Here is a 72,089-nt window from a genome sequence, read left to right as displayed (position 1 = left end):
GTTTCCAGGGCGGACTTGGCTAGATCTTGTAGCAGACAAAAGCTAGCTTTTTGGGACCTTTTGGTACAGTGGAGATAGGATTTCCGTTTTTTTTTCTTTTTTTCTTTCCCAGGGTCCTATGATTATGCCTTCTTCTGCTCCAAGGACCTTAGTTATGTGTTCCCTTCGGTTAATATTGTGGTCCAACAGATTGTAATATACCTTGATGGAGTCTACCAGGTTGCCCTTTATGTGTTGGTTACCTCTTCCGCCAATAAGCCATCTGTGTCCCGGTGTGAGCTATAACCTAGTTTTCTGGGCTCGCTTATGTAGACACGCAGTGGTGGTCAGTGTTTCCTACACAAGGGTAAAGGCAAATGATGACAAAAAAAAAAAAAAAAAGGGAATAAAAAAAAACAAAAACAAAAAAAAAACAATGGCAGACTTGTTCAGGACACCAATAGTGGAGCTGACTCAATGAGCATGTCAAACTAAATGATACTAAAACTGATGAGGGAATGCTTCACTTAATCTCTGCCACTGGTGCTTACTAGGACCGCATGACAACCAATCATTATTTTGCACACCATTTCTCCTCAGTTTGGACACAGCTATGTGCAAATCAGTCTTGACCCTGCTAGAATCGGTACAGTCCAGCCCGAACTGCCAAGCCAGGTTCTCCCTGAACTGGAACACAAGCCCACCAGAACTGATATCACTCTGCATGTGGTTAGACTTATTACAAGCAGTCTGCTATCGCCATTTGTGTATTTCATGTACCCCCTAAGTGGCATGAGTATGCCCAGACATAGGTCCCATGCTCACTGTGTAACAGGCCCCAAGTTATACTCGGCTGAGTTGCTCATAAGAAGGGCAAAACTGGTCCTGGATTGCTTCTGTTGCAGTTTAGGGAGGACCTGGCTTGGCTGTTTGGCTGGAATTCTTCCATGAGGAACAGTGCCAAGACTTTTTTGCATATGACTTGGTCCAAACTGAGGTGCAATGGTGAGCAAAAGAACAATGGATTGGAGTGCTACCCTGAGCTAATGACAATGGTTAGACTTGCAAGCAGCCTCCCATCACCTTTTGTGTGTTTCATATACCGCCCTGAGTGGCATGGGTATGCCCACACATTGATCCCATGCTCAACTTGTTACTGGAGCCAAACCGGTTGATGGGCCCATTACTAGGGCAAAACCAGTGCTGGGTTGCTTGTGTTCTGGTTCAAGGAGGACCTCACTAGGCAGTTCAGGATGGACTATTCCCATGAAGAACAGGGTCAAGACTGATTTGCATATAGCTGGCTCCAAACTGAGGTGGCATGTTGAGTAAAAGAATGGTGTGTTGGAGTGTTACCCCGAGCCATTGCCAGTGGTTAAGCAAGCAGCCTCTAATCACCTTTCTTATGTTCCACTGAGCAGTTCAGCACAGTCACTCCATGCTTTGGTAGCAGTTGTACCCTGGCTAGCTGCAGACGGGTGATCAGATATAGCAGTTCCCTCCTCACAGGCCAGTGTTGGGGGGATTTATGTCTCTGTGGCAGTTACTTCCTGCAGTCTTATCCTGGTTTCTTGCTTTGGTGGTGATGCAACTTTCATTTCCTCTACCAGCAGCAGCAGTAACAATATCTGAATACTGTGAGGACTGCCAGACAATGAAGGAATATTCACTGTAGTACAATTGTAGCACAATTCCCTCAATACTATGAAATATATCTGGAGGATATTCACTGTAGTATAATTGTAGCACAATTCCCTCAAAACTATGAAATATATCTGGAGGATCCCTTGGCAGCATGGGTAACTCCTGGGCTGCACTCTTGTTGATCAGCTTCATCTTGGTGCTAAACTTATTAGGAACATGCTCGGCCTCTCATACTGACAGTCTCTCCTCCTGCAGGATCAGATGTAACCTTTCCATCTGTTAGATGACAGTCAGGCTTCTAAGTTTTTAGGCTGATCATCAGTATGCCCATGCAAAACTGAAATACGCCAGATTAATTTAAATAATTTAGGGGATGTTTTGTGTTACATTTGTTATGCGAAATTCTCAAAATTATACCATTGTGCTACGTTGCATTCTTACACTGTTGTTCAACGGCAAAATGATAGTGCAGGAGTGCTGGAACAACACAATCAACCAGAAATTAATGGCTGTTGTTTATAGCAATATTTCTTTCTCACAATGCGTACTTTAAATGTTTAAATTTGCATTTCATTAAATTATGCATATTTTTCTGACATTTTGCATAATTATGTGGAATCAAAGTACCACATTACATATACCCCTAGTCCTCAGCTCTTCCAGCTGAAAGTGCAGACTACTGGTACTGGCACTTCACCTCAGCCAGACATCAGAACTTGTTACACAGCATCTCTTCGAGTTTTCTGCAGAGCCCTTCTTTCCTAGTTGACAGCAAACTTGGGACTGCAGCAAAGTGGGTGGTTTAGATCTCATTTTCTGTTTAATAAAGGTACAGACATGGGATTCTGAACCAACTGTCAACAGTTTTGGAACCAGTTTGGGTTGGTTCTTCTTCAAATGTCATTTCCAGGCTGTTCTTCAGACATGAACTTTTTGTGAAGTCATGGTTCTCATGGCAGGATGCAAATGGGATGGTTCCAAGTAGGAGCACACAAAACCTGGGCACAATGAAGCATGAGATCACTGAACCTGAAAGTTATCCGAATTCCTGAAGCAGCAGTCAGACATTGATAAAAGAGCAAGTGTTTCCTGGAAACATCCTCACCGTAAACAACAGAAATTACAGTCCCACTCACTCAAATCTAGCATTAAATGGCACTGCTCAGGAAGTACTAACCATTAGTCATTTGCGAAACAGGTATTCACTTCAGTACCATAGGGAATCCTGACTCCCTCCTCCTCACTTCAGTGTCAGGGTTTCCATTCTCCAGTCTCTGGAATGCAAGCAACATGCCTGCATTGATTGAAGAAGCTAGCCTCATCCTCTAACTTGTGCCTTACTAATCCAGGGGCATCCAAAATGGATTCCACTGGATCCAGTACTCAAATTCATAAACACACTTAGTTTTACTATCATACATGTGTTACACATGTACCTCCCCCACAAACACCCAACATGCATATGGGACTTCAGGTTCTGAGATTTATTAAAACAGTGGAACTTTTCAAGAGACATGTCAGAACCCTACACTCTCACTGACACAGGAAAAAGGTCTGGCCCTACTATATATTCATAAACATGGTATGCTAACATCACCACTTAGAGCCTGATTCCGATCTCACTCGGAATGGCTCAGAACGAGATCCGGCACTGTTATACATTCTGTCCCTACAATTTATAGAATTTCTCTGCAGTATGTTAAACATGATGCATGGTGATAAAAAAGTGTTCATAGTAATTTCACTCTAGTAAAACTTGTTCTATTTAATATTATGATACTCATCCAGCGTCCTGAGTCTATTTCTAAATCTTCTTGGATCCTCCTTGGAGTCATATTTATCAATACAACATTTTAATTCCGATTATTGTAAAATTGGTGCACTTCCCTCACTGTAGTCTAACAAGAATATTTTGCAGTAAGAAAGCGATGCCATGGTTTTAATAATAAGTATGTCTTTAATTGCATATTTTTTGAAAGTATCCTTAATTTGCATATAGAACCTTACAGGAGTTTGCTGGCAACATTCTATTGCCACAGTCAAGAATGTCCTCAGATTCCCTTGAGTAGCCACTGTCAAAGCCCAGCTCACCTGAGTTTCTGTTCAGTTCTGATGGAGGTTGAAGACAGTCCGACCCCACCCTGAAACTGCTTGTTCCAGCACACTAGTTTTAGACAGTGCACTAAGAACCAGAAGCTCAAGGGAAGGGGGGAAGTGGATAAAATAAAAAAAGAGAGACAACACCGTTCTTGCGTTTCCACTGTTGAAGTGCTGCTAAAATATGCGGCCCTCTCTGAATTCTGTAGAAACTGGTGCCTAATGAAACATAAAGAAAGAACAGGTAAGTGCAACCTATTCCTAAATGTGTTCCTGGCTATCCCTTTATCTATTAGAAATTCTCTTCTAAAAGTACCTCTTGGATCCTGGTCTCTAGCTTCCAGGTTTGGAATGTGTTACTGTCCTGGGATGCGCTTTCTATTACTGTAAAGCTTCTATAAAATTAAACGAATACCATTATCAGAATAACCAATATCAAACATTCACCTTAATATAACTAAAGCCTAAATTTCTTAATAGCAAACTCACTTTTCACACATTTCCAGAATTTTTATAAAATCAATACTGTAATTTTACATCAAAATACAGCAGGTAATTTGTGCAAGTCCTTGATTTACTGTTTGCCTTGCTGTCAATGGTTTCCACTGTTCGATTCTTAAAAGTTCCATGTAAAACAATGTTGATTTCACAAAGTTCCACAAAGTATTCTGGTAACAAAGTGTTTGAATCACAATGTTCGTGGAAGGTATCTTGTTCCAAATTGTCTATACACGAATCCAGAAATCGCTGTCAAAGTTCTTTCAGGTAATAAAAAGTTTTGCACTTACTTGTTTCTGGAAAGGGATACTGATCAGTCTAACCTTGTCCTCTTTCTCTTTTGCAGGTCGATTGTATTGGACAGGAGAGGGGTTGAGGCAAGGAGGAGCCGGAAACCGGAAGAAAGAAGAGCCAGCAGCCGCACCCGTTGAAGCCGATGAAGGTCTGTAGCGAGCAGGAGTGCCAGCGCCGAAGGATCTGTTCTCAGGTAAGCGGAAGGTAGACGAGCACAAGCACTGGGTGAGGCTCGGGGACTGCCTTTTATAGACAGGGCTGGGTGTGGTTTGAAAAGCTGGGTGTGGTTCGAAGAACTGGGTGTGGTTCTCACATGCTGCACATGTTCTTGAAAGGTGTGCAGAGCTTCAGTTATTATGCAAATGAGTTGAATCAACACATGGCCTAGGGAGAGGTGCTCTAAAGAAGCCTTGATAAAAGCAAGGTCCAATGTGTAAACAAGACAGCAATGTCCAAACTTGTGAGTACATTGAGCAACATATACAGAAGCCTAAGGGGGGGGCTGAGATAACAAGAAAGGTTTTCAATAGTATGTTTAAAAGAGAGCTATACAGAGACCACTAGTGCAATGAGAGGGGACATGCTCTTTGCTGTGCACAAACCCTAATAGCCACCAGGTGGTGCAGAGGCAGAATATTGACGTGGAAATATTGAATTACAATAATATTGAGTCAAGAATATCAATGGTGCAAAATATTGAGGTACTTTTTTTGTAGATAAAAATATCGATTTTTATGTAATGTAGACATATTGATTTTGTAAATCTCAATGGCAAATATATAGTTGATTATTAAAATATATTTTTTTAATATTCATTTTTGTATTAGTCAATATATATTGCTTTATTTATTTTTATGTTAAAATGTTTGTATTTATTGTTTTTCTAATTAAGTTTTAGGAGCGTGATATTGGGTTTATATGGCATAAGGGTGGGGAGCAATTTAAAAACTGAAGAAAGCCTAGGGACTTTTAACCCGCTTGGCTGAAACATGTTGGCCCTTTTTGGCAGTTATTTGTTCAAACTGCAGTTTGCACAGTTCTGTTTTTAGTTAGGGGTTGAGTCCGCATTTTCAATAAAAGGTTCTCTATGTTGGGGCACACCACCCTATTTTAACTGGCCACTTCACAATTTTTGCGTTTTGCACTGCTCTTATTTTTTCAGTGGTCAATTAGTTGAGTTGCTCACTGTACTTTTCAGAGTGAATGTGGGTGGGATCCAGCCCAGTACCTATTGGCATGGTGTTCTCTATGATCAAGAGATACACCACTCCTTGAGCTGGTTGACCAAATGACAAAACTGATAACCATGAATAGTTGATGGTTATCCAGATTTCGCGATATGCGGATCCCCACCACATATCACGTGTAGTGTCTTGTTCTTTGTTTTTGAGTTCCTTGGTTCTGTGGCTTTTCTGTGCGATATAGGCAACACTTTACCTGAGTGAGAGTGTGATTGGCCTGCCATAATTGTGGCATCTAGACCCCCGGTTTGTTGTGTTGTTTATAATTTTTATCCTTATTTTGTTTTATATTTTTGTTTAATAGTGCTTTTGTCTTTGTTTTCAAAGTTACGCTTGATTTGACTTTTTTAGGTGACGTTTTGTTGAAGTGTAATCTCTGAAATGTGAAATTAAAGGTTATAGTTTTAGTATATATGTTTATATATTTTTTTGTCTATTTAATTAAAGAAAAGAAAATACTTACTAATTGTAGTTGATGAAGTTTATTTAGTAGATGTTGTTTGATAAAGTTTGTAGAAGCTGTGAAGAGAAAAGTATTTTTTAGTCATATTTGTTTTTTTCTTTAAATTACCTTTCTTTAATAGATAACTGTATTTGTTGGTTAATGTATATACTTAATTAGTATTATATATTTTTTATGTAGATTTTGTAGTTCTTTTCCAATGTAATATATATATATATTTTTAGTGGAGTTATTGTGAAGTATAATCTGTCAAACATAAAAGAAAACATTATAGTTTTGGTTAATTGCTGATAATGGTGTACTAACTTCTGTGGACTGAAGGGAGGATACCGAGTTCATTTGAAGATTACAGATTAATAAGTTGAGCTTACTTTAGACTTTCAGTGATGCAGCATTTAACATCTTACGAGACGAAAAGAGATGTGTCTTATAGCATATAAAAATTGTGATTTCAGATGTTTGGAGACTCTCTATATGAGAGAGAGAGAGTAGGATTGTGATTAAAGATTATATGTTGGTGGATATTACTAAAACGGTACGGTTGACCTCTTTTTAACGATTCGGAGTGGGGTTTAGTGTCTTCTTAATTAAAAGATATAGAATAATTAGAATGAAGGAGAATGGCAGGAAATATCCTGTGATCCATATCAAGACTTTACTAAAATTAGTGTTTTTGATAATTTTAGGATGATCCCCCCCTTTTTAGATGAGATACCGGGTTGGATGGGTGTTTAAACTTATGTTGGGGCTTCTAAATGATCAATTACTGAAGGTAAAACGATACATTTGTGTTTATATGTATCTTTTTTAGGGATATTTGGTGTATAAAGAGTCTAGTCTGACCAGTGATAAATGGATGTTTTGAGCAGAATATATGTTGAGCAACAAGACATTACAAGAGGTTGGTCGTTTTCTGACATTGGTGCTTGCATAGGCTTTGGAAGTAACTACTGAATGGCACTTCGTTTGGGTGAAGCCTTGCTGGGAATTTGGTTCTGTTCTTCTTTTCTGGAGTCACTGGGTGTTGGCTTGTGGTAGACTACTTTCTATCTACTCAAGATGTAAACAAATTTCATAGAAATGTGGAATTGGACATATCTGTAATATACTTATGTGATACTATTTTGGGTTGCAGCCCTGAAGAAGTAAAGTTTGCTAGATTTATGCACGACGAAACACGTGTTGGCTGCTTTTTCTTTGGATTGAAATTTGGAACAATAAAACATTATTTGGAAGAATTACAGACTGAACTGTACCAATTGAGAAATCATTTTTTGTGAAGAAGGATCTTATATGGACTTATAACTATTAATATTTGAGTGCTCGGGGAAGCCCTGTGTTTCATTTGTTTTCTACATTTGTGGATTGTGGTGGGGTTGTATGGTAACCAACCTCTTATCCCCTAGGAGAACCACTGGAGACTTGGATTAATGTACTTTCCCTGATTTTGCGGAGCGCCCATTTAGGTGTCTGTTTACCATCTGTTAACTAAAGTGTCATAAGCATGTCCCTGCATGTTGTGGCCGTTTCCTCCTCCGTACTGACATGCACATCTCAATAAAGTCCATGTCACCCCACTGGTATCTAAGTGTGTGGTGTGTTGATTTGATTGTCCACTCGTGTGCCACAATGAGCATCGTCCCGACACAGGGAGAAACTGACTGACGCATGTGCAATGGTGATGTGTCCCTTTTGCAAGTTCATCCTCTGTGAGTCAGACATTGTCATAAGGAGGCACTGGCCGACATGTGCACTTACGTGACTACAACAAGTATGGTGTGCAATCCCTACCTCTTCTACCACCAATCATAATCAGTGGATTCCCTCAAAGCCATTGAATACCATTGAGTTTACCATTAAACCCTTTCCCAGGTAAATCTTCCAATAGTATCTTGCCTGGGTGTAGGGGGCTTTTAGGGTGAGTCTTCCCTAATTGCCAGGGCTCATCACCTGTAGACAAATGCGATCACCTGCAGACAAATGGGACTGACATTGTTGCTGCTTTGCAGCCCTCGGTAACAGTGGGGTGGAGGCCCACCTTGATTAGCTTAGTAAAGCACCACTCAAGCAAGGCTTGATCTGCTAAAGTGCACCGTAGAGTACTGCCTGTCAAGCAGCAGCCCAAATGAGAGAGGTGGAGTTAAGCATCAATGTCAGGAAGAGCAACGAAAATAACCAGTTTAGTTGGATAGGTCTAAGGTTGATTCATCATGTCTAGATAGACCCAACAGCTAATGAGTTGTGTAGAGGCATCTTTTCCAAAAGTATTATCCTTAGGGTCTAATTCCGAGTATGACAGTCTTAGGACCACCGTACTCGCAGTGGGGGTCTGACCACCACCACCACTGTTGGTCCGCCCACTGTATTTTGAGTGTGGCATTTGGACCACCACAGGACCACCTCTTTCACCAGGATCCCAAGGCGGTGGTGCAGTGGAAAAGGGTCAGGGATATGCTGCCAGTGCTGCTGCGGCACCGCCAACCATATTCCATGTTGCATTTCCATTTCATGGCGGTGAGCCCACCATAAAAAGTTGTGGCGGAGCGCCCTGCCCCTTCTGGGGCTGGGTTTGCATTAACCCTGGGCGAAGCACTACGCTACGCTCGCGGAGTTTGCGAAGTTTTCGCAACTTCGCACTACGTGAGTTGCACGTAGCAGAGTGCCAACATGCGTAGTGCGGCGTAGCGTAGTGCAGCGGTCATTTTTTGCTCGTTCGCGGTCCTGAACGTCATGTTCGCGACCACGAGCAAGCAAAATGACATCCCGGCGAGATTCTCAACGCGAGGAGGTCAGGGTTCTCATTTTGAGTGGTTGCGCATGCTGGCGACCGCTCTCAATGAGAAACTACCTGTTCGCGTTGAGAAAGCTGCCGCTCGAGTAATAATCTACTCGAGCAGCAGAAAACTACAGCTCGCACTGTGCAAGATGCCGTTTTCAATGCTTGCACAGTGCCGGATGCTTGTCCGCACTGTGCAATCATTGAAAACGCATCTTGCACAGTGCGAACATGCTACTACGCAGCTCGCGTAGTGCTACGTGAAGTTCGCGTAGTGCGAAGTGCACTTCGCGTAGCTTCGCGTAGCTCTACTACGCGAACTACGCCCAGGGTTAGTTTGCATGCAGGTGAGCACATGTTGTGCTCCCCTGGAATTGCACCCCCATTCCTGCACCGTGTGGCATACACAACATGGTGCCTGCCATAACATGCAGGAAAGTGCTGCAGGCACTGTCACAGCAGCAGTCTGGTGTTAAGGCTCTCCTATGCCTAACACAGCTGCTGCCATGAGACAGCTGCAGCACCACACACCTGCCCTAGATTCAAGTCGGAATCCAGCAGACAGGTGCAATATGGGCTTGGTGGTCCTCCAGTGGGAGCAGCAGTGGTGGTCCTACAGGAGGACTCCCAAACTCGTAATAATGACCTTTGTACTAAGCGGGAGAAAACCAGTTAGAAAAGGAAATGAAAGTGAGCACTAGTATCTTAAGTTAAAAAAATTCAATAATTGCCAGTGTACTGAAAGATGATGCTTCAACAATTTTCTCAGGACATCTCCTCTGTGCCATACTGGTGCCCAGTACCAAGCAGGATCAGCCAGCCCATATCTTTCCCCCAGTGGATATTAGTACTAGAAACTAATTATGCCTGTGTTTCTTGGTGTCTAGAGTTGCACGAGAACCCTTTATTTAGAATAAATTGCTGAGCTCTCATTGGATGGGAAAACCGAAAATGTGCTAATGATAGAAGTGACTTGGTAACTCAATGAATCAGGCATTTTAAGTTTCGAGTTTCTTTAGTTACTGGTGGCGCATTGAAGGTATTGTTTAAAGCAGATTGTCATAGTTCTCCCATTGGGACGACCGTACATCTGTCCTAGACGAGAAGTCAAAATATTTGGAGCTTGGCATGGAGGGAGTGCCAAGACGCAACATATATCCTCTAGGGGCTATGTTGTCATCTGTGAATTGATTGGTAGACGGAAAGTCACCCTAAGCATTAAAAATGCTTTTGTATGAATGTAACAAACGTCCACCTGTCAGAATTCATGGTAAAATTAGTGTTCTAATGTGTCTGTGAGAGGAGCTATATGTGCCACAAAATAAAATACTCCATAGGTATGTGAATCATAAAAAATAAATGAGGATATTTTTTATTTTTGTTAAATAATATTTCAGTTTTAGCTTTTTTATTTAGGTTTCAAAAGGCTGTTTTTTAATCTCGATACCTTCTCATCTCCCTTGCATGACAGTTTTCTCTTATAGGAAATGAAGCGATAGTTTAGAAAACATCAACTAATTGCACCGTCCTGACATGCATTTCCAGCATCATTTGATGGTGCCTGCTTGAATACTAAAGATCTCAACAGTTAAGTGCGCATTCTTTGTTTCTCCGTCAAACAACGTTCCCCGGGTTCACTGGCCTTTTCTCTAAGTAATGGAAAATGAAAAAGACTTGGCAAATAGTCTTTTCGCGAGGCATCCTTGCGGTGCCATCTGCGCTGCCAACTGCTATCATATCTCGTCTGTCTCGAGCAGCTCTAAACAGGTGTGGCACAAGTTTGGCTCGGTCCTGTTCTGCATGTGTAATGTAATTATGTTTGACAGACTCCGTTTGATTGAGATAAAATATATACATTGGAATAAATGTGTTTTGTTTAGTCTTTATTAGCTAAAGACGCCATTGCATAATTAATTGGTGCATAAGCGGTAATTTTGCAAATGAGGCTGTGAATCAAAGGAATGGGAAAGCAGCATTGCCTATTCTCACTTGTGGAGCCACATTTTGTGCTTGACGTGTTCAGGAAACCTACAAAATGTGAACGTTGGCAAATAAAGAAGCACCTAACAAAAGAGAATGGCAGCATCATAAGTAAGAGAATCGGGCGATTCGCCTAGTGTGTTATGTTGTGTTATGTTAAAAGGTATTTGTAAAGCGCAGGTGTCCTCCGGGGAGCATCATAGCGCTGTATCGGATTGTTTGTCGGGCAGGGTGATTGATGCTGGAAGAGGATGGTCTGGATAAGTGCTCTACAAAGTGCATCAGGGGCCATGAAAATCCAGGTGTGCTTATTCAGGTTTCTATAAATGCACATCTGTAAATAAAAATATATTTTCAGATTTTATTCTACATTTAACTAGCATATCTACATCATGTTTTTCTTATTGATTTGGTAATTACAATTAAGACTCCTTGTTTCTGTTCCTGGGCGGTTTTGGCTAACATAAATGTGGTGTTAGTGCGGAATATCAAGTATGAAATACCCTGAAAACTTAATATTGTGGGCACAATTTTGAGGACACAAAGATTAACAGAGAAGTATGTATAGATTTTATATAGCTAAATCCACATACATGCACCTTGAATATATATATATGTGTGCGTGTGTGCGCGCGCACACACTTCGTCTTATCAAACTAGAATGCGTGTAACGATTATACTCTTTGGCACTTATTGGCTGCAGTTGCTGTCCACAATGTAGAACTTGTTAAATGTTCCATATTCAGCGACATGCCCTTTAATGGCCTGGGAAATGTTTCTGGAAGTACAGCTCAATGCACTTGCTTACAACAGCATTCAATATCGAGAAACCAAACCACCCAAGTGACTTAAAGTGACCAATTACTAAAAAGAAAAAGACGAGAATACTATCACTGACAGTCAAAAAGAAAAGTTATCTAGAGGTCACTGCTACTACAATAGGAAAGTCATATAATCAATGAATTTATAAATGAGCATACAGTTCCTCATCTTGATTATATCAATTTGGGGTCTTGGTTTATTTGCCTTAAGGATTCGACCCTGTTGCCTTCTCTTGTGGATTTAATCACCTGATCAATACCCAGAACACTAATGATTAAGGACCCTTTGATGTCTCTCGCCATAGTGGCAAGCAATGGGATAGTGCACATGTGTTAGAAATTGGGGGACATATTTACAAGGAGCAAGCGCAGCCGCTGCATCACTTCTTTTGATGCAGCGGCGGCACAGAGTGTGGACCCATATGAAAAAGGCCAGGCAAAGTCACTTTACGTGTTTTTTTTTAATAGCCTTGTTGATCTGGAATAAAGCAAGGCAGCCCAAGTAGCTACATTGCCTTACACTGCGTCAAAGAGGCGTTCCATGGGTATTGCAGTCGGTGTTCCATGCAACACCCATGGATTTTAACGCATTCCTAGATTTACAAGGACTTGTAAACCTGGGAATGCATTAAAAGCCTACACCTCCCCAGGGGAGGCGTAACAAGGAGAAATGTCTTTATTTCTTCTCATCTTTTCCTCATTCTATGTGTGCTGCAATCTAAAGCACACATAGAAGGAGAAATATGCCTCCATTTGATTGGTTTTGTGCAGGAAGGTGTTGCTTCCTGCACAAAAACAATCACTCTGTAGTATCCTTGCACTATTCCCTTTTATTATAGAATGTTCTAGCTATGATACTCTGTGGAATGTTGGCAGTCTGTGAGCTTAGGCTGGCAGTTGGCTTGGGGCTGAGCATCTTGCAGGATGTTCCTACTGGGGTCTTTATGGTTTATACCATTTTATCTACCTAACTTCTAATAAACCATTTATCTACATCTACTGTCTGAGGACATCATTACTACAATATTTATGGCGACGATGTGACCTTCCCACGTACTGGGTGAAACTAGATTCAGCATAAAACAACCCAAAAGTAGTCTTCAAAAGAAATAAGTAAAGAAAATTCTTCAGCAGAGAGAAAATGACGTGCGCAAACAAGAAGATCAAGACAAAAGGACCAAGAGCCACAAAACGTAAAAGACAAGAGAGTCATCATCAAAAAAGAAAAAAATCAAGAAATATACCATCTTCAAAGTAAGGAACCACTAAAAGAACATCAGCACAGTATGAAAAAACGACCCCTTCAGTGTCCATCAGATCGGACGGCCTTTGCCAAAACGTGCTGTGAGTGGCTTTCCTTGTACATATGGTCATAAGATGCTCAGCCCCAAGCCAACTGCCAGCCTAAGCTCACAGACTGCCAACATTCCACAGAGTATCATAGCTAGAACATTCTATAATAAAAGGGAATATTGCAAGGATACTACACACTCCTGCAACGCAGACACCCTTGAACCATGGTGCAAGAGTGCCTGAGTTATCGGTAGGCAGCCAATTGTGTGCCAGCACAAAGGAAAGCACAGGGATGTGTCTTATTGTTGTAAATACGATATATCCTGCACTTTCCTTATTACGCAGCGAGGCTCAGCAAGCTGGCCTATGGTGCCATATTACATCAGTTTGGTGTAAATATACCCCAGAGTCTCTAGATCGAGGAGGATTGCACCCTCTATTATTCGGACTACACTCTTAGTCAGGGTAAGCTAGATACACATGTTAAATTAGCCTGTGCTCACCCTTCCATAACATGGCACAGAGTAGTAAGGCTTAACTTAAGAGGCAAAAAATGTGTGTATTTTGTAAAGTATTTCTACAACATACACACAGAAACAACATGAAAACACCATAAAAGGACTTCACACAGGTTAAGAAAAATAGACATGATTCGTCTGCGTAGAACAAGACCAAAACAATAAATATCCAATCAATGAAAGTCAAGCTATGAGGTCCTGCTCTAAAAAGTACCTTGGATGGAGCAAGCATCGACCATGAGAGCATGATGCATCGGTTCTGATTCTTGTAGTGGGTTCCAGCATCATTGATGAGATCCGTAGCTCCATGTTCAAGCTGCACAGAGCGTTCTCACGGGACAATGCAGGCTGTAAAGCCACTGTCATCGAACAGTGCTGGCATCAAAAGGTGACGCGTCGGCTCCGAACCACCAGTGGTGCTGATGTATTTGTTTTTGTAGAAAACAGCTGCAGAACTTACTTCTGAGTCCCCAAACTGAAACGGACACCTCAGGCAAGGATAGAACTCACAGATGGCAGAGTCCAGCAGCACCAGCAGGACGTCAGGAAGTCTTTTTTGTGTCCCTGAGACTTCAGAAAACAGAAGGCAAGCCAGCAAGCCCTTAATGTCACTCTGGGTTCAAGTGAGATGGATCCAGTCCTTGCCCTCATCAGGGAAGAATCAGCAGGTAGCAGGGAAGCTCAGCAAAGCAGAGAATCAGTACTCAGTCAAAGCAAAATGACAATCTTATAGCACACCAGCCTTTATTCCAGTAGAGGACTTCCCAGGTCCAGTAGTGTACTGATTTCAAAGGGTCATAGCCCCAGTACTTATACCAAAAAGTGCATTTGATGTAGGGTTGCCTCAATGAGCTCTCTGAAGTGCACAAGTATCCCTTTTTAACCCAGTGCTGTCTGCCAGGATATCGGTGGCTGGTAAATCAGTGCTCTTTGTATGGACAGGACATTACCTACTGAAGTGTGAGTGGAAGATGAAAGCAGATGCGTGCTCAGACTGCAGATGAACCTCACCTTTCTGTGTGTGTGGCTGTTTAGAGGGAATACACAAAGTGTAGAGCTGCCAACCAGACCAGACATGTATTGGAGACAGGCTGAAGGTACAAAGAGCAAAATTAAGAGCTGAGAAATGTCCACTTTTTAAAAGTGACATTTCTACAACAGTAATGCCTAATCCAACATTACCACTAAAGAGGATTTATCATCACCATTCCAAAGATATCATACATAATTTAACTACTCCTTACTAATCAGGAATTACATTTTAAAAGTGTTTTAAGTAATCCCAATACTAGCCTATGGGAGAAGTAAAAGTAAATGTCCTATCTTTTAGTTAACCAACATCCTGCCCATGTGGGCTACCTAGGGCCTACCGTAAGGGTGACTGATGTATAATAAAAGGGGAGGTTAAGGCTTGGCTAGTGGTTTTAAATGCAAAGCTGAAGGAGCAGCAAACTGCACACCCAGGGCTAGCAATGGCAGGCCTGAGACAGGCTTGATAGACAACTTGAGTGGGTGGCACAATCAGTGCTGCAGGCACATTAGGAGCATTTAGATTACAGACCCTCTGTATCTGGTATACCACTTTACAAGGGACTTATAAGTAATCTAAATATACCAATAATGTATGCACCAATGTCACCATATTTAGGGAAGAAGCACATACAGTTTAGCACTGGTTAGCAGTGGTAAAGTGCTCAGAGTCCTAAGGCCAACAAAAAGATACAGCATAAAGTCGAGGTAAGCAGACAGAAAGTTGGGGGAAGACCATGTTAAACGATGGGAGATCTAACATCGTAATTAGCTATCACCTGCATGTGTTCCAAGGCTTTCTTTTTGTAGTTGACATATACAGCAGCTAATATAATGCATATCATACAGGTACTTAGCATGTATATAACAAACACGCGTTTAAATGTAATGTATTTTTTCCCCACATGATGTTTGCCATTGATTTAATCAATCTGTCCAGAGAATCCCTGCTTCCCAGATTATACATATTGCATTTGAAATATCCAGTTTGTTGCCTCTGCCAGGGAGTTTGTGACGGATAAAGCAAACCAGAAAAGAGCTGTAGAAACAAATATGGGAAGACAATCATGCGTAATGAAGCCCAACAATGAAGATGAATGTTGCACTTTGAAGAACTGCTGACCCAGCCTGTGCTGCAGTCTCCACCATATATACAGCCAGCCAACAAGGACTTGCCAATTGACTACAGCAGACCAACCAAGGAAGAAATACAGCAAGCCATCAAACTTCTGAGAAATAGGAGAGCAGCAGTATCTGACAACATTCCTGCAGAGGCACTGAAGGCAGAAATTACATCATCAGTAGATATGCTCTACCCTAGGTTTAGTAGGATATGAAAAGAGGAAAAGGTGCTATTAGACTGGAAGGAAGAAGATCTCATCAAGATTCTCAAGAAATGTGACCTGAATAATTGATAACCCTTCTATTAACCCCAGGAAAAGTGTTCAACTGAGTCATACTGAAGAGAATGAAGAAAGAAGTTGATTCTCAGTTGTGAGATCCGCAAGCTGGCTTCTGCAAAGATAGATCATACACAGACCACATTGCATCACTGTGCATTAGCATTGAGCATCTGATGGAATGGAATGGAAATCCCACTTCTAAGTCAATTTCATCAACTATGAGAAGTCGTTCAACACTATAGACAGAGAGACCCTTTGCAAACGCCTCCACCACTACCGCTAGATAAACTCATATGAATCATTCAGAATTGTTATGATGGAATGACCTGCAAGATAGTCCATGGCGGCCAACTCATAGAAGCCTTCCAAGTGAGGGGACGGAGTCCACCAGGGATGATTGCTCTCACCTTTTCTATTCCTGCTGGCCATTGACTGGATCATGAAGACATTCACAGCAAGGAGAAGAAATGTAATACAATGGACACCTTAGGCATAGGCCAACAACCAGGACTTTGCAGACGACCTGGCCCTACTCTCTCATACCTATCTGCAGATGCAAAAGAAGACAGACAATGTAGCAGCCACATCAGCACAATTTGGACTGAACATCCATAGGGGAAAAGTCAAGATCCCGAAAGCTAACACATCCAGCACAACTGCAGTCACTCTTGCAGGTGATGCACTGAAAGAAGCTGAGGCCTTCTTCTACTTGGGCAGTGACATGGAGAAGTAGGGTGGCACAGGTGCTGACATCAAGTTAAGAATCTGCAAAGGAAGGGCTCCTTTCATGCAGCTCAAGAAGATCTGGAACACCAAGGACCTAATGCTACAAACCAAGATCAGACCTTTTAATACCAATGTTAAATGGGTCCGTCTGTATGGAGCAGCAATTTGGAGAACAACAGTGACCACCATCCACAAAGTCCAGACTTTCATCAACACCTGTCTGAGGAACATCCTCCAAATATTCTGGGCAAATACCATCAACAACAATGACCTAAGGCAGGAGCATTTCCAACTTCCTGTTCATGAAAAAGGATGAAAAATGCTGGCGTTGGATAGGTCACACAACTCACAAGACCACATCAAAGACCACCAGGCAAGCCCTGAAGTGGAACCTCCTTGAAAAGGGACAAGAGGAAGACCAAGAAACACCTGACGCCAAACCCTTGAGGCTGACTGCAAGGAGATATTTTACACCTGCAGCCAGATTGAAAGAAAAGCCCCAGGCAAAGATGGCTGTAAAGTCCTGGTTTATGGCCTATGCCCCGGGACGGCTAGTAGGACTAAGTAAGTGAGTAAGTCATTTTAGATATCTCCCAAATCAATTTTTCTTCAAGCCTATCCATGTTAATGAGTTTTCATCATTTTCATTTCTGAGATAAATACTCATGAGCATCATTGGCAGCGAGTGTACTTTCTTTAAGGTTATTTTAGGGATTGTACCAATCCGTTCTTTTAAGTCAGATCATCCCTAAGTAAGTGCCAGGGATTATTCATAATGTTGCTGATCGTATCAACCTCTTTATTGTATTAATTTATCAGTACAAAATTCTCCCTTCTATCTTCAGATCTGTTTTTGGGCTTCTTCAATAGTTGTTATCTTTTTAACATCTTTGTATGTTTTTCTGCTCTTTGTTTCACACTGATGGGGTAACCCCATGTTAGAAACTTGTTTATCACTTTGCCCAAATTGAAGTTAAACTCTTCTCTGTCAAGAATTGTTTCTTTCCCTCACCATCTCACCATATGGTAGACTCCATTTCAATTTGCTGTCATGATAACATGTAGTATTCATCACACTATTTGTGGCTGTGTACATTCTGTAAGTTATTGTTTCAAGTCTGTCATTCTCAACGTATACCAAGGTATCAAAAAAATTGATTTATTCTTTGCTGATGGCATATGTCAGATGGATGTTATAGGGACTGTTGTGTGGACTTCAAACTTTTTTTCTGAAAAAAGTACTTACTACCATGCCATATCACAAATTGCTCATCTATATTGTGTAGCCATAGACAAATGTTGCCAATAAATTTCCCATGTTGATCCAACCAGGCAGATTCTTTCTCCCTTCACCAGATGCTGAAGTTCACTCATCATTGTACCACAGGTTTGGTGGAAGATCTCCCCCAAAGAGGAAATAGTTGATTTTGGTATAACTTCAATCATTTGAACATGCATCTTGGCATGTTACCTTTTGCAGATGTGCTCCTTTTGTAGGAAGTACTTGCATTCCTTTATTCCCAACTCACGATTAATGCATATGTTGAGAGAGATTACATCCATGCTAACCATGTGATAGGTTTCTCGCCAAGTCATAGTTTGTAGACGGCAAAGGAAGTCTTTGGTATCTTTTAAGTAGGAACTAGGGGCCAGATGTAGGAGCCCTAATACCGGTCGGAAACGGCCGATTTTGGCCATTTCCGACCGGTATTAGGGTTTTCAGATGTAGGGCATGCATTTACAGAATCAGTATTTTACCGATTCTGTATTTACCGATTCGGTAAAATTACCGAATCGGTAAATACAGACTCGGTAAAATACTGATTCTGTAAATGCAGATGTAGCTGGCACATGTCAGAGTGCCACAGGGCTTTAAGAATCGGTATTTTACCACCCAATCCAATTGGGTGGTAAAATACCGAATCCAGGTGTGCATGCACATGCGTGCATGCACACCTGTGCCATGTGACACACAGACATGCCCTTAGGGCATGTCTGTGTGCCACATGGCGCACATGCCTATTTTTGGGGTGCCAGAGGGTGTCAAAGTGACACCCCCTGCACCCTTGCTGAAATCGGTATTTACCGAATCTGTAAATACCGATTCGGTAATGCCCATTGATTCCTATGGGCTTCAATGCCCATAGGAATTAATGGGCATTACCGATTCGGTATTTACAGAATCGGTAAATACCGAATCTTAACGATTCGGTATTTACCGAATCTGAAATACCTACATCTCCCCTCCTCTTTTTTACCAGTTCTTAAATACCGATTCGGTATGAATCGGTATTTAAGAAGTGGTAAAAAAGATTTACCTACATCGGGCCCTAGATTGTTTGACCTTGAATGCTAGAAAGGTGTCAATCAATAGATGTTTTTTTTAAATGAAAATACTATGCTGGAAACTGTCAGTCTCCCAGGGAAAATTCCTAGTATTTCTGTGCACTTTGGGAAGAAAGTAGATAGTAAGCATAATTGGGAACTGTACTTTAAATACTTGGCTCCTTCTTCACTCAATACACCAGCATCTTTCCAGTTTGCTACTTTCTCTGCATTCAACTCTGTTGTTTTTACGACTATGTCAGCATTTTCTCATAAAACTTAGGGAATATTTATTTGTCTATAAGTGTCTCATACATAGCTCATTCTGGACTGACGAACAATATCACCACTGTTATCTGCATTTTTTATGATGCTGAAATTATATTTTTTAAGTTGGGTAAGGGCTTTGTATTCAGATTTAGTTCTCTGGGTTCTAGTTTCTCAGCTTTTTCAGATCCTTCATTACACACTAAACACTTCTATTTTGTTCCTAGTTGGCAGAATGGGTTAAAACATGGATTTGCCCTGCAACCTGCCACTCAGTCCCACTTCTCTTTGTGAAATGTCTAATTCTTGGAGCATCATTTCTTTTTTTTAATAACATATTTTATTGATTTTTACATAACAGACAACTAAAAAATTCCTTGCTTGAGTTTAGGTCCATTCCTTACGACAAAACGGTACATATTCATTCGCAATAAGTTAAGTAGTTTGAAAATTTACATTACAAACATATCTAATATCACTGGATCGACCCCTTGAACCTCATCATTCTAGAAGTCCCAGACATTGCCCCCTCTCATGACGCGCGAGATTACCAGCTCAGTTTACTATACTCACCTGGGCCCATAACACACACACTGTGAACCGGTAATCCTGCTTGACCATCCTGCCTATCAGGATTTTATTTACTTTAGGACTTACACCTGTACAATTTGGATTACCAATCATTGTCACCTGTACTTAACGTCCTAAGGGATCAAGGGTGTTAGAATAATAAGTTGAGTATAACATTTATTAAAAAAAATAACCACAAACTCAGGAAAGTTTTAAGCACGTTATCTATGCAAAGTCTTATTAGCAAGAGTCCAGACGAGTGCAGTTATAACCTTTTCAAGTAGGAAAATAATGATCAAAGCAATAAATTGCTGAAATATTATGAGGTGTCTTTTAGACATTGATACCTGGGAAGGGAGAGATAGGGAAACAGTACAATGACATACCGCACAGATTATATTTACCTAGAATGGTGCGAAGACCAACCCTGGCCACGGGCGTGGCAAAGACAGGAATCCCGAATAATCTGGTGCCCAAAGGGACAGGACAGGTACCGAATCAGGACAAGACCAATGCAGGTCAGGACAGGACAGCTGCAAATCAGAACAGGACCTCAGCTAAGTACAATGCCAGAGTCACACCCCTCTCACTCTGCGGCTAACACTCGGACCCCGACTGGGTCATCGATTCTTCTCCCTCAGCAATTCCAGATTTTTCTGACAGAGTGCTCAACTAGGACCTTTGTTCTCGATCTCCTTCAGCATACGTTAGGTGAGTGACAGGTCAGTGAAAAGTTGGACAATCTAACTAGATAAGCCTACCTTAGTTATATCATTTTCCAGGGCAATGTACCACCCCTCAGTGTTGCGAATTCAAGTATTCCCTTGATTTGATTGGTCAGAAAGGCGAGGAGAGGTCATCACACCATACCAGTATGAGATCATTTCCATTCAATAACGTGGATCCATGTTCCCGCCCATAATTTACTTTCCTATGATTTTTATTCCACCCAGCAATATTATTTCAAATTAATATACAATGTATAAATGTTGTGCTTTTCTCTTCCTCTTGCTTCGGGTCATAAGGTAAAGTTCTCATGAACATCGCGAGTAAGTCAGGACTTGGCTGTCATTCAATGCCATGTCTTCAAGGATCTTTGTGCTGGACTGCGCATGACCAGGGATTTTCAAAATGGAGTTTACAGCACCCTTCAGGCCCAAATACGAGCTAATAATAAAGTCAAAGAGAAACAAATTAGAATGCGAAAATAAATGAATGCACTGTATACCACTTAGTTCTACTCTATTCCCATTACTTTATTTTAACGATAGCATTAATAGTTAAGCAGAACAAACAGAATTTAGTTCAAGCAGTAGCAGGTGCATAAATGGGTGAGACATGAAGCGGCCATCTTTAATACTAGTGCGCAGCTTCAAAGATTTCCCACCAAAAGCGAAAGACGTCACACCACTTAGATGTGGCAGGCGCATTGCGCAGAAGAGTTCCCACGTTTTCGGTGGCCATTTTTAGATACTCTAGTTACTGTTAGTAAAAGCACATAGGAAAGCTTCCCCTAGATACTAAAAATGTTGTGTGATGCACTTATTAGTAATAGAAAACATGTTGATTAATCAGTTAATCAGTTATACGTTATTTTGAGAGGACTGAATCCGAGCAAGTTTCTTTACTTATGAAACCTTGCTTCATCAATCCCCTCTTTGATGGTATACTATACTTTCACTAATTACAGAACGAGATGCCAACTTTAACATTTTTCCAATTCTATTTCTTCAATTACTATAGAATGTCTTCTTTCATTATTCTTTTAGAAACCTTTCATTTTCTTATATATATTACCTTTAATTTCTTCTAGATCGATTTCATCACAATTCCTATTCTTTACATTCCCGTTTACTGCATACATTTGCCTGTTTCTACCGCATTTGCACCAAATTATTATCCATCAAAATCAGTAGGACTTTTCCCGTTATTGGCAGTATTATTGTCAGAATTCTACCTACAATACTTTTCCTACGTTAGAAAACCAACTACCTACAGAGGAGAGACCATTAGTTAGTCTCGTCCATGCACTATCAACCTCCAGTAGTTTCAATTCTTCTTCCAAATATGTAATATTTTTAGCGTATTTTGCAATTTTGATACTTTTGTCAGGTATCTAGGTGCAACAATGTTGCGATTTCATCATTCTACAGGCCCCACCCTCTTTTGTCAATAATATATCAAGAGCAAGTCGGTTTTGTAAAACCATTATCTTACCACAAGTAATTCGATATTGATCATCAAAAATCCTCCAGCAGTGTCTGTCGAAAAGCGATCCACTACTGTTGATAATTTACAAATGCTTTGAGTATTCAGAACCACTCACACTGAATGTATCAATGCATGAAATATATCTCCTACAATTTCTGAAACTCTAGCTCTTTTATTTCTTGTTAGTCAATTATTTTCTTCATTGCTTCAAGTGATTCTTTTTACATGATATACCTTCGGGAATACTATTAAAAAATAGCAACTCCCATACCAATGATCAGGCAGGTTAAAATATGCCTTGTTCCCACAAATATAATAAATTACAGGAAACACTGGTTCAGTTCCATCTTTAAACCCCCAACCCCCAATAACCAAGAAATTGTGTTCACATTCACTGGAACCAATGAAAATATTATTATAATAATCTGTTTTCTTTCTATGGAGACAAAGTTTCCCTTTCACTTCAAAATCCAGTAAAATAGCAGCATGAGTCTTGCCAGTTGCAGTAAATTCATTACTTTCAGCCCATATAGGAATCTGGTGTTTTGGTCCAGTAACTTTCCTATGGAAATCCTGTCTCCTTTTCTCAACTAAATTTAAAAATACCTTCTCTTCTTCATGTAACTTGCATGTTAAATTATCTTTGTGTGCTTCAGCTATATCTATTTTTTTCATAGTTAGAAAGTATTCACCCATAAACTGTGTTGAATCTCTAGTAGTAAGAACAGGGTTCAAATTTCTACATAGGTGAACCTCAGAAAAGACCACATCTAAATTAGAATAATAATACTGTAACTTCCCTGTTTTATAAAATAGACTAGCTAAAATACTACATATGTCAGGGGTAAATCGTGATAGGTTACCCCTTCTGCTACTGATGTGGGCAATTTCATGCACACATAAAAATCACTGACTTCAATAGTTTCTACATAATGTACTAACAGGTTAGCAAATACATTTAAGTTTGTTTTGTTTTTAGCTTTACTATAATGTAATATTACTTCACCTGGAGTTTTTAATTCTACTCTGTTTACCTTTACATGTGTACTAATGTCATTTTGTATACTCTTATTCATTAAATAAGGTATGGCTATTGTCAGTCCCAACCACTCTATGAGTACCATCACTACACGGCAAATGCATATTCTACAGCATGTTGTTTTACAATTTATTTTCGGTTTTCCAACAAAACTATAATCAGCCATTTCTGACTTGGGTGTCTGAACCCCTCTTTGTAACTTTTACACAGACTATAACCTGTGAACTTTCCTTCAAGTTGGTCTCACTTCTTTGTCAGTCTGATCAGAAATTAATTCATCATCACTTTCATCACTGATTTCCAACTTCTCAAAATCTTCGAGGTTCACATATGTCCATTCAGGACCCTTGAATTTTTTATTCAGTCTTTTCAATTGTGGAGTTCTCCTTCTTGGTTTCTCAGTGAAAGGTCAAGACTGACTTGTTACTTAGTCCACTTGATCAGATTCTTCATTTATTGTTTTAAGATGAAATTTCAATCTTTTGATAACATTAGACCATGTATCATGCTTTCTGAGTCTCTTAGCTGGCACTGTGCTTTGATTTTCTTCAGATGCCCTTTTATTTTCATTCAATTGTGGCACATTTCGTTCTTTGTCTTCTTCTGAATTCCTTTCTATCTGACCTTATCCAGGGCTTATTTTTGTTGTTTCTACCTGGATGGGTCCTCCTATACTAATCTGACCTTGTTCAGGAGTTTGTTGAATTTGACTTTGACTTTGACTTTGTTTGTCTTCTTCTTCCTGAACATGTTTTTCTATACCGGTCTGGTCCTGCTCAGGTCTTGTAATTTCTTGATTTTCTTCTGCCTGAGCCTTTACTCTAATACCTGTCTGTCCCTCCTCAGACTCAGGAGTTCTGGTGAGTGTTTCGTATGTCTGAGTACATTGATCTTTCCTAATCTGGTCCTCCTCAGTATTACTATTGGCTTTGCTTTCTGTAATCTGAGTGCATTCTTCTATTCCTGTTTCATCCTCACTATCACTCTGTCTATCTAAATAGGTTCCACTTCTGGTTCTTACAATATCTTCACGTAAGTCAACTACTGGAATTCAAATGTAAAAGCAACAGTTGATGGACAGAATGTAGAACAATGTCATACATTCATCCAAGTACAGAGATCTGGCCCTAAATCCATCCTTTTTTTTGCTCACCATGCCATTCCAGTTTGAACCCAGCCATATGCAAATCAGTCTTGACCCTGTGCCCCACGGGAACAGTCCAGCCCGAACTGCCAAGCCAGGTCCTCCCTGGCCTGGAAACAATCATCCTAGGACCGGTATTGGGCTTTCAGCATCCATCAGACAGGACAGCTTGATTCCAGTGGCATGGAGAGCACAGGACTCACGTCTGAGCATACCCGTCCCACTCGGGGTGACAAATGTAAAAACAACAGTTGATGGACGGAATGCAGAACAATGTCATACATTCACTCCAGTACAGAGATCTGGGCCTAAATCCATCATTTTTTTGCTCACCATGCCATTCCAGTTTGAACCCAGCCATATGCAAATCAGTCTTTACCCTGTGCCCCATGGGAACAGTCCAGCCCAAACTGCCAAGCCAGGTCCTCCCTGGACTGGAAACATACATCCTAGGACCAGTTTCGGGCTTTCAGCCCTCAACAGCCAAGATAGCTTGATTCCAATGCATGGAGAGCACGGGATTCACGTCTGAGCATGCCAATGTGCAACATTCCATCCATCATCTTGTGTGTTTTGCTGTTCATCTATGTGGGAAGGGTATGCCCTGATGTGGGTCCTGTACTCACTACTCCACTGAAAATAAGCTATCCTGGCTGATGACGGCTGATAGCCAGAAACCGGTCCTAGGATGCTTAATTCCGGTCAAGGGAAGACGTGACTTGGCAGTTTGGGCTGGACTGTTCCCATGAGGCACAGGGTCAAGACGGGTTTGCACATGGCCATGTCTGAATTGGGGTGGTGTGGTGAGAAAAATAACAATGGATTAAACCCAGGTCTGTGACTGGGGGTGAATGTTTTGCCAATGTGCAACATTCCATCCATCATCTTGTGTGTTTTGACTACTGGAATCCATTCATCCTGACTGGTGCTCGTTGTTCCTCATCAGCTACTTCAGGATCGATTTCTTGGGACCCTTCAGCTGTACAACCTTCAGCTCCTACTTCATCAGGTTTTGTCACCCTTTTAGCGTGACTGGTGTAAATCCAGTTTGGAATTCCTCTGCACTTCACAGCTGTGGTGGTAACAAATATCACTTGGTGAGGTTTTCCCCACTGTGGTGCTAGGCAATATTCTCGGGTATGTTCTTTTATTACTACCCAGTCACCTGGATTCAGGTCATGTGCTGGAGTTGATTGTCTGCAGACAGCATCTTCACCAACCTGGTGAGAGATAGAATGCACTTGGTCAGCCAGCTCTTTGCAGTACTCCAATACCAAATCGTCAGTTATGTTTATCAGCTTGTGTTCTGGTACCCACGCCTGCCTCATTGCTCTTCCCATGAGTATCTCATGGGGACTCAAGCCTGTGTTTTGTCTGGAATGCTTCTGATTCCCATCAAAACAAGAGGTAAAGCATCAGGCCACTCCAATCGGGTAGATTCGTACATCTTTCCCAATCTCTATTTGATTCTCCAGAAGCCTCTGGTTGGACGCTGGTTAAATCCAAAAGACTCTCCCTGAAGGAACCCGGACCCATAAAATAGCGAGAGCCTACCTCGCCAACGCTGCCCACCGCGATTCCTGGAGCCTGCTGGTCTTGGTCCCCCTCCCACTGCCGCAATCGTCATCCCGAAGCAGCCGCCGAGCGGAGGGGGGCACAGGACTACGTTTCCCTGCCTGCCTTGCAGCGGAAGACGGCGCTGACATCGCGCCAGGCGGCGCATAAGAGCGCGTCACCCCGGTGGAGCGGGTGACGCTGGTTAAATCCAAAAGACTCTCCCTGAAGGAACCCGGACCCATAAAATAGCGAGAGCCTACCTCGCCAACGCTGCCCACCGCGATTCCTGGAGCCTGCTGGTCTTGGTCCCCCTCCCGCTGCCACAATCGTCATCCCGAAGCGGCCGCCGAGCGGAGGGGGGCACAGGACTACGTTTCCCTGCCTGCCTTGCAGCGGAAGACGGCGCTGACATCGCGCCAGGCGGCGCATAAGAGCGCGTCACCCCGGTGGAGCGGGTGACGCTGGTTAAATCCAAAAGACTCTCCCTGAAGGAACCCGGACCCATAAAATAGCGAGAGCCTACCTCGCCAACGCTGCCCACCGCGATTCCTGGAGCCTGCTGGTCTTGGTCCCCCTCCCGCTGCCGCAATCGTCATCCCGAAGCGGCCGACGAGTGGTGGGGGGCACAGGACTACGTTTCCCTGCCTGCCTTGCAGCGGAAGACGGCGCTGACATCGCGCCAGGCGGCGCATAAGAGCGCGTCACCCCCGCGTCGCGGGAGCGCCCGGGGCGAAGCCCGGGCAAAGGGCGGGCCCTCTACGGCCCTCATCGGCAGGAAGAGACAGGGACAGGGCCCTGAACTCTGTTCAAATCTCCAAGTAAGTCATCATCTTCTAGAATATAGGTACAGTGGCCAAGACACCTTCCCTTGTATCGCATAGTACGGACATTATCTAGTTGCCTATTGAAAATTCGTCCTTCAAAATGTCTAAAGTAAAATCGACTGTCCCCCTTAATACCATTGAAAACTATATGGTTCAGAAGGTTGCAAAAATTAACTACGACAGGAGATCATCTCTGGGATTGAGTCTATCACCTGAACTGCCATATGACAATACGCCTTTAACCACTCCTGCTCTTGACATTAGTAATGAGGTGTTTCAGACACCGGAGAACAACCCACTAACTCAGCTTCTAGTAGCTATCGCTGACACAGTTCCTGAGAACACACTTGATGAAGAAATAATACTGCTAGAAGAGGAGTCCCCTGTACTGGTCCCAGCACCTAGAGCAGTAAAGGGTGGGAAGAAGAGCACATCAAAACGGGGCGGACTTCGTTCAAGTAAAAAACGTCAAGATGTATCCCCCCTAGAAAATAGTGGAGGAGACACAAAATGGAATCACTGGAGGGAAGGCATATTTGGACGAAGACCAATTTAAGAAGTTGTTGAATGCTCTAGATAGCAAGATTAAAACTATAACTAAGCCTCTCCTAAGTAAAATAGACCAGCTCACAGAAGAGGTGAATAGGCTGGGGGGTCTTCTACAAAAATCAATAGAAGAAAAAGCGATTACTTCAATGCAGAAAACACTTACAGTTGAATAAAAAAATACCCAAACTGCCCCCAGGTTAGAATTATTGGAAAATACTCCCCTGATCCCCATGGTGACTACGGAACTAGGGAGTGGGGGCCTTAGGGATTTAGATATCAACACTGGTGTCGCTGAAGGGTTGAATCGAAGGGACAGAATGGTAGATTCTAATTTAGAGAAGGGCCCTGTAGAATTAATAGTAGAGTCATCTCCCTTGATATTGGTTTTGGCAAATGTTCCCCATCTGGAACGAGGGCAAGTAGAGAACATCCCTTCCCTGCTAAATAAATCACTCCATTGGTTATCAAGGAATATGGCCTTTTCCCCGGGAGGTAGGGACCAGCTGGCGCAAGAAGTAGTGAAAGCTAGAAGAGTAGAATGGATCGGGGGTGGTACTAAAAAATTTAAGGGGGATTGTGTGGTGTTACACCTTTCTGATTCTGAAGTGCTGCCAAACATTCTAGCAAATATATATCCTCCCCAGCGTAGATCCACTGAAATAGTACCGCTAACACTGGACTTCTTTTATAAAAAAAAAAGGGGGGAATACTCTAAACCCAACAGTGCTTAAAACCAAATGGAACCCGGTACTAAAAAAAGCCAAAACCCTTGATATAAGGAATAATTGGGGTATCCCGTTGGAAAATAGCTTCTCAGCCCTTTCTGGTCTTAATGAGTGTGATTGACTGAAAGGGCGGATGAGCGTAGCAAAGGGTATTGCTACAGAGATCCAAGAGAGTGGAACAGTTGTCGCTCTAAAGTTTATCGAAATAAATCCCAGTAACGGCAAGACACCTAGTCTTAGTGAAGATCCGCTTAGTATTGCAGAGTATTTGCCACTGACTCCCCGCACTATTGTATGTAATGGGGAAAGTAGCCCCTTATCCCCTTTGATTCACTCTTTCCAGCCAGCATCTTTACAAGAGAAGACTACCCAGATGAGAACTAGTCTTAAACTTATTTCCTGGAACTTGGCGGGAATTCACCACAAACTAGAGACCCCCGAATGGTGTGAATTCATTGATAGCCATGATGTCATTATGCTTCAGGAAACTTGGGCAGTAACACCTGTTTTCCGGCAGGGTTTCCTAAATTTTTTTGTCCCCGCTAAAAAGAATCTTAAAGGGCGGCCCTCAGGGGGTTTAATCACATGGGTGCGTCAATCCTTACAATGTACCATTAAACAGAGGTTTGTTAACAACTGGGATTTACTCCCAATTGTGATTACTTGGGCCAATGGTCAAAACATGGTCTAATATAATATTTATGCCAGGGGAACTCAAGGGGGCAAAGCCTCTGACGTGGTAGTTGCATTGGATAACGATCTAGAGATTCTTCCTACACATTACACTACCCTAGTGGGGGGAGACATGAATACTACATTCGAACCAATAGGACTTGAGGATAATGAATTGTCCCTTGAAGAAGATACCAAATGGGGAGTTCCCCAATTGGACCTACCGGTGATAAAAAAATGGACTGAGGTGGCAATACAGGTGAAGAGTTTGTGTTTGGCTAGGGGGTTGAGGGCAGTAAATGGCCGCACCCCCTCAGACCTAACGGGTATGCACACCTTTGATAATGCGAGGTCAAGCAGTCGGATAGACTACATCCTTGTAGACGTTAGAGACTGGCACAAAGTAATAGATATGAAAGTGACATCGAGATTGGAGAGCGACCACAATCCATTGTGCTTGCTCTTAAATCTGGATCAAGGTGATAGCTCATCTAACCAGGAAAGGGGTGTTATGACGCTAGACGTTCTCCCAACTAACAACCTCCGCCACATTAAATGGGCAACTCTGGTGGATAAGCCTGGGGATATGCAGGACTTAATGGAGGTCGTTGACAAAGAGGTCAGTAGATTGCAGGCCTACTGTAATGAATTAAATTTTAATAAACTAATTGAAGAGTCACACCCTATGTTTTTTGCTAACCTACAGAGGTTTTTCTTAAAAAAAACACAGCAGGGGAATGGTGCTAGACCACAGAGAAAAGGAGGGTGGTATGACCTCTCTTGTAGAAAGGCGCGACAGAACCTCAGCCTAGCGCTGAGGACTAAAGAAGGAGTATTGAAGGCCAGGGATGATTACAGGAATGCCCAAGTTAGGGCAAACAGACTGTGGGATGAAAACCAATGGTTACACCTTAAGAAGGCTTGTGTAGCCAAGCAACAGAAAGAGTTTTGGGCCATTTTAACATGGGGTAGGGGGGGTATAGCAGAATGCCCAAAACATCACGTAGCAAAGGAAGCATGGGTGGTTTTTTTTAAGCCACAATACGCTGACAATCGGACCCCACCATCCTATTTGTCCCCCGAAAGGGTATTCTATAGCCAAGAAATATTCTCACTGAAAGATGTAAACGAAGCAATGGATGGGGTAACCAGAGGTAGGGCGCCAGGAATTGATGGAATACCGGCGGATGTATTTTTATCTGACAGGGCTAACTGGTGCAAATATTTTGTATGGCTCGGAATTCTATCGCACAGGGAGCAATGATACCAGCATCATGGAAAGGTGCGGAGATTATACCAGTTTTTAAAAAAGGGGATAAGGCTTTACCAAGTAATTATAGGCCCATCAGCCTTATCGACTCGGCACAAAAACTGATGGGCAGGATGATACAAAACAAAGTACAAGCCTGGATAGATGATAAGGATATCCTCTCCCCGTATCAAGCTGGTTTCCGTCCGCTAACCAGCTCTGTTGACCAGGTATTCCATTTTTTAACCTTGTTCTGGAAAAACGTAACCTTGATAAACGGCCCATTATACGCTGTTTTCGTTGACCTGAAGTCAGCGTTTGATTTAGTGCCCCGACAAAAACTTTGGATTGTTTTACGCGATCTTGGAATAAGCCCCGAATTATTGACTCTGATCGTGCGTATGCACGAAAATAACTACGCCAGGATTAGGTGGGGAGCACAGGGGGACGTCACTGACTCTTTCCCCGTGGAGTGAGACAGGGATGTGTCCTGGCACCCACATTATTCTCTCTTTATATTAATGGCGTAGTAGATTTTTTAAAGAAATCTCCAACAGATGCCCCGACGCTAGATGGGAAACGTGTCCCAGTATTAATGTTTGCTGATGACACTTTACTGGTTTCACGGACCCCTAGTGGATTACAAAAGACAATCGATGCATTTGGAGACTTCTGTCGGATTCGGGGCTTGGAATTAAATACGACAAAGACTAAGTTTATGAACTTGAATCCTGCCAAACAATTCAAGGGAAAAATGCACTTTAATGGGTCTTTTCTGGAAGAAGTGAACGCTTTCACTTACCTAGGTATTTCTTTACAGGCCAACATGAATTGGAAATCTCATATGGACTCTGTGGTCCTAAAGTTCCATCAGTTGGCCGGGGCAATAGCACAAAAACATAAATCCTCATTTACAAAACCAATCCTACCAACGATGGAGATTTATAGTATGAAGGTGCTGGGTGCTTGTCTGTATGGATCAGAGCTATGGGGCTTCACCAACTTGAGCGCCTTGGTTACTGCAGAGAACAAATTTCTTCGCCGGTTGGTTGGTGTCCCACAGAGCACTCCATCGATCCCGCTCCTATATGACCTTGGGAGGAAAAAGATCGAGGATATGGCTAGATTGCGCCCACTTTTATATTGGAGGCGCATAAAGACTACTCCAGAATTGGGCCATTATGCATCTGCTCTCATGGACACCATTAGCTCTGATCGGTTTCATAAAATAGCCTGGCTTAAAGAAATTAGAAACTTGCTTGAAAAATTGCATCTAGTCCATTTATGGACCAGCGTGGACCCTACTGCCTTTCCATCTAAGGCTTTATTGAAAAAAATGTATTGGGACATGATATATAATACTGCTTTGATTTCCAATCAACCTTCCATGTTGGCATCCCAGTACTTGGAGTTTAAAACAACCCCCAAATGCGAACAGTACTGGGACTTGATTACTAAACCTTTAGATAGAAAATTGTACTTCCAGTTCAGAATTGGTGCCCTACCCCTAAATGCTTTTACTGTTAAATGGTCCCCTGGCAATGTAAATACATGTAGCCATTGCAAGGTACACGTTGAGGACGTCCCACATTTTTTGTTTGCTTGCCCATTATATGGTGCCCCAGGAAATAGATGGCTAAAACCAGTTTGCAGGAATCTGGGGATAAGGAAATATCTAGAGGCACTGAGAATACTAAGATCAAATTGTGCCCCCAATCTTGCTATTGCTATAGCCAAATACTTGGGATGGGCCTGGATAATACGCACGCGCACTTTAAACTGCAACTAACAATGTAATATGGAAAATGTAACTATAAGATTGATCTCAATTATTATGAACTAGGCACTGTGACTCTGATTTTTAAATTGCTTGAATTTTTAAATGAATATTTCGCCAGCATTTTGTAACTTGATGGTATTTAATGTGTATTTTATGTTGATCTTAATCTTAGGATAGTATTTATTCTGTTTAGCATAGGGAAATATGCTTTTATGACAATGCTGTCGAATAAAGTATTGAAACTTGAAACTTGGTATGCACAGTGCAGCGTTAGCTCAATTTTAAATACTTCACAGATCAGACAAATTATTTCATTATTAAAGTGAGACCCTCAATCTGATGCAATGGTTACTAGAAAACCGAACCTAGGAATGAGCTCTCTCAATGGGAGTTTAGCTACAGTTAAGCTTTCATTCTTCCTGGTGGGGTAGGCCTCCACCCATTTTGAAAACAGGTAGACAATGACAAGAACATATTTTAATCCTCGACAAGCAGATAACAAAATGAAATCAAGCTGTAGTCAAATAAATGGACCTTCTGCCTTTCCAATTTTCCAAGGGCAAACTAATGTTTTCCTACCAGGGTTCATTTGTTGACAAGTTAAGCATCTCTAGCAAAGACTCTCTGCTACACTCCTAAACTTTACATTAAACCAAGTTTGCCTGAACAGTCTTATCATCGCGTCTCTACCTATGTGTGTGTCCCCGTGGTACATCCTAGCCATAGGAGCAAGCATACCGTCTGGTAACACAGGTCTCCCATTCAAGTAAACAATGACACCATCTTCAGCCCTTCTCTGACTACCTATTTTCTCCAATTATTCCTTTTCTTTGTGTTCTGCTTCATTTTGTAAATCTCTCACTTCCTCCCATGTGCTTACACCTTCTATCAGCATAAGTTGGCAGCTGTTTCCACATACATCAATTTTCTTGTTTACCGCCATTTTGTACTTAGCACAATGTTGGGCCTGGTCAGCATAACGGTTACCAGTTGTCACTTTGTCGTTTCCAGATTGGTGAGCAGCACACTTGACCAAGGCCACTTCTTTTGGCAATTGAATATGCTTTCAGCAATTCCTTTACAAACTGTCCATGTTTAATAGGGGTTCCTGAAGAAGTCAAGAACTCCCATTGCAGCCAGAGTTGGCCAAAGTCGTACACAACCCAGTAACCATACATCAGTGTATATGGTTACTTTCCAATTTTTCCCAATTTTTCAAGCTTTTATTAAAGCGATCAATTCAGCTACTTGTGCAGACTTGACTTCTGGTAAATGGGATGCTTCGACTATACCACCCAATGTGTACACAGCATAGGCAGCACTCAATCCTCCTTCCTCATGTCGCATGCATGAGCCATCCACAAGCAGCTCACAATCTGGCTCTTTTATTGGTTCTTCCTGTATATCTGGGAGTGGTTTAGTACTGTACTCTGTGAGGTTGACACAGTCATGTTCAAATTCTTAGTTTATCTCTTCAAATTAGGAATTAGGTAGCAGTGTTGCTGGATTTCGGACAGTACATCTGGCAATGGTCACATTTTCTGCACTTAGAATAATTTGCTCATACTTAGTCAGCCGACTAGGAGTTAGGTACTGAGTATGTGTTCTTGTCAATAGAATCACAACTGCATGTGGAACATACACAGTTACAGGATGCCCCATTATGATGAACTCACTCTGTTCTAAACTCATGCATGTTGCAGCTACTGCTTTCAGACAGCCTTACAACGCAGATGCCACTGGATCTAGTGTAGCAGAAAAGTATGCCACAGGACGTTGCATTAGGCCATGAGTTTGGGTTGGAACTGAAAGTGCACATTTGTCTTGTGAATCACAGAATAATGCAAATTAGTTTGAATATTCAGGCCTCTCTAATGCTGGAGCTGAAAATAAACTGTTTCGTAATTTTAGAAAAGCAGTCATGCTCTCTTCATCCCATTCTACTGGGTCTTTTGCTCTTTTCATTGTCATTTGTATCAAGGGTTTAGCTAGGACTGCAAATCCCACAATCCACTGTCTACAGTATCCTACGACTCCAAGAAACATCCTGATTGCCTTTTGTGTCTGAGGCAAATTCATGTTTCTAATTATTTTGATTCTTTCTGAAGTTACTCTTCTGACACCTCTCTCTATCTGGTGTCCTAAATCTTTTACTGAGTTTGTGCAAAATTGTAGCTTTTCAGGTGACACTTCATGTCCTCCTTCAGCCAAATGATTCACTAATGCAATTTTGTCAACGACGCAGTCATTTCGAGTTTTGGACGCGACCAATAGGTCGTCTATATACTGCACCAGAGCAGACTGTCCGGGCAGCACCAAGGTTTCAAGACATTTTTTCAGAATCTGATTAAAAATCGAGGGACTTTCAGTGTACCCTTGAGGAACACGGTTCCAGACATAGACATGCTCGTCAAACTTAAACAAAAATTAAAATGTACTGTTTGGATGTAATGGAATGGAGAAAAAGGCATGAAATAAATCAATTACAGTGAACCATCCAGCACCCCATGGTATCTGATATAAAATCACTGTGGGGTTTGGCACTACTGGGTAGCAAGGAACAACAATTTGGTTTATTTTGCGAAGGTCCTGCATGACCCTATATTCTCCGCTCTGTTTCTTTATGCCAAATATAGGTGAATTTCATGGACTGCTCATTATTGATTTCAAGAATGCCTTGCTCGATTAAACGCTCAATTTCTGCTGCAACACCTGCTTTTATTTCTGGGCTCATGTCGTACTCTCGAGTATTAGGGTAATCTGCACCTTCCTTCACTGTCACTTTTTTAGGATCGACATTTGCCATTAATCCTACTTCTTTTCCGGTAAATTCCCACACATTAGGATTTACGGTATTTTGCAGCTCTTCTGGTAAATCTTTTATGGTAATCTTTTTAATGTCAGCTTCCTTTCTAGCTATCATTAATTTATAGATTCCATCTTCATCTGGGGTTTGAATTTCAACACCACTTGGAGTGCAAAAGATTGTGCAGTTCATTTTGCACAACCAGTCCCTGCCTAGTAAGTTTACTGGACTAGACTCACATACGACAAACATATGCATTTCTTTACAATTGCCAATTCGTACTTCCATTGGCTTTGTAACAGGGGTCCTAATTTGTTTATTAGAAATGCCCACTGCTGTGTGATCCTTCAGGGGCTGGTTGCTTCCCGGATGCTTCCCTCCCCCTGCTTCATCTCTGGGGGCTGTGTGGGTCAGCGAGGATCGGACGGGCTCTCGGCCGCTGCTGCTGCTCACGGGGTGACGTACAGCTTCCCATCTCACTCTGACGATCCAGCCTAGTCAAACCGAGCTACCCTGTCGCCAATAGCAACACCGAGGAATCGCGGGAGTTGGCCGGCAGTTTGCTTTGCTTCTCTCAGGATTGTCCTTGGGATCGTGTTCAAGGATAGAATGGCAGATTATCCCAGGTGAGAGGGCTTGAAAAGATAAGGATACATTGTGGCCTGGTCTTCCGTCTCACTGCCGTCTCAAGGAGGAAACAAGTAAGAATGGCAGGACGAGGAGGGGGAAGCTGTGAGTTAGTCCTTAGTCAGACTGAGGCATCAGTGATAAGACCATGTGAAAGCTTAGAGAGGCGACCAGAGACACAGGGGTTTAAAAACCAGGAAGACAAGGACACAGATAGCAGGCAATCCAATGATAAGACTGAACTGATAGCAAAAAAGGCAAAAAGGTTACAGACAATAAAAAAACTTAAATCTACTGCAAAAGTCAATGAACAGATAAATGACTCGCAGCTACGGATATCCAATATTTTTAGCCCATTGACCAGAGAAAAAAGAGACCAAGAAGGAGAAGAGGATATGGGAGAAAAGTCATACATGAAAAATCTGAAAAAATTATACAGCACGACCAGAATACCCAGTGCTCAAGGATTTAATATCCCTGCCTCAGAAAAAATGGCTATACAGGTGGTTCAGGAAGATATATCTGCAACTGCAACTGAAGTCATGGTGAAAGAAATTATATCAGGGCCTCAAATCTCTTCTTTCCCTAAGAACATAACCACAAATACCGGAACAAGCATTGGCACAAGCTCAGACCCGGGGCCTGGTTCCACCATAGTGTGTGGTATTCTCATCAATATTGAGCTGAAAGCGCCGACGAAGCAAAAAGAGCATAGAGAACAAGGAGGGCATGCACCAGAATTTATCTCGAACATCATGAACCTCCCAGCTAGGGAGACATCAGTGACATCAGGAGCAACATCAGGGACAACAGTAAAAACTAATTTGGCACAAGAAGGCTCAGGGAAAAATATGAGTCCAACGAATGCAACGAATGCAACTGCACTATTAAAGAACCTCCCGCACAATGAGAGATCTCAATCTCAATCCACCTCGGACGAGTCTGAATCTGAAAAATACGTAATTAGCATATCACCTACCAGTGAGGGGAAAAGACTAGATCGGGCAAGCTCAGATTCTTTAGGCCCGAACGATTCCCTGGAAGATACCATTGCAAAAAAGAAGCAAGAAATGAAAAGAAGAAGACAGAAAAGACAAATCAGAGTAATGTATGAGGATACCACGGACCAGTGGAGCAACACCAATCAGACTGAACAGACTAATCATAGATTGGATTACTCATCTTCTCAACTCACGACTCCCTCCGACTGCACGCTATGCTCATCGGGTAATCCCAATATTGGTGAACCTAGGCAATCTGATAGCGCCAGTAGCACTGAAAACAAAGGAGAACCCTCATTGGCTGATGTCTTAAATTCGATTAAAAGCTTCCAAAGAGATGTTAAATTGGAATACAGGAAAAATCACCTGGCCATTCAAAAACTTTCAGGGGCAATTAAGAAAGTAGGTCACATCTGTATGGAGATCTCGGACAGAATGTCTTCAATAGAAATACGCACGTAGAACCTCGAGAAAGACGTCTCCTCTCTTCAGGCACAGGGAAGAGAACAGGAGGGAATAGTAAAAGACCTGATGCTGAAGATGGAGAACCAAGAGAACAGAGCCAGGCGTAAGAACCTACACTTTCTTGGAATTTCTGAAGGGGCAGAGGGAAGTGACCCGAGGAGCTACATGATGACCCTACTTAAAGAAGCATTTCCAGAACTTCAATCGTGGGATTGGGACAGAGAAGTCCAGCATGCTCATCGCTTCCCCTAACTCTCCCCAAACGCTCTCAAACATCGACACAATATCCCCGAGCAGTGCTGGTATATTTCGGGAACTTTCTATTATGCCAAGCAATTTTTGATCTCCCACGACCCACAAGTAAGGGGGAATACAAAGGCATCATGTTTTTTTGTCGACCTGACTTTGCTCACGCCACTGTGGAACGAAGGTGAAGGATGCAACAACTCTTCCCTCCCTTTCAACAGATTAGTGCGACTGTATACTTACATACTCCGTCACGGTTAAAGATAATCTTTAATGGAACAACCCAAAGCTTTACAACTGAAATTTAAGCACAAGCATATCTAAGGAAAATCTCAGACTCTAGGAGAGACAAAATTAAAAAAGAAGAAGAAGAAGAAGAAGAGTAATTAGGAAGTATAACTACAATATAAACTCTAAGTTTTTCAAGAACATGAACAGATGACAAAGACTAAATACCAAAAACTTTAAAACTACATTATTTAAAATTATTTATGAAAATTTAAGACAGCGGATATCCACAATGTTCCTTTTTTTTTCTTTTTTCTTTGCTTTTTCTCTATAATTGATACAGGGATCGCGTCTCGGAAGCAGACATGGGTCCCTGACTGCTCGAATGCCCTCAACCCGGTTCACTTTGAACCAGGTAGCCTCAATGGGTGGTGGAGGGTGGGGGGAACACTAGAGGAGGGGGAGGGGGGTACAGGTGAACCAGGTGGGAGTGGGTGGGGGGAGAGGGGTAGGAAGCTCAGACCAGGGTAACTGTCCAATATACACATTCACAATTCCAAAAAGGGATAAATAGTTTTAAAGGCAGTACTAACCAATGGGAGATTGCTAAATGTAAGATTTTGTACTAATATATATGGGAACTAGGTTGAAAATACTGTTAATTAACAGATGTGTTCTGAACGATGAAAAGAAAAGGCGAAGGGTAGCTAGTGGGCTCCAAACAATTGAACCCAATATTACATGTATACAAGAAACTCACATCGAGAGCGGTCAAACATATCTTTTGAATAGATTGCGTTTTAAGATGGTCACAGCAACATCTCAAAGGGCAAGAACAAAGGGAGTGGCAATTCTGGAGAAACTAAGCGGGATGGAATTTAGTCGATCTTTGTCAGATAAAGTTGGTCCAACAGAGGGCTAATTGAACACGGGGACAAAGCTGAATCTGTGTACAATATATAGTAACATAACTGATGATCCTGAAGTCTTAGATCATATATCCAATGAGCTCGTCCACTTATAATTTGTGGGGATTTCAATCTGAATCTGCCTAGCGTGTGGTAAGAGGGGTCTGGATTTAAATATAAAGGCCGGAAGGCAAGAGTTTTTCAGGCCCTCAAAAACCTATGCCAAACTCATGGTCTCATTGATCCAAATGATCCTGGTTATACTCATTATTCACACCCACATATCTGTCACGCAAGGTTAGATTATTTTTTGGTATCCAACACGTTAAAAGCTAAGTGTAGTATTGACAAATTACCCTGGGTACTCTCCGACCATAACCCTCTCCTGCTAACCATTGAACTTGAATCTTCCACAGGAATTATGAAATCTTGGCATTTGAAAGGGCATTAATAACTAATGAACAGTACTGTGTCTCCATGCGACAATGGATTCCCAGATTTCTAGAAGAGAACATAGGGAGCGTTTCTATCGAGTTTGGGATGCACTAAATGCAGGTATTAGAGGTGAGGCACTGCGTTTTTCTTAAAATACTAATAAAAAAGCAAAAGAAGAGATGAAGGTCCTTCAAAACAATGTAACCAAGGCAGAAGAAAGGTTAATTAAATCTATCACTGATGGTAGAGAACTGGAAGAAGATCTGAGGAATATAACTATTGCTAAGAATTATATTATAAATACTAGCAGCCCGCCCCAGCGTTGCCCGGGGCAGAAGGGGACCGGGGGCAGCATTTCAGGCTTGCGGCAGCGTTGCCCGGGGCAGAAGGGGGCTGGGGGCAGCATTTCAGGCTTGCGTGCACCCATGGCTCCCGCCCGTCCCTCCGCCCGTCCCTCGTTGCGCACCTGCGGCTCTTGGATGGTTCACTTACCTTACTCGCCGCTCCTCCTCGCGCTGCTGATTTTACCGCGCCACTGCTCCTCCGCTTCTCGCTGGTCATTACCGCTTGTCCACCGCTCGCCGCTCCTCCCCGCCTGTCCACAGCTCCTCCCCAGGGCCCGCGGTCATGTCCTCCGCTCTTCCTGTTGCTCCTGAACGCCGCTCCTCGCTGCGCTCCCGATGTCATGACGCAGACGTCGCGGCCGGCGCTTCTTTCAGGGGACTACTTTGTTTTTAAAGTAAATTTTTTAAATTCACGTTTATTTTTTATTTTATGTAGCCTATGTCCATCTACATACCCTGACAATTTCAAGGATGTATCGGGTGTGTGGATTGGCGCTGTGGTTCCCGAGTTTACCTGGCTCAAAGGGTTGTGTTCTCTCTTTATAATAGTAGTATAGATTTAATAGCAAAAGCAATTGAGAGGGCAACTTCATATAAGGAAAAGATATATGAACTAAATGAACAAGTTGGACATTAGCTGGAGGTTCATGAGGAAAGTACCGCCAACTGTATATAGTCTATTCGGGATCCAGAAGTAGGGTTAAAAACAGATTCAGTGGCAATCAAAACATCATTTAAAAAATACTATCAGACACTTTATATGGTATTAACATCTCGCAAGACTCTATTAATGAGTATATTAATCAAAATACCTTCACTAGATTAGAGAGCGACAAGGCAGATCTTATTGATGCTATCCCAAACTGGGAAGAAATTGCTCTCGCACTAGGTAGCTTGGCAGCTGGTAGAGCAGCAGGCTTAGATGGGATCCCAATGGAATTCTTTGTCAAATTCGCCCCCCAAGCAAAAGAGATATTTCTAGCATTATTTATACATATATTCCAAGGGGGTCGATCACCAAGCTCATGGACTAAGGCTAAAATTATAGTGTTTCCTAAAAAACATAAGGACCCTACCGAGCTGGAATCATTCTGTACGATAACTTTAATAAAATGTGATTCCAAAATATATTCTAAACTACTAGCTATACGATTAGTCCCTAATATTGACAAAATAGTATCAACTAGATAGCACGGGTTCATACCTGGAAGGGACACCACTGATCACATACAAAGGGTCATCACATTATTTGACTGGACAGAAGTTTCAGGAGACCCTATGGCCCTTATATTGTTAGACACCGAAAAGGCTTTTGATAGGGTCTCCTGGAATTATCTCTGGGCAGCAGTGGCCAAAGTAGGGATTGGGGCACCATTTATTAGAGCAGTTCAAAATCTATATCAGGATCCCTTAGCTGCTATTATGGTGAATGGATTAATATCAGAATTTTTTCCAATTAAAAGAAGGACAAGACAGGGCTGTCCATGTTCGCCCCTTTTCTTTGCTATATATATCGACATTTTCATACAAAAATTAGAAGACAATCCAAAGATCCAACCGATTCGAATCATAGATCAGGCTACAAAAATGTTAGCATATGCTGGTGATATTGCGTTAGTCACCAGTGACCCAGTGAATGCAATTGGTCTGATTGAAGAAGAAGCTGATATGTTTGGCCAGATCTCAGGATATAAATTAAATCAAAATAAAACGCAGATCATTCTCAATAGGAAGACAGAGATGATAGATCCACGGGTGGTAGAAAAAGCAATATACCTCGGCGTGAGTATAACCGCCAAAATAGAGAATCTTGTCAATGATAATATTGTCCCTTTAATGCAGCGTACCAAAAAAGATATGACTCTTCTTAATAATCTACATCTTTCTATATGTGGCAGGTTTAATCTGATTAAAATGCTCTATCTGCCTAGATTTCTATATTTCTTCAGATCAATCTGTTTAGAATTTCTATCACAGCTGTTCAAAGATATAGACCACATGTACTCTAGCTTCCTATGGGGATATAGGAACCCCCGAAGATCATTCCGAGCAATGACTTTACCTAAGGATAGGGGTGGATTAGCATTATCCCATCTAAAAATATATATTATTGGGCAGCGATATTGAAATACTGTACTACCTTACTTGTTATGGATGCAAATAATGAAGGTGATATCCCATCACTACAAGAGCTTATTTTAGGTAAAGAATCGAGCGGCGCGTTATGGCGCCACATCGATGATAAGTATTTCAAAAAAGTAAGATTCAAGTCACTATTAGGCACCTACAAGACGTGGAACTATATACGGAAATTAGCCGGCTTAGGACGCCTATCATACTACACTCCAATCAATGAGAATAGTAATTTCCCCGAGATCTTCAACGATGTGTGCATGAAGAAATAGATACACAAAGGGAAAATGCAACTAGGCTGTTTTTATTTCAAATCAGCTATAAAATATTTTGGGGAAATCCAAATGGAACATAATCTTGATCAAATCGACTTTTTTAAATACCTGCAAATCCGTGATTATCTTATGAAAAAAGGAGGGGGAGGGAAAGGATTTCAAACAGTGGAGTTAATGGAAAACATTATTAAAAAGAAAAATGTCAAAATTGGGCCGATATATGAATAAATGATTTGCTGTCTCCCAGATGATTTGGATAATCATATGAGTACATGGCAGACTAAACTTGGAGTCCTGGCTGAAGTCGTTAACCATTTTTTTACTTTATATCAATCAAGTTTAATGTCCACCAAATTACCGGCTCAATATTTTAAGACTTTTTTCCGTTTGTACTATAAGCCAAATAAAATTGCTAAATGGGGAACTGGGAAGGGAACTAGATGCCCGAGATGCACCTCCAATGAAGCAGATAGTATACATATGTTTGCCTCTTGCCCGATACTTAAGAAAGTCGTGGATGAGATTTCAGACTGTTCGTCAGAATTATTCAACACAAGGGTAATAATCTTCGCTGAGGAGATTATGCTAGGAATAGTTAATCCCCCACAACCACAAGGTATGCGGGGCCTGATATTTGTTGCAATGGCGGTTTTTAGATTATGTGTGGCGTCAGCATGGCTCGACGCAAATGCTCCAGCCTTTCAACAAAGGAGATCTAGATTGCTGGACACTTGTAGTTTGGAGGTGGCTATTTACAAAAGAAAAGGCATTAGTAAACGCAAAAAGGGGATGGCAATATGGGATCCTATATTACAGTGGTTTCAAATACAGAATATTCAGATCTAGAATTGCATTTGGACATAAAAGTCATGTGAGTTTTGATTAATTATTTGACCATGTTAATATTTTGCTCTCCGATTATACAATTACCCGTAATGTAATGTGTATACAGAAGGTATCTTGTTTCTAGGTATGTATGTATGTATGTATTTAATGCTTGTAAAGCGCGGCTGTCACCCAAAAGGGTATCCTGGCGCTGAGACCATATCTAACATCAGGCAGGGTGTCTTACATTGCTCTTGGAAACAGGTAGGTCTTGAGATTCCTTTTAAAAGCGGGCAGATCTTGGCAGCTCCTTAAAGCCAGAGGCAAAGTATTCCATAGTGTGGCGGCCGTGATGCTAAAAGCACGGCCGCCCATCCTCACTCTGTTAATCCTGGGAATTCTCACCAGAAACGCCGAGGAAGATCTCAAAAGTCTGGCAGCTTGATACCAAGAGAAGAGATTCTGAATTGGTATTGGTCCTAGTCCGTGCTGGGCCCTGAAAACCAGGCATAGAGCCTTAAAGGCAATCCTCTGCTGGACTGGCAGCCAGTGTAGATCGGCTAATGCTGCAGAAGAAGAGGCAGATCGTGGCAGAGATAGAGCCAATTTGGCAGCCATATTTTGGACCCTCTGCAACCTTAGAATCAGGGTCTTGGGGGCTCCCAGAAGTAGTGCGTTGCAGTAGTCTAACCTACTGAGGATAGAACTCCGCACTACTTCTGCTCTGGCTTCCCGAGGAAGCATTGGTAAAATTTTGCGCAAGGCACGGAGCAGGCCCATACAAGTCGCTGCAGTCTTATTAACAGAAGCATCTAGCTGCAAACTGGGTTCGGACAGAACTCCTAAATTGCGAGCCGAGTCTGCAGCTTCCACCGAGCCCGGAATAGAAGCAGGCCAAAAGTTGTCTGGTAGCCCACGGGGGAGACGGTCTAAGGAACAGTGAAGTACTTCTGTTTTGGACCCATTAAATTGGAGTGAGTTGGCTCGCAACCAATCAGCTGTAGCTGACATACAGCGGTGAAAGGTGTCCCTCGACACTATCTCAGTACCCTCAAATGAAAAAATCAATTGAGTGTTATAGGCATAATTGATGACTGATATGCCGAATGACTTAATTAGATCTACCAAGGGTCGGAGATATAAATTAAAGAGGATCGGGCTGACCGCTGACCCTTGAGGGACGCCTTGGTTCACCTGTCGTGTGGCTGATCGAAATGGTGGTAACGCCACAGCTTGCTGTCTGTTGCTGAGGTAAGATGTCAACCAGCTTAGAGCCAGACCGTTAATTCCCACGTTTTGGAGACGGGCCAGTAAGACCTCATGGTCTACCGTGTCGAACGCAGCCGACATGTCAAGCAGCACTAAAAAAGCTGACTTGCCCCTGTCGACACGCGTTCGTAGATCGTCCAACACGGTGACCAATGCAGTCTCGGTGCCATGGGCTGGTCTGAAGCCAAATTGGGCAGCATCCAGGCAGGAATTAGTTTCCAGAAAGTTGGACAGTACTCTCGTGACCCACTTCTCAAGAATTTTTATCGCAAATGGTAAAAGCGATATAGGCCTATAATTGGCCGAGCATAGGGGGTCTAGAGAGGCCTTTTTTAGCAATGGAGTTACCATTGCCAACTTCCAGCAGTCTGGAACTGACGCTGTAGTCAATGATTGGCAGCAGATGGAATGAAGCGGAGGAAACAACTCATCTTGAAATGCCTTCCAGATCTTATGAGGCATTGGATCAAGTGGTGAACCTGATGATACGCTATTGGCCAAAACGCAAAAATCCTCTAGCGAGGGAGTAGGAAAGCAAGACAACTGAGAGGAGGCTATCATATCCTTGTCCCTTGCTGGTGTCAAATGGCAAGGGGATTCCAAAGGACAAGATAGAGACAGCGCAGACTGTCCTGGTACTGAAAGTCCATTCAGGATAGTCCTAATTTTCTCCTCAAACGCGAGGGCCAAAGAATCACAGAGTTCCTGGGAAGCCGGAATAGCTGGTACCGTACACGACGGATTAGATAAGTTGTTAACCAGCTTAAATAAGGTCTGCGATTTATTAGAGGCCTTCGCCAAGGTGTCCTCTAAGAATTTTGCTTTAGCGTTTCTTAACTGGGTCTTATACACCTGCAGAGTCATTTTATATGCTATCCTATCCGACTCCTTATACCCTCTCCTCCAGGTGCGCTCCGCTTGTTTACAGCGGAGCTTATGCTGTCCAAGTTCGTCAGTGAACCAGGCATTGGATCCTCTAGGTCTATCCTTCACCCTTCTCAAAGGGGCCAGCTCATCCAACGAAGTCAAGATTTGCTGGCAGAGGACGGCATAACTCTTGTCCACATTATCTTCCATCCGAAAAGTCCTGGACAGTAGGGTGGGTCGGGTCGGTTCCCTCAAGAGGCAAGACCATTGTCGACTAAACTTAGTGCCGCCCGAGTTACTTGATTTTAGCGGCGCGGGCAAGACAATTGACATATTAATCAATAAATGATCGGTCCAGCACTGGGCCACGACCTCATTCACCACAACCAGTTCCTTATCGGCAAATACCAGGTCTAAAGTGTGCCCCTTGTCATGAGTAGTTGATAAAACCAGCTGTGCAAGTTGAATATTGCTACACGCTTGGCAAAGTTCTCTGTAGATGAATGAGGAAGGGTGCTGCACCCGAAATTCTATTTATTTAAAGCATTTACAGCGGTAAGTGTGCTGTACCAGATTAGTGCCTGCCCACTGATATAGTAACAATGTATATGGCCCAGTGCTGTAAATCACTGGGACTCTAGTACGCACAACACAATTATTTTATTACTCCTTTATATCATTATGTTTATTTGAACAATATCTTAGTACCGCAAATGTATTACATTACCAAAATATTCATCATAAATATCATTTGTAGATCAATGAAAAGTTCATAACAATAGCATCAAATAATGACTAATGCAACAATTCTCAAAACACAGGTTTACAGCAGAAAGAAAAAAACAATGAAAGTAAAAAACCCAATGCATTTCGGGGCCATTGCCCCTTCGTCGGGGGTCTAAAAAAAGAGAAAGATACAAACAAGGAGAATATTACTCATTTATCCTTAGCAGTATTCAACATTTGAACCATCGAGATTCTTTATTGGTGCTTACCTAAATAATAGGAACTAGCATGAAGCCTTTGTGTAATCTGTATAATGTTTTGGGCAGTTATCTGAAAAACCAAAGTGTAAACGAACTCATGAGTTTTATATTTCATGGAAACCTATCTAGTAGTGTGGTGTTCAAAGAATAAAGAATTGTGCTTTACCTGTCGGACAATCAATAACGCATCTACGAAATGAAAAAAATGCGAGTTCAGAAACACATGTAGCTTTAATGAGTGGCGCATATGCGTTTTTGTTAAAAAAACTCCAAGGCTCACCTGCATACTGTGCAAGTCTCGTGAATACGTGACGGAAACCTAAACCAAACAAATAACTGCCATCAATACACATGTGTGCATTATGTTTTAACGTTAGTGTTTCAAAGCGATAAACGATGTTCATTACCTGCGAGTCTAGACTTAAGGATTCGATCTCGCTGCTGTTTCCATTCACGGTACTAGTGAAACAGAAAGATTAGGGCTATTATAATCTCTTAACGCACTCAAATGTGTCACAGAGTGTTGTCTGTGGACTATGTTCGTCAGCTTACCGTCCGATATCTTGGTGTTGTCCTAAAGGAAAGTTACCCGTCGTCTAGCTCACCGACCGGAAATTCAAGCGAATGCAAGAGTCCTACATTTATTTTTAACTCTCATGTTTGTAGAGAGTAGATATAGACGACAGACTAGTAGCGGACAGCACCGCTTATCGGCTTTCCTGTTTTCAATAGGAAGCTGTGTGTGCCTTGTACGTTAATAACGGGATAATGCGCTTTCAAACGATAAAATACGACCAAAAATATACAGGGAGAGGTCCCAAAAAAATGGACTTTCCTTAATAATATGTAGTTTCCTTAATGATATGTGTGGCAAAATATAAAAAATTTTTTTGTTGTGAATCCACCTTAATGTCCAATATAGTCTATAGACTATCCTATTTGTATAACACTCTAAGTGTCTGTGTTTCCAAATGAAATGCCTGCATGAAATCGCATCATGACGTAATTGAATATTAGAAATCAGTTCATATTAATTACATGGTCTGAGAGGACCATTACCTGTGGTTTTATACCTGCCTATTTACAATCTATATATATATTCTGTATAGATAATATACAGTATAGCAAACAGTGTCTAGTTCTTTACATCTCATTACTTTTAAAGTATATTCAGTTGAAACACAATGCCTTTATGGACAATCCCATACCATTCAGTGTGTGTTTTATTATGCATAAAGGTACCTATTTACTTGGGCTTTAAAGAGAACATGACATTCCCATACCATTCAGTGTGTGTTTTACTGTACATAAAGGTACCTATTTACTTAGGCTTTAAAGAAAACATGACATTTCCATCTTATCATTTAATCCTAGGGGAACCATTGTCTGTAATTTACGGATCCAGAAAGCTTCTCTTTGCAGAAGTATCCTAGCATTGTCCATTCCTAGTTTCTGGGGTACTAGTTCAATAATTTGAAAACGGAGTTGAGCTATGTTGTGGTTCTTCTCAAGCCAATGGTGTGTAAACGGTGACGTCAAGTTTCTGTTGCGTATGCGACTCTTATGCTCAGAAAGTCTTAGTTTCATCTTTTTATCGGTTTTACCGATGTATAGTAGCCCGCACGGGCATTTAATCGAGTAAACTACATGCTCTGAGTCACAATTTGTAGAATGTCTAAGCATTATTTTCTCTCCAGTCCGAGGGTGCAGTAAAATGTTTCCTGGAATTACATTATTGCAGTTTTTGCAGTTAAAACACCTGGAAGTTCCCTTGTGGACCAATTCTTGTTGTGATGAAGTTGGTTTATTGAGGAGTTCCTTGAGATTTTGAGCCCTTTTATATGCGAATAATGGTCGTTCATCAAATAATGTGCCAAAATCTTTTTCTGCCAATAGGATCTCCCATCTCCTTAAGATTGTCCTTTGTTATGTCCCTTGATGCAGTAGAATATTTGGACACAAAAACCATTCTGGTGCTTGAAGTTTTAAGTTTCTTTTTTAGGAGTTCTGCTCTCGGAATTGCTTTGATTTTTTATAAATGTGCTTCGAGTAGTGTTTTTGGGTAACCTCTATCGAGATATCTCTGTTTTTGATCTTCTAAACTCTTGTCACATTGTTCTGAATTAGAGGATATTCGTTTGATCCTCATGAACTGTGATACTGGCAAATTGTTTATCAAGTTCGCTGGGTGAAAGCTACTATACAGTAGCGCCGTGTTTTTGTCCGTTTCCTTTTTATATAGTTTTGTCTGAATAGAATCGTCCTTAATTTCTACAAGGACATCTAAGAATGGTAATGCTGTGCTGCTTACATTGTAGGTAAATTGAATCCTTGGGTCCACAAGATTCAAACTGTTGATATTGTTGAGGAGTTCAGATTTCGGACGCTTCCAGATGATGAAGATGTCATCTATGTAACGTTTGTAGTAGATTAAACCTTGCTGCCAAGTTGTGTCTTCTAAGATGTAATCCAACTCGAACTTTGCCATATAGACATTAGCATATATACATGCCCCTGGAAAGCCCATTGCTGTGCCTGTTAATTGATTGTAGTACTTGTCTTGCCACACAAAGTAACTATTGAGAAGACAAAATTCCAGTAGTTGCAGTAGCAGTATCTTTAGCTCATTTGGTTTGTCTGTTCTGAGGAGAGCCCACTCCATGGCCTCTATCCCTTGTTTATGCGGTATGGACGTATACAACGCCGTTACGTCTATGGTACATAAAGTCCATTCCATGCATCCTGTTGTGTTGATGTTTGCAAGACTTCTAAGGAAGTCTGATGTATCTTGCAAATAGGTTGGCCAATTTTGAATAAACGGTTGCATGTGTGAATCTATGAAGATACCCAAATTCTCAAAAATGGATGAACAACCTGATACTATTGGCCTAAAGGGAGGATTGTTGATGTTCTTATGTATTTTAGGCAAGAAATAGATTCTTGGTCTCCTAGGATAAATTTGCTTGAGGTACCGCTTAGTGGTGTTGTCTATCCAGTTCAATTCTTCAGCTTTGTTTAGTATTTCATCCAGATTTTGAACAATCATGTGTGTTGGGTCTTGTTCAAGCCGAGCATAAGTATTAGCGTCCTTCACGTGTTCATCACCTTTTTGTATGTAAAAGGCTGAGTCCATTATTACAAGTCCTCCTCCCTTGTCTGCTTTTTGTATTGTTATGTCGTCATTTTTTGCTAATCGTTTAAGGGTGCTCTGTTCTGCCCTTGTCAAGTTGTTCAATTTTCTTTTGTAGTGAATTTCACTCAGATCCGCTTTTACCAGGATTTCAAAGGTATCCAAGCTTTTATGGGACGTTGGTGCCATGAAGTGGCTTTTTTGGTTTAAATGGTCTGTCTGTCTCATCCGATTTATCCATTGGGTTCACAGCTGTAAAGAAATACTTCAACCTTAGGACTCTCATGAATTTGAAAAAAGATATTTCTGTCTCTAACTCATTTGACTGGTATGTTCTGACAAATGAGATTCCTTTGTTGAGAAGTTTTTCTTTAAAATCGGAGAGTGGATAATTGGAAATATTTATTACGAGTTTTTGGTCTGACTCCGCAATCCCGTCTTTTTCAACTGTTCTCTCTCCTTCTCTTTCTCCCTTTCTTTTTCCTTGTCCTCTTCTCGTCTTTTTTCTTGTTGTAACGGAGGTAAATCCGGTGGTTTGTTGGATGATTGATCTTTCTCTAAAAAAGGAGTCGACAATGTACCAGATGCACTCTCCATTAGGTTAGAGGTCTGACCTGCTTTTTGCGGTGGTTGGGATGCTATTGGTTGTCTTGTGGTGCTTAACTCACTATCAGATACAACACTCTCATCTGAAGAGGCTGGCTGTTGTTTCCTACCAGTGAACCTCCTTTTTGCATAAACTTCTGCCCACGTGTAAGTTTCATTAAGTTTATAATCGATGGTATCGCGCTTAAACTTACGCAGCTTAGTTTCTTGCAGCTCCTTTCCATATTTATCTAGACGTATATTAATGTCTTCCAAGATCCTTTTCCATTGGTCCTCATCCAATCTTTCAGATAGTTCACGTTTAGTATTAAAAATTTCTTCCTCTAGTTCTCGTATGGTTTTGGCAAGTTCTTCAACCAACAGTAAGATTAAGTCCAAAGAGCACTTGTTTAAGATCTCAAACCATTTTTCCATGAATTTTGGGTTGCTATTGAGCCTATATAGCATCGGTCGAATGGCCAATCTTAGCCCTCTAGGAATCCTTCTAACCCGATGATACTGGATTAGGGTTGTCGCATGCAGGCGTTGGTTCAAATCTCGTCTGGTAAGATATTCAAGTTGTTTTAATTGTTGTTCCACTGATCCTCCTTGCGTATCAAAAGTCTTAGCTTCTTTTATGAGTTTGTATATTTGACTGGCCTCATCTGCTGTGTAGGCCTTAGTATTTGCGCGGTTGTCAGTGATTGAGGCGATTGAGTCGAAAGACATTTTCAGTATGGTGCTAGTACCCTTAGGTTGCAGTAAGAGTGAAAATGAATGAGGAAGGGTGCTGCACTCGAAATTCTATTTATTTAAAGCGTTTATAGCGGTAAGTGTGCTGTACCAGATTAGTGCCTGCCCACTGATATAGTAACAATGTATATGGCCCAGTGCTGTAAATCACTGGGACTCTAGTACGCACAACACAATTATTTTATTACTCCTTTATATCATTATGTTTATTTCAACAATATCTTAGTACCGCAAATGTATTACATTACCAAAATATTCATCATAAATATCATTTGTAGATCAATGAAAAGTTCATAACAATAGCATCAAATAATGACTAATGCAACAATTCTCAAAACACAGGTTTACAGCAGAAAGAAAAAAACAATGAAAGTAAAAAACCCAATGCATTTCGGGGCCATTGCCCCTTCGTCGGGGGTCTAAAAAAAGAGAAAGATACAAACAAGGAGAATATTACTCATTTATCCTTAGCAGTATTCAACATTTGAACCATCGAGATTCTTTATTGGTGCTTACCTAAATAATAGGAACTAGCATGAAGCCTGTGTGAAATCTGTATAATGTTTTGGGCAGTTATCTGAAAAACCAAAGTGTAAACGAACTCATGAGTTTTATATTTCATGGAAACCTATCTAGTAGTGTGGTGTTCAACGAATAAAGAATTGTGCTTTACCTGTCGGACAATCAATAACGCATCTACGAAATGAAAAAAATGCGAGTTCAGAAACACATGTAGCTTAAATGAGTGGCGCATATGCGTTTTTGTTAAAAAAACTCCAAGGCTCACCTGCATACTGTGCAAGTCTTGTGAATACGTGACGGAAACCTAAACCAAACAAACAAACAAATAACTGCCATCAATACACGTGTGCATTACGTTTTAACGTTAGTGTTTCAAAGCGATAAACGATGTTCATTACCTGCGAGTCTAGACTTAAGGATTCGATCTCGCTGCTGTTTCCATTCACGGTACTAGTGAAACAGAAAGATTAGGGCTATTATAATCTCTTAACGCACTCAAATGTGTCACAGAGTGTTGTCTGTGGACTATGTTCGTCAGCTTACCGTCCGATATCTTGGTGTTGTCCTAAAGGAAAGTTACCCGTCGTCTAGCTCACCGACCGGAAATTCAAGCGAATGAATATTTTGGTAATGTAATACATTTGCGGTACTAAGATATTGTTGAAATAAACATAATGATATAAAGGAGTAATAAAATAATTGTGTTGTGCGTACTAGAGTCCCAGTGATTTACAGCACTGGGCCATATACATTATAAAGTTCTCTGTAGGCCAAATTATGAGGGCCAGAAGGCCAGAGATTAAAATCTCCCAATACTAAGAATTTAGCATGGGAGTTTGAAAGATCATAGATTAGGTCGATCAATGACTGAAGGGCTGTTGTAGTCGACGACAGAGGTCTATAACACAAGAGACCTGTAAGCAAAGTACCGCCCTGGGCTGCAATAGAGAAGCCCATGAGCTCAAATCCCAACACCTCTTTTACCACCAGTTCTGAGAGGGGGATTGAATCCCTAAAAATATAACCTATGCCCCCTCCCCTACCAGAAGCTCGGGGGGCATGTCGTATAAGGTATCCAGGTGGGCAGGCCCAACCGAGTTCCATCCCACAGTCCGCTGAGGTCCAAGTTTCAGTCAAAAATAGAATATCCAGATGTAACGATTCTATTAAAAGAGCAATCTCAGCATAATGCTTTACGAGAGAGCAAACATTCAACAGACCACAAGAGATGTTCCTATCAAAAGATGAGATAGATAAGCGTTGCATACCATCTCCCGTACAGCACGATGACTCATACGAGTCTTCGCATGGGTCCGCCAAACCAGAGGTAGCCTGCACGCCGGAAGCGCCCGGGACGCGAACGGGCGCAAACGGGCTTACCTCTGGCACACCTCCGGCGTGTCTACGACGCGTCCGCTGCGCGCACCCACTATACCCGCATACCCGGTATGATCTGAGCAGTGGGGTGGGGGGGCGAACAAGGGGCGAAAATGTGAAAACAGGACAGATGTAATGTATGGCGTTAATACAAGTCATTTTATCATGGTAATTTGCACTGTTCAAAAAAAAAATGTTTTAAAAAGAAACGCCCACTACTTGGATCGCTTCTCCCGATAGGGGTAGGTTTGGGATGTCAGCTGTTCTCACAGTAGAACGGTTAGCACCAGCGTCCAACAAAAAGGTAACATCATTTCCTTCAACTTTTTCCTCAATGTATGGACCTGACTGATCTACTGGCAAGGATGCGCCAAGTACGCATTTTTCTTCCCCCCCTGTCATGCAATGTCAGTAACTATCCTCCTCGAAAAAGGTATCCTGCAAAAGAAATTGTGGTGTCATTGTGTTTGTCTTACTATTTCTCTCCCAATATGTGGTATCCACACTGTATTTGGCTTGACTCCCAAAATCTGGCATGGGGCAAGTGGTAACTGGTTTTGTATTACCTGTTGCTGTTGCTTCCTTGACACCTCATTCTGCGTCTGTGGATTTACATTTTCATTTTGGACATTATTAATTTGTAAAGCCTTACACTTGTTTTTCCAATGCCCCAATTTCCCGAACCCGTGACAGGGTAACTTTTTCTTCGCCTCCTCTCTATTCATTCTTCCCTTGGGTTTGCCCCCACTTCCATCTCCTTGTCCTCCTGCATTATTTTTCTGCTGCCTTAACTGAAGTTCTTGTTGCTCTGCTAATTTTACTAGTGCCCACATTACTTTTTCTTCTAAATTCTTTCATTCATTGTTAATTTTGTCTCCACAATATTTTGCATACTTGAGAATCTCATCAACAGGCTTTGCCTGCCAGCATATTTTATGATCTTTAATCATATGCGAAATTTCTGGCCTCCAACCTGACACAAAACGATAAATAAAATGTGTCATGTTTTGGTATTAATTTTCTCCAACCCACTGTACTGTTTAAATACCTGTAAAAGGCGTTCATAATATGCATGCCCTGATTCATCTTTGTTTTGGGTAGTTCTGTCTATTTTTGTCCAATCTGTTTCTTTTGGGGGTACCTTTTCTCTCAAATAGGTTATCACTTGATGGTATTTTTTATAACATCATCTGACGGGGCTCCCGTCTTTGGGTCTCTAGGATACTCATCATTTGGCCAATCTACTGTAATTTTACTCTCAGTCCATAAATCTGCAGGAACAACAATGTCAAATAAACAATCTAAATCTTTTAACAATACCTTTGAAACTTTTACAAACCTTTGAACTTGCCTACACCATTCTACGGGTTTTTCCTTAAGTTTTGGGAAGTCCTTTATGAATGACAAAATATCCTGTGGGGTCCATGGGACATGTACATAGCCTCCACCTGGCACTTCTGTCATTGGGCACAACCTTTCTACCTTCTCTGGTTCTTTCATTAAATACTCGGATGCAGTTTGATTTGTCTGTGCTTCCTCCTTTTTCTTTATCCATCTAGTTTTCCATCTGTCTAAGTCTCCCCATTTTTGCATCAATGACAATAATTCCTTTATTTGCAATTTTCGTCCTGACACATTCATATTTCCTAAGTCTTTTTCAGAAAATCTAGCTCAGTAAGGTTTCTGTAATACGTTAGATTTACCTATATCAATTCCCATGTCAGAAGCCAAATTCATTAATTTCTCATGAAACATTTTTGTATTTCGAGTGATACTTCTGCATATAAATAACAATTCTTCTTCACTAAATGTATTTAGCCTTTTCAATCCCACATTTCCGGCAATCATTTCTTCTAGTTTGACTCTAAATTTAAAAAGATCCAATACATTTGGCTGTGATTTTGGCTTTTCTATTTCTCAAGACCACCTTTCTATTTCTTCTGGAATCACTACAGTGGCACTTCTCGTTCCTGTAGAGGTTTCCATCTGTACTTCTCTAGAGCCCCCAGCAGTGCTTTTCCTGATGAAACCATCCACAGGTTCTCTTATAGGTAAATCCATCAGGGAAATTACTGACTCACATTCGCTTGCCTGGTCATCAATTATTATATTTTCTTTTCTGGGTTGTACTAGAGGAGTAGTCAGAACAGGAGTTTTAGGACATGGTTGTTTATCTTCATACAATGGAACAACAGGGTCTATAGTTACCGGTATTGTTAGGGCTTCAGGACTCACATTCAGTTGAGTGATTTTCTCCGTTTATTTATTGCTTCTCCTTCTTTTTCCTGCAATACTTTTTCTAATGAGGTTTTATGTACAATCTGAGGAATCAAAGGTGGTTTCAAGAATGGGGCACTAGTGTTAATTCTATTTGTTTCTTCATGATAAGGTGGTGGATTTCTCATTAACAAATCCCCAAGATAATCATCTTCTGAATCACCACTAGCCATTCCATTTTTTGTTTTCTCTGTACTTTTACTTTCTGAAGGTGCTTCGGTGGTCAATACAGGATACAATCCTTCCACTAACATGGACTGTCCCCACTATTTCATTTGTTTATCTCTTGTCTCTCGTGGAAATCTGGGATAGAATGTACTCCAATTCCTGTCACTTCTGTGTCTATCTCACTCAAAAGCCTCAGTTTCCCATTCTTCTAATGCTTCATACTGCGAAAATCTAGGTCTAGGATCTAACTCATTCATGCGAGTTCTTAAATTGTTTAAAATTCTACCATTAAAGGTACCATTTTCTGGAAATGCTAGTATACATTCTTCCTTTGCGTATTCCATCCAATTTTCTAACCATACACAGGTGTAGTAGCCCCTTTCTATCATCTTGTATGATGCAGGCATATTTGGTGGTGGAATATAATCCCTTCTCTTGTCTTAATGGTTTTATCCTTTCTGAAATAATTCTTTATTTTCGGAAAAAACAACATTTTTCTCCTTTCTCTGTACATGATATATGGGTTTCCTCTTATGAACTGTTCTTGTGCAACCCCTAAGTACCTCCTATCAGGTCGATTTCCTATAACTGCTGGATCTAAATGTCACAAATATTTTGTGCCAATAATTTAAATTTGCAGTTGTACCCAATTGTTTACTTAAAGGCTTTTCCAATGCCTGCGTGTTTCTTATTTTCAATGACCAATTAACATTTAATTTTCAAATCAATTCAACCAATGGTTGTGTGGTTTTTTCCATGAGACGAGTTCTCACGCTTCTGCACTCAACCCTCCTTTACAATATTACCTCAGCTGCACACACCCTGCCTCAACCAATCCCAGCGCGGCTCTTTGTGATGTCAGTGCAGCACCCACAACTGCAGCCCACCTTTGCAAGGTAATACGAAAAAGTAATTCTTTTCACTTTTAAATGAACTTTTCATTAATTAACAAAATAGAAACATTCGCTACTGTGCCTGATTAACTAAATTCAAAGGAAAGACCATGTCTTTCACTACGAGTAAAACCCTTCTGTTTACCCTTCACTCACTACGAGTAAAACCTCTTCCGCTTACTCTTCACACGAGCATCAAAGAACCTATTACTCCTTCAGACTTACCCTTTCTAGGTGATATAAGGCCAAAGTTTGACCTGCGGACTCCTTTACTGTCACTTATTGTCACTTTTACACAAGAAATCCCTAACTAGTGCTTCAAGTTCTACCTAACTTTATGCACTTACTTCATCAGGCAAGTAACCTCTCTGCAGTGTGGCTTCCATTTACCACTCGCTATTCAATGTCCCTGGGGCTTCCAGACAACAAATAACAATACAAACGGGTGTTGGTTAATACATGAAATCAATACAAAATCAATATAATCAATACGCAACTAACTACCTATCTTAACTAAAACCTAACCATCAATCTGCTACCAAAAAAATACTGATGGCGCGCGGGATTACCAGCTCAGTTTACTATACTCACCTGGGCCCCTAACACACACACCGTGAACCGGTAATCCTGCTTTACCTTCCTGCCTATCAGGATTTTATTCACTTTAGGACTTATACCTGTGGATTTTGGCTTACCAATCCTTGTCACTTGTACTTAAAGTCCTAAGGGATCAAGGGTGTTAGAATAATAAGTAGAGTATAGCAAGTTTTAAACACTTTATCTATGTAAAGTCTTATTAGCAAGAGTCCAGACAAGTGCAGTTAAAGTCTTTTCAAGTAGGAAAATAATGATCAAAGCAATACATTGTTGAAATATTATGAGGGTTCTTTTAGACATTGATACCTGGGAAGGGTGAGATAGGGAAACAGTACAATCACATACCACACAGATTATATTTACCTAGAATGGTGCGAAGACCAACCCTGGCCACGGGCTGGGCAAAGATATGGTTCCCGAATAATCTGGTGCCAAAAGGTACAGGACAGGTACTGAATCAGGACAAGACCAATGCAGTTCAGGACAGGACAGGTTCGAATCAGGACATGACCTCAGCTAAGTGCAATGCCAGCGTCACACCCCTCTCTCTCTGCAGCTAACACTCGGACCCCGACTGGGTCATCGATTCTTCTCCCTGAGTAATTCCTGATTCTTCTGACAGAGTGATCGACTAGCACCTCTGTTCTCGATCTCCTTCAGCATATGTTGGGATAGTGACAGGTCTGTGACAAGTCGGACAATCTAACTAGCTAAGCCTACCTTAGTTATACCATTTTCCAGGGCAATGTACCACCCCCCAGTGTTGCGAATTCATGTATTCCCTTGATTTGATTGGTCAGAAAGGCGAGGAGAGGTCATCACACCATACCTGTATGAGATAATTTCCATTCAATATTGTGGATCAATGTTCCCGCCCATAATTTACTTTCCCATGATTTTTATTCCACCCAGCAATATTATTTCAATTTATTATACAATGTTTAAATTTTGTGCTTTTCTCTTCCTCTTGCTTCGGGTCATAAGGTAAAGTTCTCATGAATATCATGAGTAAGTCAGGACTTGGCTGTCATTCAATGCCATGCCTTCAAATACAGGCTAATAATAATAAAGTCAAAGAGAAACACATTAGAATGCGAAAGTAAATTAATGCACTGTATACCACTTAGTTCTACTCTATTCCTATTACTTTATTTTAACTATAGCATTAATAGTTAAGCAGAACAAACAGAATTAATTTCAAGCAGTAGCCGGTGCATAAATGTGTGAGACATGAAGCAGCCATCTTTAATACTAGTGCGCAGCTGCAAAGATTTCCCACCAAAACCGAAAGACATCACACCACATAGATGTGGCATATGCATGTGCAGAAGAGTTCCTATGCTGTGTGGTGCAAATATTAGTAATACAAAACATTTTGATTAATCAGTTATATGTTATTTCAATAGGATTGAATCCAAACAAGTCTCTTTACTTATGAAACCTTGCTCCATCACCTCCCACATATACAAATTTCCCGTGTTCCAGCCAATCACACTAAATCTTCACATGCTTTTTGGGACATCCCCTCGATTTGTACGCCAGCATTTCCATCATCATACTGTGGTGTAGTCCCTTGGCACACTGTTCTAGTAACAAACAGGACGCATTTCCCCATTCCCTTAAATGTCTATCTATGCCACCAAAAGCCCCCTGTGAAGAAAGGCTAGCTGGTATGTCGTGACGTCAAGCACTTCAGTGACATGTAGCAGTGTAGGTTCTGGTTATACTAGTTGGCCTAACAGCTCTTCCATTGTCCCTCGCAGTGATGTGTAGCAGTGTAAGTTTGGGGTCAGGCTCTAATGCTCTAATGGTCGGGCTTACACTCCTTCCATTGTCCTCATCACCTGCCTAAAATTGCTGAATCAAAGGGCAGGACCAGATAGTGTGGAGCATCTGATACACTTAGGGGAATATTATCCTTCCAACGTCTCATAGTCTAGAGCGGCTGATGTATGCTTTATGTAGTATCCCAAACTGAACCCCTCTAAACTGCATGGCTGTGACTATCACCCTAGGTGCCATTCTGGCATCACTCCACTCCTCCTCTGAGATGTTGCTGAGGTCCCTTTCCCTATCCGCCCATGAGAGATCAGAAGTGTTCCCTGATTTGCCTGTGAGAGTTTGTTAGATGAGGTCAGCTAGACTTCTAAAATAATGGTGCATGACATGTTGGAGTTTGCAGTAGATATAAAATTGCTGCTGATGCATACCGAAGGAGGTCTGTAAATACTCACAGGAAACCAACTGTGTCCCATCATTCACGTCCCAAAAGGTGGAAATACCTATCAGATCCCAGTCTCTGAATCCCTTGAGGGATACACCTTTACTGAGTGTCATCCACACCCACAGTGGAGTGCCCAGATTGAGATAATTATGCTACCCCAGGTGTCTGAGAGTCACAAGTTAGAGTTCCAGAACCTGTTTCGGTACCGGTGGCAGCGATTGAAAAGGGTGAGCTCCATGTAGATAGTTAAAAACTTAGGTGTTATTCATGGCCGACTTTCAGTCGTAAAGGCCAGGTCCAGCTGTGGGGAATGTTAACAACAGTTTATTATGGCAAGATATGCCACTCTATAGTTGGATTGTATGTCAGCTGCACTTAAGCCCACATCATATGGTGACTTGTAGCACTTTAGTCAGTGCAATTTGGGGTGTCCACCCTGACAGAGGAAAGATCTTAATAACATAATATAACATGTGTATTTGTAAAGTGCACCTTCACCCTCAGGCATCTTGCTGCTAAATAACAGATGTTTATTGTTACCCAACTCAATGGTACTCAATATATGTGAGTCAGACGTAGAAGGTGCTAGGAATTTTAAATGGATAGTGTTGTAGCTGATCTAAGAGCTGTCCAGTGAAACCATTTTGAAGATGGAAGCTCTTTCCATTAGAAACAAAGAAAGAGAGGTCAAGAATGCTATAGCTGCCTGTAGTCTGGAGACCTGATGTGGGATATTTCTTTCCCAGGCCCTTTCTTGTTATTCTTGATACATAATCAAAAGTATTTAAAGCCATCTCTCGATAGCCTCAACAAGGAGGTCCATTTAAGGTCATCCTATTCTGTCCTGATTGGATGAACCGTTGATTTGTATTAATGGTAAGGCCATCGAGTTCTCTAAATATTTTTAGCATCCGAAATACCTGCGGTACAGATTCTGAAGTATCCTTTTTTTTTTTAAATATATTTTTATTATACTTTAATCACACACATTATACATTATACCTTCGACATTTTGTTTCCTTCAGAAACATTATAACCTTAAGTTGTTACAGAACAGGACAAAGAGAAAAATAAAAAAATAAACAAATAAATAACAAAAATAGACGACGTCATAATCATGTTCGCATTACCCTATCCCATCCCTCCATTTAGCTAAGGGTTCCCATATTCTTACACCCCGAGCTCTTCCTACCCTTCCCTTCCTAGCATATATAGGTTTTTCCAGATTATATGCAGCTATTAAATTTGCCAACCAAGTTTGCATTTGTGGGGGCGTCATATCTAGCCAAACCCTTGCTAAGGTTAGTCTAAAGACTGCCATTGCCAAAAACATAAAATCAGCCTGAACAGCGTAATTTCCCTCCGTTCCAATTCCCAACAAAATCCAGCTGGGGGTTAAAAATATCTGTATCCCCAATGATTTATTCAAGAAGCCCTCGACATCTTTAATTAGGGTATATAGTTGGGGGCAGGTAGCGAACATATGGAGAATATCTGCCTCAGGGAGATTACATCTTGGACAGGTTGTCCCCTCGGACCCCCCCCATTTGGCAATCCTTGCTGGCGTATGGTAAAGTGAGTATAAAGTCTTATAATGCTGGGATTGAAGGGGGGTTGAACACAGGATAGTGCAACCCAGATCCAGTGAGTCTTGGAAAGCTTGATGTTCAATCCCTAGTTTCTCTACCCACTTGCTCCTGTATTTGTCTATATCATCCAATTTACCCCTTACTAAAAGCGCGTAGACGGATCTAATCGTGGTCACACCGCCAGCAATTAGATTCTCCATAAAGTCATTACAATTGTAACCAGCTGGTCCCCCTTGTTTACTACATAGAAAGCTCCTCACCTGTAGGTACTTAAAGAAGTCTCTTCTATCTATATTGTATCTACTTACTAAGTCCTCAAATTGTACTACTCCCTCAGAGTTCCTTAAGTCACCAATCTGCATAATGCCTTTATCCTCCCAGGCGGACATTACAGAGTCAGAAAATATTTTTGGAGGAAAGGATTTGTTATTGTACAATTTAACATATCTATTGTATCTACCCAAACCGGATCTTTTCAGAAAGGCGTTCCATATCTTAGAAGCTGCACCAATAGTTTTGGCCGGTTTCCTTCTGAAGTATCCTAAGTCAGCATGGTGCAGGAAACAGTTTTCTGCCTCTGACCCTAATACAGCTACATATACTTCTGTGGACATAGCTGTTACTTTCTGTAAAATACCACCCCCTCCAATCAAACCCTGCATATATTGTAAAGCAGCCGCCATGTAATACAACCTAAAATCTGGAGCACCCCAGCCTCCTCTTTCCCTTGGCAAGGACATAAATCTATATGCCCTCCGGGTTTTCCCGTGGGCCCATATAAACCTATTTAAGATGCCTTCCAGCGTGTTAAACCATTTAGATTCGAAAAAAAGGGGTATCGATCTAAATAAATACAAAAATTTAGGTAGGATAACCATTTTCACTACATTAGTGCACCCAACCAAAGAAAGATGTAAATTATTCGTCCTCTCTAAGTCCTTTTTAACCTTAGTCAACAACGGCGCCATGTTGATCTCAACCAACTTATCCAGGTTCGCAGATATTTCAATCCCCAGATATGTTGCTGAACTAACCACCCTCGTATCAATACATCTAATAAACTGGTTCTTAACTATTTGTGTCTTAGACTTATTCAAACTATATCCCGACAGGTAGCCAAACATATGAGCCTCTGTTTCCACCCACCTGATAGCTAAATCTGGGTCTGGGGTTAGAATAGCCACATCGTCAGCATAAGCTAAAGATTTAACTGTACAGCCATTCAAAATTATTGGTGGAATCCCTCTGCATCTTTCTAATCTACGTAATAGTGGCTCGAGATATAGTGCGAAAAAGAGCGGGGAAGATGGACCCCCTTGCCTCGTACCTCTTGAAATATTTACTGTCTCTGAATGCCCCCTGTTAACTCTAATCTTTGCAGATGGATCCTTATACAAAGCTTGTATGGCGGTTATAAAACTTTTACCTATTCCACTCCACTTCATTACTGCCCATAGGAAATCCCAGGCGACCCTATCAAATGCCTTCTCGGCATCCAGGAGAAGTACCGCAATAGGATCGCCCGAGACCCCTGCAGCATCAAACATAGTGATTACTGTTCTAACGTGTTGAGTCGTGCTCTTACCAGGTATGAAGCCATGTTGTGATGGGCTTACCAATTTTTCAATGCTCCCTGCGAGCCTTTTTGCCAACATTTTTTAATATACTTTAACGTCTGAATTCATCAGGGTAATAGGTCTATAGGAACCAGGGAGTGTTGGAGGCTTCCCTTTTTTTGCAATAACAACAATATCCGCTCCTCCCCAGGACTCCGGGGGTGATTCCCCACTTTGTGTACGCAGCATAATATCAAACATATCAACCAACAATACGTTCTGGAATACTTTATAAAATTCGACAGGGATTTGGTCTGGCCCAGCTGCTTTCCCTGAAGGAAGACTACCCAAAGCCCCAATAAGCTCATCCAAGCCCAGTGGAGCATCTAATATCTCCTTCTCCTCAGGAGACAAAGAAGGGGAAGGAATATCGCTAAGGTACCTATCCAACTCGTCCTTGCTCCTTATAAAACCCGAGGCATATAATTCCACATAATAGTTCCTAAAAACTTCCCTTATTGAGTCCGGATCTGTAACTGAGTCTCCCTGTGGGTCCAGAATCTCCCTAATATCGGCTGCAGCAGTACGTTGTCTAGTTCGGACAGCAAGAATATGTCCAACTCTCTCACTCAATTCGTACGCATTCTGTTTTTTAACCAGATAGTTTTCAGCTGCTTTCCTACTAAAACCTTCTGTAGCCTCTCCTTTAAGGGCTATTATTTTAAGTAAAAAGGGCTCCAGTGGAATATTCTGTCTGATAGCTGAAGTAAGATTTCCTTCTTCTAAAATCAATCTTTGACGGGCTTCTTCTATTTGAATTCTTTCCCTTTTTCGTCTGGCCAACACAAAGCTCAGTGTTTCCCCTCTAACACCAGCTTTGAAGCAATCCCAAACTATTCCTAGAGATGCAGAACCTCTAATAATATCCCAAAAATATTTTATCCAGGCTTCCATATGTTTCTGATAAGCCCCATCCTTTAATAAAATACGTTTGAAAGTCCGCTGCGTGTTCCTACTCTGAACCATAGGCATATTAAATGCTAGCACCAGGGGGCTGTGATCTGAAACAATCCTAGGATGTTTTTCCACTTGGACACCAGGGATTAAAGATTTAGAGATTAGAAAGTAGTCCAATCTGACCAGAATTCTATGGGGGGCGGAGAAAAACGTACTACCATCTAGAAGTGGGTGTCGTTTCACCCATGGGTCAACCAAAGAGTTATGCTGAGCCATATTAGCTAATGCACTGTATGTCTTTTTCTTCCTCCCTACGTACCTCCCGCCCGGTTCTGTAAACGAGCTTACAGGGTCATGGATGTTAAAATCCCCACAACATACAATGGGCTCTGGCCACAAGGCCAGCTCTGTATCCACAAAGTGCCAGACATCAGGATCATCATCAGTTGAGCCATAAATTGTGACCAGAGTGAATCTTACTCCTTTAAAACTAATTCCACTATAACCCACCTACCCCATTGATCCTCCTTTTTCCGATGAACCACCACATCCCCCCTCTGGTCCTAGTTCCTTGTTTCGTAGCTGCTAATACTGCGAACCCTAATTGTCCCAATAAGTATACTTGTGTTGCTTCTATATGGGTCTCTTGGAGACATACCAAGTCTAAATGCAAAGCTCTCAGTAAACCTCCTACTTTCAGTCTCTTATTGGAATCGTTGATGCCACATACATTAATTGAAACAATCTTACAGGACATTGAAAGAATTAAACAAGTCTCTACTCATAAACTGTTCTGTAACAGGAAAAAATGAAGCAAACCTATGAAAACAGCATCTTGCAATCTCTATGTACTTTCTGTACTGCCTATACAATACCTGACAACCAAACAAAATGTGTGTTATTTCACCAAAAAAAACAGTAATTCTAAGCATTTTTAAAACCCCAGTCCCCACCCTTGTCTTCCCTCCCCTGCAAACCCCCTCCCCCCCGCTACAGGCAAATAGGTCAAATATGACCTATACGTGACCGTTTTTGGACTGTGTCAGTCGCCTCCCTCCCCCACCACCACTCTCCTACTATTTAGCCCCCTAAAAAAAAAACAAAAAAAAAACAAAAACACTCTTCGTGTCCCTACGCTCGTTTTAAACTCCTATTAGACTTAATGTTTCTGCTTTACCACCCGGCCATCCTTCAGTTCTGTACTTTTTATTACTTTTTATTCAATATACATTTAATTTTTTCAACTCATCCATGTACTGCTGAGCTTTAATTTCCGATAGAAACATTCTGGCTCTCCCATTCGTAACAACTTTCAGCTTGGCAGGGAACAGCAAATATGCCTCTGAGCCCAGAGCCTGAAATTGTGAAATCATCTGCCTCAGCCTCCACCTTCTTTCGACTGTCACATGACAAAAATCCGGCCTGGCAAAGAATGTGGTACCCTCAAAAGTTCTCTTATTATCAGGTCTCGCCTTTTCGATAATTTCTTGCTGTAACAGGAAGTTCCCTACATAGACTAAGATAGCTCTTGGGAAAGGCGGCTGGCCTCCTCCTTCAGCGCCATGCGTTTTCTTCTGAGTGAAAGGAAACCTATGGGCCCTCTGTATCTCCCTGTCCCATTGCCACTGCGACTCCGGGAAATCACCCTCAAGTAACCTCATCACATAGCGCCTGGTATCCTGCCCTTCCAGCCCCTCTGCCACACCCAAGAGTCTAATGTTGTTACGCCTTTGTCTATTTTCAAAATCCTCCATTTTCCACTGTAGGTCCTCTGACATCCTTTCCTGCGTTGTTTTGAAGGTTTGCCAATTTCCAAGATCATCTTCGAGCTTGCCTGTTCGCTCTTCCACCTCCGTTACTCTACCGACAAGATCCTCATAAAGTTTATTCGTCTTCTTCAGCGTCAATTGAATCTTTTTAGAATCCTGCCTTGCTTTCCGGCTCACTGACCTAGCCTCGGCTTGCATTTGTTTTAGCATATTGAACAGGAGATCAAGCGGGGCGCCGTGCTTTTGCAGACCAGTTAGCTCCTCTTCCTGATAGGTTTGGGAGGTTGCTGAATAATCCCATAAAAGCCGTTTCTCTGTACCACCTGGAGAAGCTGCCACCCGTCTACTCTGATTTAACTGTCGTTTTTTTTTAGTTGCATCGTTACCCATGTCAGTCCCTGAAGAACTAGAGCCAGACAAAAGATCTTCGTCTACGTCGTCCTCTTCTTCTGAGGTCTCCTCCCTGGGCTGAGCTGAGTCCCCCATGTGGCCTTAGTATTCTTTGCGCCGTGCAGCTCTTCCTCTAGTGACATGATTGCACTCATCATGTCAGCACTGCCAGTCACTCCTTTGGACGCGCTCCCTACTGTCTCCGGCGTCTCGTCTTCCAAAGGTGCTTCTACGTCCCTCTGAAGTTGCTGTCTTTCCGTCTCCTCAGTCCCACACACCGCATCTCCACGAGTAGTAGTGCCTTGGCCAGGGAGTTGCCTAGCAACAAATGGGGAACTGTTCTGCGCGTCCAAAGCGTCCAGAGCGTCCACAGCATCCTCGAGGGCGCCTCCAGTATCGCTGCATCCTTCAAGGCTGGATTGCTTTAGTGCTCCCTTGTTTTGCTCTGCTACTCGCCCGGTGGAGAAAACCTCAGATAAGGTAGGCTGCCTAAAGGAGGTTTCCCTTAGTTTGCTCTTTTCCGACCTCTCAGCAGACTTCTCCGGCAGCGCTGATTTTGTTTCGGCAGGGCTGCGTGTATCGGCGCCGGAGACCGCACTGAGATTTCCGCGTACCTCTGTCTTCTTTTTCCCCTGCTGCTGGGCCGTTTTCCTTATTGCTCCTGGGTTCTTCGCTGGAAGCGTAGTCAGTCCCGAAGTGACGTCTTTTCCCCCTATGTCTGCTTGCTCTTTAACTTTCTCCTTTTCTTTGGCTTTATCATTTTTCGCAGACCATGGGGGCATTTTAGCCGGCTGTTGCTGCATTTTTTTATAGCCGAGGGAGCTCATAATCGCAGAAAGCCTCCTTTTCAGCTATAGCAGCTCCGCTGATAGTTGTTTTTTAAGACTGCACCGCAAAAAGTGTGGATCGCGTTTGCGAACAGCATTCAAAAGCCTTGGGGGGTCATATCACCGGTCAGAAAATGTTCGTCTTGTGGTGATGGGAGAGAGGTCTGAGTGCGACCTCTCAGCACAATCCGTCCGTGGCCATCTTGCCTTGTCCTATACCTGGGCTGCTGATTCTGAAGGATCCTAAAGAAATATTAGCTTTTTGTCTGTGTATAGATAGACCCTGTCTGAGTAGTTCATGTCTGTCAATTCAAAACCCATATCTAATGCATCTATTCAAGCACTCTCAGTGAGGGGTTCTATTGATAGGTGAATAGTAAGGGTGAGAGGGGGAGGCCCTGCCTCGTCCTGCTCTCTATAGGGAATTCATCAGGGAGTTGAACACTGAGCCAAACACTTGGACGTAGGTTGGTATAAAGGAAGCGAATATGACATGAAAAGTTATCCTCAAAATTGGACTTATTATTATTATTATTATTATTATGCGTTCTTATATAGCGCTCGATTACCCGTAGGCATCTCGGCGCTTGCCTTGGGAACCCGTCCTGGCTTTTCCCTGTGAGCTACCCGTACTGGGCATCCCCAAGGTGAAAGCCAGGCATCCCGCCGCAGGAGGGACATAGTGGAGATTAAGCAGGCTAATGCCCAGAGCTGCAGAGTGTGAACCCGTGATTCGAGTAGGCACCGAAACGAGAATTATCAAGTCCGTGGATATTTGGGCTCAAGACCCTGCCGCGTCGGGAATTGAACCCTGGTCCCGGGTCTGACCTCTGCTTCAGGTCTGCCTCCTCTAACCATTGAGCCACACTTCTCCACTTAGGCAGATTTGAAACTAAGTAGTTCCAAACAACAAAGTCAAAGGCCTCTTCAAAATCGACCATAAGGAGCACCAGTGGGCCTCAGAGAAAATGAAGATGAGACCGTGCCACAATGATGTACACAGACCAGTCAATCACCTTGGGCACAGTCAATCACCTTGGGCACAAGGAAAACCATTTTGCATTCCATACCTGCTGCTTACCTGCTGCTTACCTGCATGGACCACCACTGCAACTGGCCAGGGTCAAATAGTCGCCTGCCTATCCAGGTTGTACACTTAGACAAAATGTGGCAAAGCAAAAGGCGGTAGGCAGAGGGGGCGTGGCTTGGCGCCGCGCAAGATGGCCGGCTAGCTACGGAGCTCCGCCGCACCACCCGACCTCCTTGAAGTTTCCCCGATGTGAAGGGGTTTATTTTCGCTTCATCTTCCTGGATTCTGCCACCGGAGCCTCCGGAGACCACACGGAGCGCCTGTGCGGCGTTTCAATTGCCGTTTTTCTTCATTTGCCGCGATGTTGCTGCCGCTCCTCACGCAGCCGCCATTTTAGGCATGCCGCGACGCACCGGACCTCCGCCTCCTCACCAACCCAGCGCTCCCTCGACCACCATGAGTCGCTTGGCAACACCAATTTTTGGGGTGAGCATTTACAGTGCATTTCTGCTACAATTTCCTCTCCTTTGAGGCACGTCTATTCAGACTTTTAAACTGTGAGGATCCTGCTGTGCAACCTGCTTCCCCACGCGCTTTGCCACTACAGCGCTTCTTCATTGGGGTGTAATGTGACTGTTTCCCTCACTGTTTGCTTCCTGAATGCTTCACAACCTTTTCCTTCTGAGGCAGGTTTTGTGCCTTTTCGCTTCAATACCACCGGCACCCACGCCATTCAGCTCGCTGAGCTTCTCAATGTGACTTACCTGTACCTCCTCAGGTTTGTTTTTTGGCGCGTGCCTGTCATATTTCACTGAAGTTTTTCAACGACTTTTGCTCTCCTCTGGTCCACGTAACCCACGGAGATGTATTTTTGAATTTTCTTCTATATTTCCCCAGTGACTGGCTCCCTTAACACTGCGGTGCTCTTTTTGCATCACTATTGTCGTCTTTCTTTTCACTTCTACGCGCCTTGAACTTTCGTTGTTGTCTGGGGGAGAGTCCCCTATGGTATCCTTACGACAACCTAAGTTTCTCTTTGATTCTTCGGTGTGTTTTCCGGAGCTTTCTTCACCTGCTGGATCTACACTGCCTCAGTCTACTAAAATGTCGACTCCTTCCTCTCAGCGTGCCTCCTCTGGTACTTCGGCCTCCAGTAGATCCTCTCCACAGGCTCCAACTGGCAAACGTACCAAACAAAATTCTCCCACACCAGACGACCCATCTTCCTCGTCTCCTATTGATCAAATTTTGGAGGAACTTCGTGCCATGCGTCCCTTTATTGAAGAGACGAGCAAAGATATGCAGCTTCTCAAAGATAAATGGGAATCTATGGATGCGCGCCTCTCTTCTGTTGAACTACTCTCACCTGAGGTTCAATCCAACACACAACGCATTGTAACATTAGAAAAGACTGTCCTTTCTCTGCAGAAACACACGGAAGATTTGGAAAATCGCAACAGAAGAAACAACCTTCGTATTTACAATCTGCCAGAAAATCTTGAGGGGGACGATCCAGTCTCTTTCTTCACTTCCTTCCTCCCGAAACTTTTGGACTTACCCCCCTCTACGTCCATCAGTCTTCAGAGAGCACATAGACTTGGCGCCAGACAATCTTCATCTGCCAAACCCCGTGGGGTTATTATCCTGTTTCTGAAGTTCACCGACCTTCTTTTGATCCTCTCGGCAGCAAGAACCAAAAAACAATTGACTTTTCAAGGTCAGCGAATTTACTTCTCTCAGGATGTATCTAATGCTACTGCCTCCAGACGCAAGGAATTTTTGGCAATGCGTCCCTCTTTGCGTTCCCTTGGAGCACGTTATGGCTTATTTCATCCTTGTACCTTCAGAGTCACTCATCGGAATAAGACTTGGACTTTTCAGGAACCTGGTGAACTCCGTAATTTTCTTCTTCTACAAAATGAGGAAGGGATGGAAGCCTCCTCCTCTCCATCAAACAGTGGCTGAAATGTTTCTGTTGTATTCATGTTTTGCTCTCTAGCTCTCTTTTTTCTCTAGTTCTATGTACTCTTCTTGGCCTTTTTCTCTTCGTCTTTTCGTTTTTCTCCTCTTGAATTTTTTCTTTTCTTCAGTCTCCTTGAATACGTTCAACATTTCTCTTTTTCTACTTCTGGTTATGTTTCTCATGTATCTTGTTCCGGTTGTCCTTAATTAATTTCTTTTTCCTACACAGATCTTCTCGGATGTCTCCTTCACCATCTTGTTCAGTCCTTCGTTTCCCTTTTGTGAGGTCTCGGTGTGGTTCCGCTCCTGTTCCTGGTCCCCCCGTCTTGTAACGCATCACCACCTCCCCGCCTTCCCTTTGTGTATTACCCCCTTCAGGTATGTTTATTACAGTCATCCTTTTGGATTTGTACTGTCTTCTATGCCTTCTCTCTTTTCCTTTTTCAACATCCTTTGCTGACCTTCTTTCCTCTCCCCTCGCCTTTCCCCTTTCCCCCTTTCTTTTTCCTTTTCCTCCTATTCTTCTTTCTACCTTTTCAATGGTTCTAATATTTTTCGATTTTTTTCAGTTTAACCTATTGCTCATACAATATGTTTATCCATTTTTCCATTCCCTAGTTCTAATGGTTTATATAGTTTCTACTTCACCTTATTGCTTGTACAGTATGTTTTTGCACCTGTTATTTCTAATTTGTGCTATACAGTCTCATGTTTAACGTCATTTCCTGGAATGTTAAAGGCTTTAACCATCCTATTAAGCGGCAGAGAGTTCTTTCCCACCTCTCCTCTTATAATCCTGATATTGCTCTTATCCAAGAAACACACCTCTCTGACGTTGAGTCTTTGAAACTCAAAAGACTTTGGGTCGGCGATGTTTTCTTTTCACCTGCTTCTCATTAAAAAAATGGGGTCGCTATTCTAGTTCACAAACGTCTCAAATGTAAACTGCTCCTTGAGGAGAGAGATGAAGAGGGTCGCTGGATCTTAGTTAAATTGCTCGTTAATGCTATCCCGATTACTGTACTGAATGTTTATGGTCCTACATGCCCTGATTCTTCTTTTTGGCCCGTGATCACAGCAAAATGTATCCAATACAAGGACGATGCCTTTTTACTTGGTGGAGACTGTAACCAGATTGTAGACCCCTTTTTAGATCGTACATCTTCTGTTCGTTTCATTCCTCATAAACCACACAAACAGTTTCTTGACACTATTTCTCAGGTTCATCTCATAGATTCCTGGAGGATCACACACCCGGACACTTTGGATTTTTCCTTTTTCTCTCCCCCACACTCTTCCTTTTCCCGCTTGGATTACATTTTCCTTTCTTCCTCCTTATCTCAAAACCTTCTTTCCTCTTCCATTGAACCTATTGTCATCTCTGATCATGCCCCTATTCTTACTGTCTTTGATCTTCTCCCCCCTACCCCTAAATCCTCGCGCTGGCGCTTTAACTCTTCTCTTCTCACTGATCCCACTTTCTCTTCAGCATTTCGTTCTTTCACCTCAGAATTCTTCCAGCTTAACACTACACCTACTACCCCTTTGCACACCCTCTGGGACTCGTTTAAAGCCACGGCCCGTGGTTTCATTATTGACTTTGTCTCCAAGAAAAAGAAAGCGTTTCTTCAAAAACGCAAGGTCGCCCTACAACATATTAAGTCACTTGAGCACCAATTTTATACCTCTTCTCCAAATCAGATGTCTCCTGAACTTCTTCGCTCTAAAATTGCCTTTAATAAGCTCACCACGGATTCGGCCTCTTCTTATCTTCTACGCAGTAGCGCACGGTACTACGGGGGTCGCAATAAGTCCGGTAAGCTACTTGCTAATTACCTCAAGTCGCGGAAGGAGCGGACTGTTATTGATGCTATTTACTCCCCTTCCAATACTCTCCTCCATACGGATAAAGATATTTTGGAGCAATTTCATTCTTTCTATGAAACTCTATATACTCCTGAAAATCCCCCTACCCCAGATCTTCTTCAGTCATATTTTGCTCGTCTGCCTACACCTGATACCTCCCAGCTCAATTTCTCGACTCTAGACTCTGACATTAGCCTTTCTGAATTATCCACTGCATTGACGTCTCTTACCAAAGGCAAGACCCCTGGTCCTGATGGCTTTCCGGTTGAATTTTATCTCCATTTTTCTGACATTCTTTTACCTCATCTTCTTCTCCTTTTTCAGTCCTTTTGTTCCGAAGGCCTCGCTCAAGGATCATTTCAAGATGCCACTATTTGCCTCATCCCTAAAGAAGGGCGTGATCCCAAATTTTGCAAAAATTATCGGCCAATATCTTTGGTCAACGTAGATTATAAATTGTTTGCTAAACTTCTCGCTCTTCGCCTTGATCCCCTTCTACCTCACCTCATAGGGAAAGAGCAATGCGGCTTTGTTAAAGGTCGCCTCACTTCGGACAACTCTAGACTATTCCTTAATGTCCTCAGTAAAGCCCCTTCCTTATCCATCCCTCTTGCGGCCATCTCAGTGGATGCTGAAAAAGCTTTCGACCGAGTTGATTGGTCGTTTCTCATGGCTTCCCTGAAATGGCATGGTTTTGGTCCAAAATTCATTTCCTATGTCTCCTTAATCTATTCCATGCCCAAAGCCTCTGTTTTAGTCAATGGTAAACTCTCCTCATCCTTTACTCTTAAACGAGGTGTTCGCCAGGGTTGTCCTCTTTCCCCTCTTTTGTTCATCCTAGCTCTTGAACCCTTTTTGACCTCTATCCGTAATAATTCTTCCATCTCTGGCTTTCCATATGGACCCAATCACCTTAAACTATCTGCATATGCTGATGACATCCTTCTTTTTATTTCTGACCCTGCTACCTCAGTCCCCTCCCTATTGGCTGAATTTGAACATTTTTCTTTGGTCTCCGGGTATAAAATCAACTCGGATAAGACGGAGATTCTTCCCCTCACTAAATTCTGTCTTCCGCACTTCTTTTCTTCCACTGGCTTTGCTTGGCAGAGTAAGAAACTTAAATATCTAGGTGTACTTTTCTCCAACTCTCCCTCGTCCTCTGTTCGTCTTAACATGAACGCCGTTATTTCTAGAATAGATGCCCTCCTCTCCTCCTGGAATCCCCTTTTCCTCTCATGGTGGGGGCGTCTCGACTCCATTAAAATGATGGTTGCTCCAATCTTAATTTATTTACTTTCCATGCTCCCGATCCATATTCCGACTCTTTACTTTCGTCGTATTGACTCTGTCTTGTCCAAATTCCTCTGGAAACAGAAAAAAGCACGCATCTCACTCTCATCCCTTCGTAAACCCAAAGTGCAGGGTGGTACTAATTTTCCGGATTTCTGTCTCTACCACAAATCCTTTTCCCTCCGTCAAGCTTCTCGTTGGCTGTTACAGGACATCTCCTTTCTGTCCCCACTTTGGCTTTCTGTTGAGCGTGATCTGTTACTTCCACATTCATTTCAAGAAGTTCTCCTATTCACCGCTAAAGCTCCGTGTCTTGTATCCCCTATATTTCGACATTCTTCATCTCTTTTGCGACCCTTGACCTCATCTGTTCCTATCTCTCGTGAGTCCTTTCTGCTAATGCCCATTTGGTATAATTCACTTATTCTCATACGAAATAGACCTATTGCCTGGCCTACTTGGAGATCGAGGGGTGTTATCTGGGTCCATCATCTTTTCGATGGCTTGTCCCCTCGCTCCTTCCCTCAATTTCAGTCCTCCTTCCAATGCCCTTCCTCCTTCGCAAAGAAATACTTCATTCTTATGGAAACTGTTCTTGAACGATACTACTCTCTTGATTCTGACACCTCACCCCCATCATCTTCTTCTCTACTTACCCTTCTTTCCACTGTCCCTAAGGCCTCCCTTATCTACCGATTTTTCTCTACTTCTGACCCTGATCGCCCCAAATCGAAATTAGAACTCTCTTGGGAGAAAGATCTCGATTCTATATGGCCGATTTCTCTTTGGGATAAAATTTGGGCTAAATCTCTCAAAACCTCCCGCAATGCCTCTCTGACTCAATCTCTCTTTTTCTTTTATCATAGACTCTATTTTTCTCCACTTTCCTTATCTCGTTTTATATCCTCTTCTAGTGCTGATTGCTGGACCTGCAATGCTACCAATGCAGATTCCTTTCACCTTTTCTTTCTCTGTCCTTCCGTCCGCCTTTTCTGGACACAGGTGTGGACCCGTATTTCTCATATCTTTCACTTCTCTCTCCCTTTCTCAGCTTCCTTGGTGTTTCTAGGCAGTCTGTCTGATTCTCTTGACCTCCCACCACACTCGAGAGGTCTCTTTGACCTCATGCTTGCTCTTGCCCTCCAACACATTTCTTCCAATTGGAAATCTCTACACAAACTTTCCATGGTCTGTTGGTGGAACTTACTCTGTCACTCCCATAGGCTCGACGTAGC

This window comes from Lissotriton helveticus, chromosome 10, assembly GCF_964261635.1.
Source record: "Lissotriton helveticus chromosome 10, aLisHel1.1, whole genome shotgun sequence".
Classification (NCBI taxonomy): domain Eukaryota; kingdom Metazoa; phylum Chordata; class Amphibia; order Caudata; family Salamandridae; genus Lissotriton; species Lissotriton helveticus.
The sequence above is the reverse complement of the archived record's forward strand: the minus strand, read 5'-3'. Positions refer to the sequence as shown.